Source organism: Oryza sativa, chromosome 4, assembly GCF_034140825.1.
Source record: "Oryza sativa Japonica Group chromosome 4, ASM3414082v1".
NCBI classification, from domain to species: Eukaryota; Viridiplantae; Streptophyta; class Magnoliopsida; order Poales; family Poaceae; genus Oryza; species Oryza sativa.
In genome coordinates, this window is record NC_089038.1 from 9,551,159 (window position 1) to 9,623,247 (window position 72,089).

At 41.8% G+C, this 72,089-nt stretch overlaps 4 protein-coding genes and 1 pseudogene across 4 annotated transcripts in view; 2 read left to right on the forward strand and 3 right to left on the reverse strand.

Annotated features, from left to right (window-relative positions):
• Positions 1-506, forward strand: part of LOC136356122 (uncharacterized) — an 8,207-nt gene extending 7,701 nt beyond the window's left edge. The window contains exons 5-6 of the mRNA XM_066309676.1: positions 1-34; positions 148-506. The exon at positions 1-34 is cut by the window's left edge and continues 134 nt beyond it. Of these exons, the coding sequence (XP_066165773.1) occupies positions 1-34; positions 148-308 (195 nt within the window). The 3' untranslated portion in view covers positions 309-506. The remainder of the gene's footprint in view (positions 35-147) is intronic.
• Positions 507-3,084: 2,578 nt separating this feature from the next.
• On the forward strand, positions 3,085-10,134 carry LOC107280558 (uncharacterized). The gene is made up of 10 exons (XM_066310195.1): positions 3,085-3,407; positions 3,475-3,675; positions 3,763-3,829; positions 5,704-5,762; positions 6,902-6,980; positions 7,465-7,583; positions 7,660-7,739; positions 8,769-8,838; positions 9,589-9,666; positions 9,747-10,134. Exons 1-10 carry the CDS (start codon positions 3,141-3,143, stop codon positions 9,801-9,803), a joined length of 1,077 nt encoding a protein of 358 aa, XP_066166292.1. The 5' UTR covers positions 3,085-3,140; the 3' UTR covers positions 9,804-10,134.
• Positions 10,135-18,789: 8,655 nt separating this feature from the next.
• LOC4335295 (heavy metal-associated isoprenylated plant protein 27) lies at positions 18,790-19,985 on the reverse strand. Its single transcript, XM_015781751.2, has 3 exons — positions 19,765-19,985; positions 19,533-19,608; positions 18,790-19,411 (listed from the first exon to the last, which is right to left on the reverse strand). Exons 1-3 carry the CDS (start codon positions 19,843-19,845, stop codon positions 19,101-19,103), a joined length of 468 nt encoding a protein of 155 aa, XP_015637237.1. The 5' UTR covers positions 19,846-19,985; the 3' UTR covers positions 18,790-19,100.
• A 7,392-nt stretch (positions 19,986-27,377) lies between these two features.
• LOC4335297 (formin-like protein 12) lies at positions 27,378-38,135 on the reverse strand (annotated as a pseudogene).
• Positions 38,136-40,396: 2,261 nt separating this feature from the next.
• Positions 40,397-43,775, reverse strand: LOC112938715 (formin-like protein 12). The gene is made up of 3 exons (XM_066309269.1): positions 43,487-43,775; positions 41,793-42,782; positions 40,397-41,709 (listed from the first exon to the last, which is right to left on the reverse strand). The coding sequence occupies exons 1-2, from the start codon at positions 43,557-43,559 to the stop codon at positions 41,953-41,955; spliced, it is 903 nt and encodes a 300-aa protein (XP_066165366.1). The 5' UTR covers positions 43,560-43,775; the 3' UTR covers positions 40,397-41,709; positions 41,793-41,952.
• Between the last annotated feature and the right edge of the window lie 28,314 nt (positions 43,776-72,089).

Consider the following 72,089-nt stretch of genomic DNA (forward strand, 5'->3'; position numbering starts at 1 on the left):
TGGATGGAAGCCCTTGATGGAAGGGATTTTCTAGGTATGATATTTTTCCATAAAGGAAGGGAAAAGGGAAAAAACAGCCTGGAAGGGTGAAAATCCACATGCATCAAGTTTGTTACTCCGCACTGATATTAACTTGCATTTATCCAGGTGGCTCCAAGCCTAACTTGGCAGATCTTGCAGTATTTGGTGTTTTGAGACCTATCCGATACTTGACAGCTGGAAAAGATATGGTTGAGCATACACAAATTGGTGACTGGTACCAACGTATGGAAGATGCAATTGGAGAACCATCAAGAATCCAGGAGTAGAACGAAATTAGTAGAATTTCTTTTTGCCTCTTCAAGTCTTTGACCATTTCAAACGGAAGGAAGTATATGCTTTAGACATTGAAATTATTGAAGTTTTGCAGAATGTGTGACAATGTAATAATGTGACATCATATATTTAGTACACAGAGAATTGAACATGAAAAAGAAGGAACTCGAACTTCCTGTTTTGGTTTTAAATCATTGTACGGCTGTTTGTATCTAACTTTTCCAAGTCGCGACGTCATTATTTCGTTCCTGGTTTAGGAGTATATGAGAAATTTTTGGGGGGGTCAGTCGTGAAGTATTAACTTGTGATCGTGTTGATGGATAAACTGCAAGATTTACATTCTCCATCGATATTTTGTGATGTTCTAATACAGCTTGATTGTGCTTTAATTTTTTTTTAGGATGGAGGGTGTGCAATACAGCTTGATTGTTTCATCGTGCTCATGTACAGTTTGTGGAAGCATCTTACGTGGTGGGATTATGACAGGTGAAATATTCTCATGTACTGTTTGTGAGGATGAGAGGTGAGGTGAAGCTTAATCAGTTTCTTTTTTTTTTCCGATTACACGGAAGTGGCACAATAAAACATACTATCGTACACAAACACGTGCAAATCTCTCCCTTTGTTAAATTCCTGTGTTGTTTGCTAGATTTCATGCGCTCGAAAAATTGTAGGTTTTCAGTCACGATATGAAAGAAGCTTATGGATGGTTGTTTTGGTTGACGTGGTATCCAAAAAAAAAATTGAAAACATGTGGGGGTTGACATGTCACGGGTTTTCTTCTTCCTCCAATCATTCTCTCCTCTATTCCCATCTCTTTCCACACCTCCCTTCTCTTCCCGATCTCTCTTCGCGGCAATGGCTGATGGCAGCGAGGGGAGAGGCGGTCATAGTGGCAGGAGAGAGGAGATAAGGCAATGGCGGCGGCCAGACTGGTCACCAAGCTCCGCCTCGCATGGGGAGGCCATGCCGCTTGCTCAGGCTCCCCTAGCCACTGTTGTGGCCTCAAGCTCACCCACGTCTCGAGCTCGCCCACATCGTCCCACCACCTTGTTCCCTCCGGCTCACTCGAGCTCCCTCCTCCACCCCTCACCCCCCTTCTCCCCGTGTCACTGCTGCAACCTCGAGCTCGCTATCATCCTTCACCTCCTCATCCCCACTGCCTGCTCAGGCTTTCTCTCCCCCCCCCCCTCCCATAGCCTTGAGGTCACCATCGTCATCCACCACCTCATCCCCTCTGTTGCCGTGAAATCTTTGGCGTTGGTCCGCCATGTCGTTGCGTCGTACCCAGCGGGCGGTGTGGCCTCCCCAACGAGGTGGAGCTCAGCAACCAAGGTGAGCCCGAGCTGTTTGCGCCACGAGAGCGACCTTTGGTTGGCTCGAACGCCACCATCGCCTTGTCTCTTTTCTTCAGCCGCCCCTCCTTCCCCAGCGGTTGCCGTTGTGGAGTGAGATTGGGAAGAGAGGGGAGAATTGGAGGAAGAAGAAAGCCTCCGACATATGAGCCCCACATATTATTTTTTATTTTCTTTTTCTAGCTAGGATGCCATGTCAGCCAAAACAATCATCCGTACCGTCTTAGGATCTTATTTAACCCGGTTTTGTAATATGGAGGTTTAAGATTTCCAGTATTGTGGTTTAAGGATGTGATTTAAACTCAATGCGCAAACATAAGGGATGCAGTGTGAACTTATTCCATATTATCGATTTGTACTGGTTTTAATAAAAAATGAGGGACAATTTATACTCGATAATGATTCACCCCGGGTGACCCGCGCAGGGTGAGCCGGATCGGGCGCTCCCCCACGTGATCACCTGGTGGGCCCACCCACTTCTCCCTCCCATTTTTTCACAAAAGATGTTTCACCTAATGTACTCACAATGTTTCACTATGTATAGATCTAATGTTGCAGTGAATTAAAATATTCTTTTGCAACAAAAAAAACCCACATATTTTAGAAACTCTCTATTAAGGGAATTTAGTTTATTTTTTGTTCCATCAAAAATGTTTCACCTAGTGTACTTACAATGTTTCACTATGTATAGATCTAATGTTGCAGTGAACGAAACATTCCATTGCAACAAAAAAATCCATATATTTTGGAAACCCCCTATTAAGGGAATTTGGTATATTTTTTTTCCACCGAAAAATGTTTCACCTAGTATACTCACAATGTTTCACTATGTATAGATCTAATGTTGCAGCGAACTGAAACATTCTTTCGCTATTTGTTGAAACATTGTTTTTACATAAGGTGAAACAACACCCGATTTAAACGAGTGAAACATTTTCGATCTACTTAGTGAAACAATTCCGATATACCTAGTGGAACATTGTGCAATATTTAAAAATAATTCAATAATAAGCTAATTTTTTTTCGTCGGAATATATCCATGTGTGGTCTTGTTTTGAAAATTTAATTGCAACGAATTTAATGGTGCAATCGGATTATGATTTGGATAAGTAATTTAAGAGAAAAATCAATTTAAAGTAGTTTCTGCACGTAAATCGGACGCTGACGTCAGCGCCCAATATTTCTCAAATTCGATCGGGCGACCAATCTGAATGAGCCTCTATTTCTACTTCTCCACCTTTTACGGTTGAGAGATACAATGAAACTCAAACGGTACTGAGGGACATAAAGTAGACTTATCGCTGGGCCGAAAACAGTCCGACTCCACGCAAACCCCTTCGCTGGCCGAAGGCCGGCACATGAGGGGCCCTTACGCACTACCCTACTTTCGTCGGCCTCTCGACTCCTGGAACCTGGAGGTGTTCTCGTGTTAGTCCCCCCTACGCCTCCGCCGCCGCCGCCGCCGCCGCAATGAACTCCGGAGACGCCGAGGCAGCAGCGGCCTCCAAGAAGGCCCGGTGCAAGAAGGAGAAGAAAAAGAAGCGAAAGGACGACTGCGGAGCCGCAGAGGCTTCAGCGGCTGACGAAGAAATCGTCCACGACAAGAAGAGGAAGAAGCAGCTGCAACAGAAGAAGAACGGAGATGACGTGGCGGTTCCGAATCGGAAGACCACGGTGAGCATCGCCGTCGCCGGATCCATCATCGACAACGCCCAGTCCCTCGAGCTCGCCACCCTCGTCAGTATCCATCCTTTCTCACCTTCCCTTGCTAGTTCTTGCGGCTCTAGCTCCTACCCTGTTTCAGCTGGCAGGACAAATCGCCCGCGCGGCGACCGTCTTCCGCATCGACGAGGTTGTGGTCTTCGACAGCAATTCCTCAGTGGAGAACAGCGGCGATGACGTAGAGAGTGGCGCGCGCTTCCTTGTTCGCATCCTACAGTATCTGGAGACTCCACAATACCTGCGCCGACGCCTTTTCCCGATGCACAACAACTTGAAGTTTGTGGTGAGACCGCTGAAGAACATGATTGCATCATCGGCATGTTGGGTTTCCTGGAGGTGCTGATTGATCCGTGTCGCTTCTTGTATGCAGGGGTTGCTGCCCCCACTCGATGCACCACACCATTTGCGCAAGCATGAGTGGTCTGAATTTCGTGAAGGTGATCTCTCTCTTCTTGCAGTGCTATTGGTATCCACGTTGAATTGCTTTTATCGTATATGGTTGGCGAAGTCGGCATTTGTTGTGTGGGGAACTAAAATCATGTCACGGCCATGGGTACTCTAGTTTTCTGGCTATTTGCTATAGAGAATTCGATCTGTAGCACAGAAACAAGGAACTAAAATTTCCGCTTTCGACTGGTAGCACAGGCCACTCGTTTTTCTTCCATCCATAGCACTTCCACCAAAACTGCAGTGCAAGACGAGTGTTTCCATGTGAATAGGGACAGAAAATGACAAATTTACCCTTAGTCCTCTCTGTATTCACACGTGATTGGTTGGGTTGGACCATTCCTGTTCTTCATCAGTTCATGCTCGTTTGGCTGGGAGAGCAGGCAAGCATGCGGCGGCTGGCAGTTTGCGCCGTGCGACGGCACATGGGATCAAGGTCGTTGATGACAGTGGCGGCTAACGACTCCTTCCCATCCCCGAACCCCATGATGAACTAGTTTGTTGTGTCCTGTTCAATCATTGATTTGCAAAAATTAAATTCCATAGGACACCATTGATTTGCATTGCCGAGCACTGAATTCTTCACATCTCTGTCTCATCTTCTTACTCAATTCCTGCTGTGCGTGATGACCACTGGCCCCTTCCTCTCTGATTTTTTTTCTAGAGAGAAACAGGGAACTGCTACGCGTCGACGACAAGCTGCACCTCTCTGTGTTCTCCATCTCCATAAGCCACACCTATGTGAAGACCTCATCAGCGATGCAAACACCTTCTCCATCGGCCGCACCCCCTCCTCCGCTGCTGGCCACCCCACCACAGCCACCACCGTGGACAAGTTCAATTAGCCGAGGAGCCCAAGTTCATGTTTGGCTAACCAATCACTTGGACGGAAAATGTGACGGAAGCGCTACAAATTGAAGAAAAACTAGTGGCGTGTGCCTCTGGTCGAATGGGGGAATGTTTTGTGCTATTTTTGGTACTGCCATTTTTTCTGTGCATAGAGCGAATTTTCTCTTTGCTATAATACACTCCTACCATTATTTTAGTATATCGGATTGAAATAGGAGAGAGAAATCAAAGTAAATATCACATGGCCAATGTAATTTAACTTTTTTACCTAACTAGAAAAATATGAAGTTTGTCTTCCTAGATTTATAGGAGCTATGCGACTTACCTCTCGGTCTCTTGTTAATTTAGGACAAGTTCTAGAGATCTGCTACTGTTTTTCGGTCAAAAAGAAAACTAGGAGAAGTTGTAAATTTCATATTTAACTAGTTAGGGACATCTTTGAATGAAACTATATGTATATGAGCACATCAATTGAACTATGCATAAGCACATGCAGTGTTTGGTATTTCGAATGATTCATCATGTTTAATAATTCTGTCATGCGTGGCCATGTCTGCACCTTTTATAAATATTATATAGTATGCCCATGAATTGTGCAGTTGTTTTATCTGTTCTTCGTAGCTTTCAGAAATTCATTACATGCACAATATGCAATTCATTTGCTTTGGACTTTATCAATTCTCGTAGTTCATGCTAAAAGGAAAAATAAACTTTATACGCTCTTTGATCCTGCTGTGTTACTGAATGGCTGAGCTGTTGGTTGTGTTAATGTAGAATTACTTCTTGGGGGAGGACTGCCTATCCCACATGCTCAACTTTGTTAAGGCTTCAATTTAGAATGGCACCCTTTTGTGCTTCTCAACTAAAAAAAGGAACATGAGTACTAATAGCATAATTGGATTTGTTTCGACTGTTTTTTCATTCCTATTTTAATGCTGGTATCGGAAAAGTTTTTGTTACCACATTTTTCATGTGTGATTCAACAGAATGCTTACAGTAGAATGAATTTAGACAGGCGTAACATTGGATGGGGATCGTTCAATGGGGACATTTGTTGATGTCGGATTGAGTAAGGTATCCAAATTTTTTTCACATACTATTTTTTAGCTCAAGTGGCTTGTGTAATTAAATATCCGTTCAGTTGTAACCTGACGGCTTAGACTATAAAATATCTGTTCAGTTATAAACAAAGGGGTTATAATATGGTTATTGTCCAAACAAACTAACCCAGTGCATGAATCGAATAATTAATTCACTAATAGAAATGCGTTTAAATGCATTTAAATTCTGGTTTAGGTATCAGAGTACCTAAACCTACCCTAAAGTGCCGTAGGGCTTCAAAAATTGCCCTTCTGGGCGTTTTCCTCCACGCGCATACCCCCATACATGGGCTCCCTAGCAACAATAGCGCTTAACTACTGCTAGGAACACGTATCACCTTGCTTTCCCTTACTCCGAGAAGTCCTACCTTACCCAAGGTAGTCCTTCTCTTACTTCCGGAAAGAGCAAACACTTTCCTTCCTTTCCAAAAAACCAAACCCTTTCCTTTTCATAAACCCAACTATCTTTATCTTTCCTTTACTCCGAGGAATTAACCCCTGTAAACTTAGCCTAATTGAATGAAAAAAAGTTAAGCTAGTGGGTGGTGTCATACCAAACACATAACAAACGAGTTCATAGTTTGTTATTCCAACAAAATACTTCTTTTTTTTTTTCTGTAATATAGGTTTGCTTGGTGAATTTTCTATACTCCCAGTAAGGCTGCTTTCAATATACCTGAAGCTGGGCCAAAACAAAGGGCATACTGCTTTTTTTTTTTTTTTTTTTTTTTTTTTTTTTTTTTTGGCAAGGATAGCATAGCATAACTGTAAGCTGTCAAAATGTCAGCTAGATATCTTTGCACCAAAGAGGCATGCCATGGCCATTACCCATAACTGCATATGGGGCAAGGGTAAGAGAATGGTGAAACATGAAAATCAGCATGGGATAGCTTCAATGCTGATAGCTGCCTGGCCAGAGTGCTTTGGCAAGTCTAGCAACTTTATATTGATAGTTGCATGTCTGCCTCTGAGCAAATCTTTTTGTACTCAACATGATAAACTTGATTCTCAGATTCTGTAATGTATATTGTATCATATACACCTTTGTGGATCATGTATTAGATAATGTACGTTCTCATCCAATAAACTTACTATAATTGTCTTTCATCACAGAATGTTCTGGTTGAGCAAATGCTAGAACCAGGGAAGAGAGTAACTATTGCCATGGGTACCAATCGTGACATTACAACAGGTAAATGATTTATTCACTTGACCCAGGCTTCAGATGTGGCTCTATTGATTTTTCTTCGTCTAGAACTTTTTAGTATCTGAATTACTCGGTATATGTTCTTTAATCCATATACCCTGAAGTATCCTTCCTAACCATTTGCAATGACTGGTTAAAATCTGCAACAACTATCAGGATTTTATTTCTCATATGAATAATATAGTGCCCATGCGTTACTACAGATTTCAAGTAAACCATTCTGCTTGTTCTGCAGAGCAAAATGGATGGATTTTTTAATTATGTAACATAAAAACAGAGTGACTATTTTCAGTTCACATGTGTGCTCTTTGGATTCACTTCGTAATGCGTCGCTTCATTTTATCATTCCTGTTCACTAGGCATACTTATATCCCCATTCAGTTATTTTAGCTCTTGCCTTCTACAACTTGAATTTTGTCTGTTATTTTGATATTGATTAATGACATATTGTCATTTACTTTTCATCTAGCTTGCAAAAGGAAAATTGTTTCCCCTTCCTCTCCCAGGGATGAAATGGAATTGTATTGGGGCTATAAGGTCCGGTATGCTTCAAATTTGGGTGGAGTTTTCAGTGATTCACCATACAAGGTACAATTTTCTTTAGCTCAATCACATGTAGTACAGGGTAAAGAGTACTTATTACTAATTATTTTCATATTTTTAGGAAGGATATGATTATATCATTGGTACTTCAGAGCATGGAAAGATCATTAGTTCATCTGAGCTGATCTTACCTTCCTTTAGGTATATTGTTTTCACTTCCCTTGGACTACCTTCAGAATTCAATTCAGTTTTTTCCATAGTTGTTTGGTCTGCTGAATGCAAAATTTTGTTTCTAGATGCTATGACATAATTTATGATGACTATTTATTTATTTTTTGCCAGTGTCTCAGGATTTTTTTCTATGAATAAAAAATGAACATATACAAACTGAATGTGATTTTTTTTTTTTTTGCATTAAACATGTCCATTTCTTTTTTGTTATAGGGAGTGTTTTGCAGACTCTTACTATAAAATAGGCCATACAACAATATATGTGATCCAGTCAGATAGTTCTTGAACCCAGACCAGCTATTGACTTGGTGATGTTACTGGTTAACTTATTTTGATGGTTCCAGTGATTTGATTGTTGAACAGCTGGTTCATCATTTTATATAGTTTACATAATTTGCCTCTGGCCTGAATTTACCAGTGTCGAGTTATTTGGGTAGCTGCTTTTTTTTTTTAACCCTCATTAGGGTAGCTGCTTTTGGAGCCTTGGTATGAAAAAGAAAATAGAGATATGGTTAATTAGGTCTTTACTCTATTTAAAAAAACAAAGCAAGTAATCAACAAGAGTTAACACAACACAAATTTAAGCTCCATAATTCAGACTTCAGTGTGCAATGCAATAGCAGCTGCTATTTTGCTTATGAGGTTGCTATCCAGCTGCTATTGCAGCTGCTTTGTTCCAATGCGCTATTTCGTAGCACTACCTAGTCTTGGTAATGGTAGTAACCCACTACCACCATTGTTGTAACTATCACTTCTATTTAGAACCTTGGTTATAACCACATTGTATTGCTCTTAAGGGGATATTTTAAACTGGTTTTGGTGGTTGAGGGGTGGAAGATGTCCGTTTTTATTATTCAGGGTTGATTTCTAGACTCAGATGATAGTGTATGAGAGGCAAAGTAGAATCCACTCTATTCTTCATCATAAACTGAAAAATACACAGGACCACCATTGTGGGTGTATGGCTATCTTGTCATTTATGAGCGCTTCATTGTACAGGCACCTTTTAATTGCATTTGGTGGATTGGCTGGTCTAGAAGAATGCATTGAAGAAGATAGAAATTTGAAGGTATCATTGCATATGATAGTTTCTAATACGTATTTTGTTAGTACTAACAAAAAACTGGTACCTATGTTGTTATTTCTGACACTAGACAAACCAGGCTGAAATTATCAAAATACAGCAGTCAACTCAGTTGGACCGGTATTGTCTTTGAATATTTGGTATTCTTTGTTAAGTACTAATGAAAAGCTGAATAAACGAATAAAACTGAATGGTCACAGACCAACAATACTGGCTGTTCAGATTCTGAAGCGAAGTTAAGAGATGTGGCAGAGTCCAAGTTCTCTAACTAAAACACGAACTTGAGAACTGATGAAACAAGGGGTGAAAGGAACTAATGGAAAATTTTGTAACTTCAGATTGGAGTACAACAAAAATATGAAAAGAAGCCAGGGAGATCAGCTCTGCATAGTAGTGGTTTAGTTGCTAGTATTTTCCTGTGTGCCTTTATGAGAATGAGAATATAGGCTGCTGGCTTCATACCAACTAGGAAAGCCACGCCAAATTGCACCTACTAGACCACCAATCCACCATAGACCAACTGCCCAACCTACATCATCTAGTCCATTCTCACTTGCAATGTCTTGTGTTTTTTAACTCTCGGTAATGGGTCAGCTGAGATTTGTTCTATAAACTTCCTAGTTTATGATATACATAACTTGATTACTGTGTTAGTGTGGCTAACTGCTCATACTTTAGTAAATGATGGTTGTTTTACTGTTAGTATTGTTATTGAAGACACATTTCCTTCTGCAGGGTAAAGGTGTAGATGATGTATTTAATACCTATTTGAATACATGTCCCAGTCAAGGGAGCAGAACAATAAGAACGGAGGTACTTGACACTTGAAAGCTTGGAAAGTTCATTATTTTTCAGGGATTTGTTCCTATTTTGACAGAAGCAAACGTTTTCAGGAAGCACTTCTCATCTCTCTCCAATACTTCCAAGACCCCATTAGGCGAGCTGGATAGCAAATGTGGGAACAGTTGCAAACTTAACAATTAGATGCAAAACGAAAGGTGTGCTAGTGTGGTTCAATTCCCTCGGTGGAATATGCTCATGGTCATTATGTTCCAGTGAAAAGGCACTTCATCTTCAGTGATCTCAACACTTATTTTCGAACACCTGTGTTTATTTCACTGAAAGAGAGCTTTAGGCGGTCGTTTACCCATTTCAACTATTGAAATCTTTTTGCTGGGCAAACCTTGGGCAGGTAGATTGTTTCGTGCCTAAGAGCAGCTATGGACAGTTGTTAAACGCTTATTGGGTAGCCATGTTTTAGTGAAGATTGTTTTCTGACCATCCAATTGCATCTATCCCAAATCATGATATACATATAAATTAAATCTTGAACAGTAGGTGGTGGCCGTTTTTATTTTTCCGCAGATCATTCCTTGATTGTACCACCGGTAATTTCGTTCTTCATTTCAAGCGCTGTCCACCTTTTGGCCTCGCTTAAGATCGGTGTACTACATATGCCGGTAATCGAGAACAGTAAAGTGGTGGCCGTTTTTATTTTTCCGCAGATCATTCCTTGATTGTACCACCGCCCACCGGTAATTTCGTTCTTCATTTCAAGCGCTGTCCATCTTTTGGCCTCACTTGAGATCGGTGTACACATATAAAAATTAAGAGGACTATAGTTACCATGAAGGCCGAATGTCTTTTTACGGACTGTGCCAATTAGGAGCTCAACTCTAGATTATTCATACCAACATACATATGTGACATTCTATGATTTATCAATGACGAATTGACGAGCGCTCGTTTCTATAATTTCCATTCTCAGGGAAAAATATTTGAGTCAAAAAACTTTGTCATGGGTGACTTATAAAGCGGGTAATTTTCATTTCTAGCATGGTTTGATGGAAGTCAGGAAGAATTCCTGAAATTTTGTTCAACTTAGGTTGGAGATGGCAAAAACAATCTGTTTTGGGAGGATAATTGGTATGGTGGCAGACCTCTGAATTTGCAGCTCCTTGCTTTATACAACATTACCCATACTAGACATATCACCCTTGCAAAACTGAAGGAGAAAGGATGGGAGATTATCAAATTCAGAAGGACTTTGCATGGAGATAAACTTAGAGACTGGATTAAACAGAGATGGATGCTTCTGAATTTGCAAGAAGGAATAAAAGATAAAATGTGGTGGAATCTAGAAAAGCATGGTTGCTTCACTGTCAAATCCTTTTATTAAAGCTCTTAAAAGGGAGCAAGTGGCATTCCCATATAAAAAAAATCTGGAAGTTTAAAATACCTCTGAAAATCAAGATTTTCCTATGGCTGGTGTTAAAAAACAGAATCCTTACTAAAGATAACCTTTTTAAGAGAGGTTGGAGAAAATGTGATAAATTGTGCCAATTCTGTGATAAGGAGGAGTCCATACAGCATTTATTTTTTGAATGCTCTGTTGCTAAATTGATCTGGAATGTGATGTTGTGTGCCTTGAATATAACACCTGCTAGAGATAAAAACCATATGTTTGGATAATGGTTATCTAATTTTGACAAACACTCTAAGCAACTTGTGATGGTGGGGGGTGGCAGCTGTATTATGGGCCATTTGGAAGTCCAGAAACAAAGTGTGTTTTGATAAAAAATGGCCCAATGATCCAATTGAGCTGATATATCTTACATGTCATTTTATTGAAAATTGGGCTAACTTGCAGAAATCGGAGGCAAGACAAAGAAGCTTAATGTTGGGAGCCAAGCTGGCAAGACAAGTGGCAAGTGAAGTCTTCAGTTCCCGATTTGGGTGGAGAATCTATGCAAGACGTTTGGAATAAAGAAGTTCAGGAGTTTAGTGTTGCTGAGTTCTTTGCTTTGCTATGGTACTACTCGGTTAGGTCTGCCCTTTACATCTTGTTGTCTGTGATCTGGTGATCTCTGTAAAGCTTGCCCTGCAGAAACTGTTAGTCTCTCTTGTCAGGGTGCTGCTCCAGTAAGGGGGTTGTGTTTAGCCTTTTCCTTTGTTTTTTTACTTCTGAACCCTGTTGTACTTGTCGTTTCATTTTTAGTAATGGAAATGGGGGCTTTCCAGCCCTAGTTAAAAAAAAATTGTAACGTGTTTTTCTTTCCTTTTTGCTATTACAGTTAGTTAACCTCTGTGTTAGTTTTTTTTCATTTGTGCTAATTTTTTGACAAATTTTGTTACAGGAGATCATGACTTTATGGTTTTAGCTGTAGGACACTGTCCGAAGTGACTTTTAGCGGAAGACACTCTTAAAAAATGGATCGTGGATATTTGCTGATGAACACATCATTAGTTAAAATAATAATTTTCGGTTGAAGAGGAGAGAGAAATCACATTAAATATCAAAAATGCTCTTGGACCCACATTTCAACTCTCCTATCTCTCTTCTCTCTCTATCCTCTCCTCCAGCGCCGCATCTTGGGGGATTTTATGGGCGGTGCACGGTTGAGTTCATGGACATGGTGGCAGCAATAGCGGCGATGGCGGAGGTGTCGACACCGCCGAGCCTGGTTAAGATGACGGAGAAGGCTCTCGATGAGATGCCGCAGTGGTCGTGGCAGAGCGTGGTGGACATAGTCAGGTAGTGCCAGCGGCTAGCTGCACCCGATGGTGGACGCTACAGGGATGTTCGACCAGGTCATCGGCGCGCTGGTGTCCCACGTGGCCATCACCCCAGGGGACGCCACCCTGACGAGCTTCCTCGCCGGAGAGCTCGGTGTTCCGGTTCTCGTGCGACACCAAGAGCAGCTGCCTCAGCGTGCGGTGCACCAGCCGCACCTAGTGGTTCGAGGACCTCGCCGTCGTCCTCAGCCCCGGCATGTTGGAGCGCGTCGCCAGGGCGCGCTAGGGGCAGCCATTGTAAACCCGATTTGCCCGACCGGTGACTTGACGCGTCAGGAGCTGGCTATTGTCACGCCCGGAAATTCTGTAGTAATTTCCGAACTAATTTGTGCATAAAATCCTCGTCCAGGAATCAGCCGAGGTACACAAACTGACAATTTAATATACAAATCCATCTTAATAATAACGTTACATACTTACAAAAGAAAAGAAAACAGCAGCGGAATAACGATCTAGCGATGACTTCAGCTCCACTCCCACAGGCAGCTCAACTGGGGTATAAGCCAAACGTCTTCTCCTTCTGGATCCTTTATCTTCAACTGAGGTTTGATGATTATTGCAAGAATGAGCATATGACATACTCAACAAACCACACAGCAAATATGCAAGTGCACAAGGATACCAAATGATGGCATAATATAGGCTCATTTGCAAAAGCAGCATTTAGCAAAACATTTAAGAGAAGTAAAACAGTGGAGTAATTAATCAGAAATTTTAATCAACACTGAGCAACACACCCATGCTGCACAGGCCCAACCATCCTGAACAACCATACCCGGCTGTACAGTTCTAACTCCAAACCAGGAGCTAAGCAAATTATTACCAGTTATAACATCCATAATTATTGTGAGGGGTGTGAGACTAATCACGAAAAACATTGCTCAACTCGCCCATAACCGCGGGCACGGCTATTCGAATAGTTTTACTCTGGCCAGAGGTGTACCACTGTACCCACAAGACACGATTCCACACATGTTGCCATGCCCCGAAATACCACCACGGCATTGCAAAGGGGGAAATCGTGACAGTACCCTTTGCACAACACAACTCAAAACAGTGCACCGTTCCTGGATCATAATCTCCCCCTCAAAACCAGAGGCAATGGACTCCCCAGCGACCCCCACGGACTTCTTGCCGCTTCACAGTCTGGCACACTATGATGAATCATGCTATACAAAAGATAAAGCCGTTGCCCACGCTGGCTTGTGGTTGGCACGATAAATGTTTCACAACAGTAGCTCGCGAACCAGTCCTTAATTGTCATGAGCACAACCATCAAAACCATATGCTCACAACCCACCTTAACCAGATTTTATTTATCAATTAATTAACATCACACGATTAACCATCGTGATCGACCATTAAATATAACCATAATTAAAATAATATAATATAGTTTATAATTATCCCCTTTAGTTAGCTAATGTTTCTAAGCATAGCTAAGCACACATACATATAGCATTTAGCTGAACCAATCCAATATATAAGGTTCATGCTACTCAAATTATAACCCATAGGAAAATAAAGTCATCTTAGGCCATTAATTAACGGGGAAAGGTTCACCACCCAATGACATTCGAAAATAATGCATAGTTGAAATAAAATAATAGCTTTAAACGGGTTCAACATGCTCAAAGGGTTATTTGGGATCTGTGTGACTTGCCTTGCAATAATCGGTCTTCAATTAATCTTCTTGAATACTTCCGGCGCACTCACGAACCTTCGCAACGATGGAAACGACAAGCTAACACGCAAAACGAAGAAAAAGACTAATAAAAACCAAATAAACAATACAAAAACAAGCATAAACAGTACATGTGGATATTTTTAACATGTAGATCTTGATTTTAGAAAAATTTAGCAACTTGAACCACCTGAAACGGATCTACGGTTATTTAGTTATGATTTTCCGAAGATTTAATCTATTAGAAAAAAACTGGAAAAGGGGAAGATGATGATGTCATGATGACGTCATCAATGGCGGCCGGCTCGGATGGCGACCTCGCCGGAGCTAGGGTGATTGGCCGGGATTTTGGAGGACATGTACACGTAGAGGACGACGAGACGAACCCAACGATACTCACCCTCGTGCCAAACGACGACCGACGACGGCCGGCGACGAGGAGGCGACGGCGGCGGCTCGGGTTGGCCGGTGGGGACGGGCTACGGCGGCCGGCGGCGAAGGAGAGGTGGCGGCCGAGCTTCTCCACCTCTTGGCGAAACCAACGGCGGCGACGGCAAGCGACGGCGACGACGGAGGCGGCGTGGCGGCGCAACCGGAGTTCGGCCAGCGGCGGCGGCGGATGGTTTCACGCGGCGACGGCTCTACGGGTCACGGGAGAGGACGGGAGAGGGGGCAAACGAAAAAGAAGGACTAGGGGGTCCTATTTATAGCCTTGGATTGAAGAGATCGGACTCCTCCCGCAAGAAAATCGACTCGGGAAATCAAAAACTCGGTTTTGGAGATAAACTCGGAAACGAGTTCGATTCGGGCAAGATACTCAACGATTTGCTCCGATTTTTGGGGGTAAAGATAGAGGAGGATGAGAGGATAAAAACTCCTCAAACAATCGGAAGAAAAAGGGCCGGATTGGGTGCGGATTTGGAGGGGAAAAGGGGCGGCTCGAGCTAGCAAGGCCGGCCGGCCGGAGGTAGGAGAAGGGCCCGACATGTGGGCCCCACATGTCGGTGTCCCATGAGAGGAGGGGCGGGCGGCTCGGCTTGAGCCGACTCGGGCGGCCTTGGGCCGGCTCCGGCGTGCGGAAGAGAGAGGAATGTTGGGCCGAATTCGGCCCAACGGCTTAGGGAGGGGTTTTTGAACTTTTTAATTAAAATAATTTGTGAAATGTTGTTTCAATTATTAAAAATACTTCCCTTGCTCAAATAATTCCCAGAAAAATCTAGAAAATAGAGGAACAAGCAAAGTATTTAATAAAATTTTATCTAGCTCATTTTTATGTTGAAAATTTTCCTAGATTATTAGAGTTTAACTTGTAGGCTTTTAAAATAAATTCTAATAATTCCAATTAAACAACAATTTATATATTTAGGATTTTTAGGGCGTGACAGCTATACTCATGAATGGTGAGGTCCCCGATCAGAGTTCGGGCCTCATTTTCGGCCTGGGTTAGGGTGAGAACTGCGCAAAAAGGCAAAAAAACAAGAGAGGCAAAAAAAAAAAGAAAGAACAAAAGGGTATGAGATAAATAAAGAGTTAGCAAATTAGAAAAACTTATAGAAAATTCCCTAAATACCCCTGAAAATTTACTCAATCCCTTCAATACCCCTGAATTTGACATCATCCCTTATATACCCCTGAGTTTTCATTTTGATCTCCTCTATACCCATCTCCATTAGTTGACCATTAGTTGACCGCTAAATATTTTAAAATGACTATATTATCCATCCTATACATATGTGGTACCTACCCAATAAATTTTCATATGAAAAAAATTAACTTATACAAAATAAAAGCAATATAATCATTTAATGCCCAACTTAAAAAATAAAAGTTATTATTTTTTATTTTTTAAAAATTATGATTAAATCCATACATTAGTTTCGCTAGAAAATTAAGAGCAAAAACTAAATGTTATTTAGGTTTAAATTTTTGGGAAGATATACGAAATTTGTCAAATTTGATCTGAAATTTATTTAAAAATTTTAAATTTGTTTTCTAATTTGTGATAAACTAATTACATCCCCTTTGTTTTTTCACAACGAATCTTTTTTCACTAAATATTTGTAGAAAAGTAATTTTCAAATTTTATGCAGAACCTTTTTTTACGATAAATCTTTTTTATTTTAATGAAATAATGTTTTATTTTTAAAAATTCATAACAAATATTTAGTAATTTATTCCTTATTGGTTTTCACAACTCAAATAATTTACACATAAAACATTTCTAGCTTTTAACAATATACCAAGGACAATAAAATAATTTCTACAATAACTAACGGTCAAACTAATGGTCAACTAACGGAGTGGGTATGTAAGGGATCCAAATAAAAAACTCAGGGGTATATAAGAGATCAAACAAATTTCAGGGGCGTAGAAGGGATTAGGTGAAATTACATGGGCATATAGGGAATTGGCCCAAAAACTTACGATTAACGCCTCCTGGCAAAACAAGGCGAGGCAAGTCGAGAACCCGTTCATCCTCATTTACGGTGATCTGCCAACATGCAAAACTCCTCCACGAAATCACAGCAGCTCAACCGATGGGCGGTTCTCCGCAAAAGGGTGAAACGGGACTCGATCGTCCCATCAATCGCCACCTTCAGCTTCCGGTTAGGGGAGATCACTAGCCGGCCCTATCGGATTGCCTTCGTCGCGTCTGTCTTAGCTCCATAGGGATTCGTGTGGTAGAACCACCTCTCCATCCAATGCCGCTCCCACTTTGGCATGGAGGCATTCACTGGCCACAAATCGGAGCATACAGCGCGAACATTGAAGTTCACACTCCCAAAGACGGTTTTCTTTGTCCCAACCGGAGTGACCACCATCTTTGAGTGAACGGTGGCGAAGAAGATAGCGCCGAACCGATCAGTTTATGGCACGAACCCCGCGGTTTGGCAAATCCAGTCGAAGATCGCGATCCGAACTAGGACTGAGGGACTCAGTTGAGGAAGCTCCACTTGGAAAAGTTGAAGGACCTTGGGGAGCAGGACGTCGCATGGGAAGCGAAGACCTGCATCAAAGAAGGCGGCGAAGACAACGGTCCAGCCATCAACGGGGCGATGAACCACTGCATCGCCAGCGAAGAAGGCTTGCTTTTCAACCACTGTACTTGACGCGACGAGCTTCGCCAGATCCGCCTTGTTGAACAGCGAAGTGCCGAGGAAGCCGGTGCAGTCTTCGCCAATCTTGCAGGGGTCCGGTCCGGTCGCTGCGGCTGGAGCAGGCTTGCGCGGAGCCATGATGGAATGGCGAAAAATGAAAGTCAGAGCTAGCGAAGACTACAAGGCCGAAAAAGAAAAGGTGAAAGCGAGAGCAAGAACGCAGCCGGGGGAAGTAAAAATAGATGGGGTAAAAGTGAAAGCGACCCACGGGGGGACTATATAGCCCTAGTCATGCGACGGTTCGCCTTCCGGCCAATAGCAGCCCACCACGTGGCACCCAGGGATGGACACAATGGTAACTCCTGTTAGGATGGGCCGAACAGTAAAAGGCCACATGAACAGGAAAAACGCGACCCAAAACCCGAGTTTAAAGAAAAGAAGAAGTGACCTAACTCACGTCCGAAAAGGATAGAAGGTCGAAAAACAACATGGAAACGTTTGAGAGAACTCATGAAATAACAAGGGTTAGCTTCTGCAGGTGTACATAGGTTTTGGCAGGAACATCGGCCGAAAGGGGGCACCTCATGCCATACCACATATTTGCACGGTCTCGCCCAAAGCTCCCTACTCGCTCTTGCCCATGAGGGGCTTGCTGGAGGCATATCACGAGGGCCTTCGACCAAATCTGCCGAAACCACCAGATTAGCAAAGCGCCGACTAAAATCACAAGGGGTCGCTTGGAGGTGAAGCCATAGGATGAAGCTGTAAGGCGAAGTCGAAGAATGGAAGCCATAAGGTTCGTCATCAAGTCTCTCTGTTGGGTGAAGCCATGGCGCGAAGCAGAAGGGGTTCGCCCAATGGGGCTCGTCTTCAACAAAAGGGCTAGGAGGTGTTGCGGCCCAAGAAGGCTCACACAAAACTTTAGGGCTATGTAATAGGGGATCCAAAAAAATTTCATCATTAATACATTGCTTTTACCATCCAATCATTTCATTGAGAGAACCACGTCCTTCGACGTGAAGTTATTGTCATTTCGACAACAATATAGATACTAATCCTGATTTTTAAAACTATAGATAAATAAAATTGTTGTGTCCTTATGAATTCAAAATAAAGTTTACATATAACTTTCGTTAAAACAAAGTTTACTTATATTAATTTAATAAAATTGAAAAACCTATGTATTTAATATATGTTTAAAATTTAAATATTTAAAATATTAATAGCAATATATAGCGCGTACTTGGCGTATAGTACACCTTGGCTGTGTTTAGTTCAGCGCAAAGTTTAGATTTTGGTTAAAATTAAAGATGATATAACTAATATGTGTATATGACATATTGATGTAATGAAAAATAACTAAACTAAACTTTGATTCAAAGTTTAGAATTATCGGCTGACCATCCAACCACCAAAATAATGCCACACCAGCATCGGGCTACAGTTCAGAACGTCGCAATCAGCGCCTCGGATAAAAAAAAAAACCTTTCGGCGCTGCCGACCTTGTGAGCCCACCCAAAACTCGAATATACAGTACGATATACACACGTCTCCCCCACCCACCCCAATCAATCATGCTAAGCTCAAACAACCGATCTGCAACTTTGCAGATTTGAAGATTCATCTCACCAAACAAGAACATGATGGAGTATTTTACATCAGAAACCAAAAGCACAAGCAAAAGAGAGTCCAATAGTAACACAACACCCTATCTAAAGCAAAGAACATTACTACAGCTGGAAAAATTACTACTTCCTCCCTTCTATAATACTATGAAAGATTTTTGAGGGATGGCGAATCTGGACACACAGAATATTATTACAGCTGCAAGGGGCAACAAAAACACCCTGCTAGGCTGCTTCGTCGTCGTCCCGGGGACACACAGCTAGCTACATGACGGAGCAGGCGTTGGGGTTCTCGTCGCTGAAGGCAGCGGTGTAGCGGACCTCGGTGGAGGAGGCGCGGGCGAGCGGTGCGGCGGAGGGGTCGGACACCACGTTGCGCACGTACCCCGCGGGGGCCTTCTTGTCGTAGGCGCCCGGTGCGTAGGGGTGCGCCACCGTGTCGTACGGCACGTATGGCCATGGCTCCACCCGCTTCCCGGTCTTGTACGCCACGCGCCGCATCACCTTCCCGGCGTCCACGTACCCCGTCACCGTCACCTTGTTCTGCTTCGCCGTCACCTCCACCGAGCTCACCCCTGCGCACATGCACAGATTCGTCAATCATTTCCACAACAAAGAACAAAAGCTAAAGGAGCCCTTGTTTTGCTTTTCAGAGCGTGTGAAAGAAGAAGCAGCAGCAAAAATATGATTAAGCACCTTTCATGTCCTCAAGGGCCTTCTTGATCTTCCTTTCACAGCCTTCGCAGTCTATCCGCACCTTCATCTCCACTGTCTGAAACAAGAAGAGGATATAGGCATAAGTTTTTTCCACTCCAACAACACAACTGTCAACTAGTACTATCATGGTACAAATTCGACTGGAAGACAGATATACAGAGATCGACAGAAGAGGGAGATGCGATTAATGGATTAACATGTTCAGTATTACCTGGAATTGTTTCCTCTTCTTGAGGTGTCGGCGAGTCCTCGGCACGGAGCAGAACTCGGAGACAACGTCGACGATGCCCATCTCCTCAACAATCTCCAACCAAACTCCTCAGTCCTCACTAAAGAGACCAAAGAACTGCAGGTCTTTATCTGTATTACTGTACAGGCCAAGCAAAGTAGCAGAGGCTTCCTGAGCTGAAATGCAAGTGGATTGGATCCTGCGGTGTGTAGGTATCGCTCGCCTTCTGATATAAGGCCTCGCCGCAAACGGTGGCATCCACCGGTGCTTTGACACGTGGGCAGAGAGACTTTTCTGCTGGTGTGAACGGAGCGGAGCACATGAGAGGAAGCCGGTAGGAAGATGATATGGTCCGAGAGGCTCCGTTGGGTGTTGGGTTGGGGCCCACACGTCGATACAAGTGCCACGTGGGAGGACTGCCTGCCGGCAGCATGGCCAGGTGGTGGTGATTGATGTGAGCGATATCTCTCCACCGCCACCGCTATTCAGGTCTTGGGACGATGCGATGCACCTAACCTGCCGGCCGACCTGACTGCCTGCCAAGGGATGGGGTTCATTGGGAGCGGGGATCGAACAAAAGAAATAGAAAAAAAATATTTTCCTAATGTTTAACCGTCCGTTTTATTTAAAAAATTTATAAATTTCTTCTAATATTTAGTCATACATAAAATAATATATTTATGTTCTATTATGTAATAACAATAAAAATACTAATCATATTATTTTTTAAAATAAGATGAACAGTGAAACATGATACGAAAACCCATAACAACACTTACTTAGGGACGGAGGTAGTTTGATGAAGCTCTCTCTCGTGGCCTGATCTTCTGGTCAGAGGATAATTCTTGCTTTGATCGAGTACAACATTTGCAATGTGGCTACCAACCAGAACAAGTCTAGAACGTCGTGCAATCGCTACACCACAAACGATGTCATACCAACCATGACACGTGGTTGATGATCTCAGCAATGCAAATGAGAGAACACTGCAGGAACAAGATAAGATGCAATCTAAATTACGAATAGGTGATGAAGCACGAAGAAATAGTTCTGATTGAAGTGGTAGATCTAATCGACCCGACAAATCAACACACCAACTATTGGGAGCTCTGAATCTATAGTCGCCGACTAATCGAGCGAGGATTAGAGAAAAGGTGAATGGCACTTGGCAAAATTCAACTAAACAAAACCCAAATGTTCTAGAGGGTGCACATAGACACTTATAGAGAAAATAGATCTAGGGTTTAGTGTTAATTCGTGGAGGTGGAGGGAGACACTTCCGAGATGGGCCTAGTCTATTAATAGTCCCGGTTGCAATAAAAACTGGAACTAAAAATGATCTTTAGTCCCGGTTAAAAACACCACAGCTATTTTATGATCACCAACCGGGATTAAAGATCATCTTTACTCCCGGTTCATCCCGTGTCAGTAGTCTGTCAGGGGGCCGAGGATCTTTAGTGGGACTAAAGATCATCTTTATAGTCCCGGTTGATAATACTAACCGGGACTAAAAATTATATTGATCTTTAGTCCCGGTTAGTTTTACCAACTGGGACTAAAATTTAATATGTAGTATATAATCCCTATCCCTTATCCTCTCCTACACTTCACAAATCCCTTCCCCTTCCTCTTCACAGATCTAACTCCTCCCCCTCCTCGCCTTCCTCCTCACCTCTCCTCCCCCTCACTTCCCATCCGGTGGCCGGCGGCGGCGGCCATGGCGGGCGGCGGCAGCTGGCGGGGCCGCGCCCGGCGGCGGCCATGGCGGGCGGCCAAAGGTGTCACGCGCGGCAGCGGTCGTGCCCTCTCGTCTGCCGGCCGGCCTCTTTTCTTTTTTTTTTCTGATAATTTGTGATTGATTGAGATGTATAATTTTGTGATTCATTGCATGGATATGAGATGTATAATCTGTCACACCCAGAAATTCTCGAACCAGAATTTCTAAGCTGAATGTGCATTAAACCCCTGTCCAGGACCAGCCAGGGTACACAAACGATAATTGTTGACATACAGACCCACGTCTTACAAAAATATAAAAGATTACAAATGCAGCGGGAAAGATAAAAGCGAGCTAAACCGGGAAGCTTGACTTCAGCAGCGGGCGACTCCACTCCACAGGCAAACCTTGACTGCAGCGACGAAACCAACCTCTCTGAGACGGCTCCAACTGAGAAGAACTTCAACTCTGGTGTGGGGGAAAAGAGAGCAAGACTGAGTACTACCCACTGTACTCATCAAGTCATACCGGAAGAGGAGGTATGATGCAGGATATAACCAAAGGAAGCTAGGGGTTCTTTTGCATAAAGCAGGCATTTCAAAACAGTAGTTGAAAGCAGTAAAACAGCTGTAGTAATTAATCAATATTAACCAATCACTGTCCAACGCTACACCACGTTGCAACAGGCCCAACCAACCACCTGAACTACACCAGTTCATTAAGCTAAACTAGGGGTGAGACTAATCACGGTGAATCTGGTTGATCGCCCATAACCGCGGGCACGGCTATTCGAATAGTTTTACTCTAGCCAGAGGTGTACAACTGTACCCACAAGACACGATTCCACACATGTCGCCATGCCCCGAAGTATCACCATGATACTGCAAAGGGGGAAATCGTGACAAGACCCTCCACGTAACCCTCCCCTAACCATCCACACCACGCTAAGGTTTCACCCCCACCCCTCAAAAGGCAGTGGGCGGTCCCCTCTTGCGCCGCGGTGAATCCGGCAGCTGGACAACCGAACACCTCGGCCGACCCAACTCCATCACGCCCACCCTCGCTACCGGTGCCTAGGAAAGGGTCGAGCTATACTTCAGATCAAGCAGTTACCCACTCCCGCTTGCGGTAAGCACGGTAAGTCTCCCAGGGTTTCCCGTGAACCGGTCCTTAACTGCCATGGGTGCGACCAGCAAAACCATGCACCCACAGCCCACCATTCAGTGTATTTTAATTAACTAACACCATTGCGGTGGCACCAATCCAAAACTATGCTAATAGACAAAGTCTATGTAATAATGTGATCCCTTTTTGTGTACTAGTTGAGCTAAGCATGGCTAAGCATTTCCTAAACCAACATCTAATCATTTTGATACACAGGTTATCAATGGCATATGGTAAACAATAAATGGCTAAGTAATAGGACCCATCCCACATGACATTGTAAAAGAATGCAACATTTAATAGAAATGCAGGGTGTTTGTAAATTGGGTACAATATGATCAAATGTAAAGCATGACTTGCCTTGCTCTCACATTGACGAGACGTCAGCAACGCCTTCGAGAAACCGCGGATCGACGAAACGGCCGAAACCTACGCGACAAACAAAGCACACAAGCAAAACATGGTATAAGACTACTGAAACAGGAAACAAAACCATTTTTAATGGATTATTTGCATTTTTCTTGATTTACTGAGACTTGAATGGACTTAAAACGGAGCTCGGATGAATTACTTATGAATTTTAGAAGATAAACTGTGTTTTTACTAATAAAGAAAAAGTCCTTAATTAATTATTGCGCAATAATACCCAGGGCTGACGTCATCCAAGGGGGGGGGGGCGGCTGCCGACAGGCGGGGCCCATGGGTCAGCTTCTCAAAGAGGAGAGGAAGGGGGCGCCGGCACGTGGGCCCCACAGGTCAGCGGCTCAAAAGGGAAGGAGGTGGCGCCTGGCAGGTGGGCCCCACCAGGCGGTGGCTCAAAGGGGAGGCGAGGGTGGCGTCGGCCGGGCTCGGCTCGGCCTCAAGGCCGACCGGCCGACCAAGGCGAGGCGACGGCGAGGCACGGCCACCGACGGCGGTGACCGGCGGTGCGGGAAGCGTCGGCGACGGCCGAAAGGCGGCGGCGCATGGCCGGAGCAGCGGCGTGGCCGGCGCTCGCGGGAAGGTGAGGAAAGGAGGGGGAGGGAGGACTCACCGACGACACGGTGGCCGGAGCGGAAGACGAAGGCGGCGACGACGACCCGACGAGAGGAGGGGCGGACGAGCGGCGGCGACACCTAGAGAAGGGGAGGAGAGGAGTTAGGGATGGAGAAGGCGACCGCGACGACCAAAGTGGCTGGCTGGAGACGGAGGGGAATGGATAGCTCACCGGCTCGCGAGGGAGATGGGGTCCCGGTGGGGTTCCGGCGACGCGAGGCGATGGCCGAGATGGCCCACACGGCGGCGGAGCTAGCGGCGGCGGCGGCTTGGCGCGGCGGCGGCCCTAGTGGCGACGGCACGCGGCCGGAGATGGGCGGCGGCGGCGGAGCTCGGCGAGCGCGGCGCGACGGCGGTAGAGGGCGTGGGAGAGGACGGTGAATGGGGGAAATGAGAGAGAGAGCTCGAGTGAGGGTTTTTATGGGCGAGGGAGGGGCGGAAACGGCCGGGGATGGCCCCTATTTGGCCGGCGACGTGGAGAGGTGGAGGAGAGAGAGAGGGTGTTGGGGGATTTCAAATCCCCCACCACTTGCGGGCGCGCGCGCGCGGGAGATGCGGGGAGAGGGCGGCGACGTGGGCGCGAGGTGCGGGCGCGGAGTGGAGGCGCGACGTGGAGCGGAGAAGGCGGCGGCGCGGGCGGTTGGAGCTCCGGCTCCAACGACCGGAGGTAGGGGACGACCGACAGGTGGGCCCCACCTGTCGGCGCCAGAAAGAGAAAGGGAGGGAGGGAGGACTTCGGGGAGGGGAAAGGAGGAGCGGGCCGGCCCAGGAAGTGGCGCCGAGCGCGGGGAGAGAGATGGGCCGACGGCCCATCTAGAGAAAAAGGAAGGAAAAGAAAAGAAAACGAGGAAAAGGATTTTCCTGGGATTAAAAAATTGCACTTTGGTGATTTTTAATTGGTTAAAATTATTTCCAGGGCTGTGAAAATTCCACTAAAAATCTTGTTAATGCATTGGAGCATGGGGAACTCAAGAAAAATTCCACCACGCTATTTCCGATTATTAATTGCATTTATTAACTAGGGATTTAGCTCTAGGTTAATTAAGATAATTTCTTCGGGCAATTTATTTAACCAATTTTTAAAACAAGAAAAGGGGGAAACTTCTGGGCGTGACATAATCTGTGATGTATTTGATTTGTGTGTATTTTTTAGGATTTGTGATGTATTTGATTTGAGTGCACTTTTTTAAGGATTTGTGATGTATTTGATTTATGTTTATAATAACTTAAGATTTGGGATGTTACTTTGAATTGGGGATTTGGGGATTGATTTAGGGATATACATGGCACTAGATTCGGGAGAAAATATAGAGATTAAATCTGGAAAAAAAGGGCACCATCTGAACTGACGCTACTCTCTCTTTAGTCCCGGTTGGTGTTATCATCCGGGACTAAAGATTCCTCTTTTTTTTCCCGGTTCGTAACACCAACCGATCTTTAGTCCCGGGTATTTGAACCGGGACTAAAGATAGCGATCTTTAGTCCCGGATTCGTACTCCCGGTTGGAAAACCGGGACTATAGGGGGGTTACCAACCGGGAGTAAAAAGGCTTTCTCCACCAGTGATTAGAAGGCCCAAGACCCAAGTTAGGTTTCAGTAACAGCACTGCCTTGTTTTGACGATTCATGTTAACTCGGAATGAATTTGGATACGAGACCGAATGCGTTTGAAAGGTAGAGAGATAAGCCTTCCATCAAGTCCAAGATCACCCAAATCGGAGATGGCATGAAGGTGCTAGGTCTGTTTGAATTCAGTGTTGTCTCTAGAGGCCGAACTAAATTTCAAAACTCATTAGACTTTAATATTTTATGGATCCCCCGTTCATCCGATGCATTGTTTGACAATGTTTTATATTTCTCATGCTTGGTTGTATGTATATACTTCATGATCACATGTTATCATCCGCATAAAGCGAAGACCTAAACCTGCAGTAGTTGCAATTGAGTTGGGACAGGAGGCCCACTGTTTCAGTTGCGGGTAATATCTTACGCAAGGCCTCCATTGCGAGGATTAAAACCATAGGTGAAAGTGGATCACCCTATAGCAGTCTTGAACCTCTTGCATGGAAGATTCCTGTCCTGTAGAACAATTCATCAGTAATTTTGGACGATCAGGTGAGCAAGAGAGATGAGATCCAGTTTCTCCATCTATGGGCCAAAGCCAAAAGTTGTGAGATCTGTCAATAAATAAGTCCAACTCACTGAGGCCCTCTTTATTGAAGGTTAGGTTTATTGGTCTAGACTTTTAAATCAGTTTATTGACTTATATGATTTATAAGCTAGTGGATTTAATGTCCTAAGTTTAGTGATGGTGTCATACATCTACCTCACATAAGCAAAAAAAAAAAAAGCTTCTCAAACCTAGCTTTTGGCTTAATAGTGTTAGAGTGGCTTATAGCTTCATAAAAGCCAAACAGAAAAGCTGCTTATTTGTTTAGACTTAGACTTTTCGACTTATAAGTTGGCTTATAATTAAGCCTAAATAAAGAGGGCCTGAGTCCAGGGGCGGATCCAGAAAGAAAAAATTGTGGGGGGGCTCAATTACACAGTTTCTTCACCTCTAGTCATCTAGAGACCTTTAATTTATCATTTATGGTGAAAAAATCGAAGGGGATGCTCCGGGGGTATCGATGGGTCTTGTGGGTGTAGGGGGGACTCGAGTCCCCCTTGCACCCATGTTGGATCTGCCCCTGCCTAAGTCGAATGCTTTTGGGATATCTAATTTGAAGAGTATGGTTGGCTTATTGGTTTTATGCAACGTTGAACCAGATTTTGTACATATATGAAATTATCATGAATAGCTCTTTTTCAAATAAAAGCACTGTTTGGTTTGGGGATGCCAAGTCTGTCAGTTTTGGGAGCAGCCTATTTGCCAAGAATTTTGTAACAATTCTTTCTAAGCTACTCCTCCGTCCCAAAAAACCTCAACCTAAGAGAAGATGGCAGATTCATTCTCCTAGGAGGGGATGTACTCTCCTAGGTTAAGTTTTTTTTGGGACGGAGGGAGTATGTACTAGACTGAATCTGACCGAAAGCAAACACTCCTCAATATGCAAGCATGGAAGTTTGTAGAATAAAATTTGGAAATACACTGTTCATTCATTTTATTTTTAGAAATATTCAGGATTCAAAATTTCTTAAAAAATATAACGTCAATTTCGCACAACCATTACGCGAAAGTGACGTGGCGTGACGTCACGGGTAGTATCGCACGAGAAAAGCGCGAGACCGTGCGGTCTTGCGAAATGAAAGAGCGAGAACGAACGGTCTCGCTGAACCAATCAGCGATACCGGATTTCAAAATGATTAATTAGTGATTAATTAATTATTAATTAATCACTAATTGTTATTATTAAATAGTTAATTACGTCATTAGTCACTAACCAAAGGAAGCATTGGTACGGTGTCGCTCTCTTTTCAGCGATACCGTTCGGTCTCGCTCGTTCTTTCCGCGAGAGCACGCGGTCTCGCTTTTTCACCGCACGATACCGCCCTCGACGTCACCTCATTTTCGCTCAATGATTGTGCGAGATCGACGATATATTTTTTTTAAAAAATTTACATCCCGAATATTCCTGAAATAAAATTGAATGAGCGATATATTTTCAAATTTAATTCGAAGTTTGTATTCGTTCCTTTTCTTTCTATACATTAACAGCTACAGTAACACCATAACCATATAAGTAAGCTAGCTTGGTTTTAATTAATTGACAACACATGCTTCTAGATAAAAGGTGTACACTTGGATGCGTCATTTGATAGCACGAGTCAGGAACATTGCTATACATTCACCAGTTGCTGTAACTGCCTCGAGGTAACACTAATCCTTAATTTCCTATGGTTTCTGACCTACTGATCCTCTCTTACGTTCTTTCCTTTTCCTAGTTTACAACTACTGACCTATTTCTTCTAGTATACATGTACAATAGAAGAAATGTCTAGTGAAATATGTACAAACGGACCTAAATATATAGTTGCGGAGTTAGCTCTGTACAGTATTGCAAGCTAGAAAGCATGCATGGGTTGAGTACCTATACAAAATAAAAAAATATATATTATAGGTTAGAATGATAATTAATGACGACTATAATTTCATCAATACAGTAAGAACAAAAGTGTGCAATGTACATAATGATGCGTTACCTTGTTTCTCAAGCACATGGAGCCATGCATTGCTTGAGCCACGATGGTCTGAATGGCTAATGGTAATGGAGGTGGCATTTGTCGAGAAGAAACTGACCCGGCTGGACAATAAAAAATTGGTAGTGATGCATGTCACTTGAAGGGTGATCTTGGTGATCTATCTACTAGTCCATCTTTAGACTTTACAGGAGTACGGTCCTGGTTTGCCTCCTTCTCAGCCTCCTTCTGTGCTTTCTTCTTGTCAGCCTCAATCTGCTTTATGTTCTCCTCATGTGCTTTCCGAAATAACCCCACAAAGTTCAGAAGAGTAGACGTGACTGTATTTTTGTCGAATTCAAAATTAATGTGAGCAAGAGGAAAGAAGGATGCTGTTACTACTTAAAGTCTCCATTAACATTTGTTTTAGAGGAAAAATACTGTAGGAGAACCTCCTACAGTGTACATATAAATATATAGTATAAGATTTACAGTTACATATGTACATGATCAGAAAATTAATCAGAACATACGAACATTGATAGCTTTTTAATTTAAAAAGGTAAAAGAAAATGAATTTAGCACACATAATCAATCAGTTAACAGGAACTCTTGTTAATTTATACTAGCGCCGTGTTTAGTTTCAAAATATTTCTTGAAACTTCCAACTTTTCCATCACATCAAAACTTTCCTACACACATAAACTTCCAACTTTTTCGTCACATCGTTTTAATTTCAACCTAACTTTTAATTTTGCCATGAACTAAACACAGCCTAGATCTTTTTGCCGATCAGGGATTAGGTACGGTAAATTCAGTGGTCCATTTTCTGTATGGGACCTAACGTGCTGCAGATGGCACCAGCCCATGAGCCCAGGTCCATTTACTAAGCCCTCGTTTAGTTTTTAACTTTTTCTTCAAACTTTCAACTTTTCCATCGTATCAAAATTTTTCTACACACATAAACTTTCAATTTTTCCATCACATCGTTTCAATTTCAACCAAACTTTCAATTTTAACGTGAACTAACACTGTAACACACCCTAAGCCTTAGCTTTGTTCAGTACTTTAGACCTTCCCTCTGTTCCAGCATATAAGCTTTTATTAATTTAGATGATCGTGAACACAACAGGAGATTTACCTGGTCTTGAAAATTCTAGAACGAAAGAGCACCAACTTCCTAAATCCGACAATTCGTAAAATTCAAGTATTTATTAGATCTAATAATTTCTGTCAGACGTTTAATTATTGATTCTGTCTTTGAGCTAGTGAATGTCACATGTTTGGAAAAAATGATGCTCTCAAGCAGTGTTCACAAAACTGTAAAAATTAACTTGTTCTACCACAACTTGATGGAGAATTGGGAATCATCCAGAATTTCCAGATCGAATATTACCTTGTTCAAAAGGACATTTTGCAGGATCCTCTCCAAAATAATAGGCTAGTGCATCCGCACTTTTACCCTGTCACCGCTCAGTATGTTAAAAGGGGTTCGAATCCAAATGGAACAGTTTTGAAAGCTAGCTTGTTGGATCACGATGGCTTACTACTTCAGCATATAGTGCTGACAAGGACCTTACATCAGCTCCAGAAGCATCAGTGAACTCCTTCAAAGTCTAGATTGCAAAACCATCAGTAAATATATCTGTTTATTAAGATTCCATACTTAAAGAAACAGAAAGGAACGTCAAGTAAATTTCTTTCTGTTTCTTTGTGTGTGTGTGTGACGCCGTTGACTTTTTAACGAACGTTTGACCATTCATCTTATTCAAAAATTTTGTGCGAATATAAAAAAAATTAAATCATGCTTAAAAAATATTTAATGATAAATTAAATCACATCAAAATAAATGATAATTATATAAATTTTTGAATAAAACGAATGGTCAAATGTATCTAAGAGTCAACTGCATCATATATTAAAAAACGGATGGAGCAGTAGCCATCTAAACTAAACACATAGCATCCAAAAAGGTAGGGAATTAAATTATACCTTGCGGAAAACCTCAGAAACGGGCCCATCACTTTCTGAAGCAGCTAGTTCTTGTTCAACCTTCTGCAGCCCTTTCACAACTGCTTGCTGCTCCTCAGCCAATGCTTTCAGTTGCAACTGTTCAAAGCAACTCCAGAATGGGTACATCAAGTTGATCCCTTATCACCCATATTATTTAATATTATAGCTGACGTATTGGCTATACTGATTAATAGAGCCAAAGTTGATCGGCAAATTGCAGAAGTAGTACGACATCATCTAATGAATGATGGTCTCTCTATCTTGCAATATACCAATGATATAGTTTTTTTTATGGATCATAAATTAGAAAAAGCTCGTAACCTGACGTTATTGCTTTATGTCATTGAGCAAAGGAAAATTTTGCTACAGGACACTGCTTATGTGTGGTTTTAGCCCTAGTACACTACCAAACTCACTTTTAGAGGAAAACACTCCTTAAACATGGTAATTTGCCAGTAGACACCGCGCCGATTAAAACAATAATTTCTGGTTGAAGAGGAGAGAGACATTGCGTGAAATGTCGCAAATGCCCTTGGGCACACTGTCAGCTCTATCTCCTATCTCTCTTCTCTTCCTGCCCACATGTCGCTCCTCGCTGGCTGCCGGCCATGCCCGCGTAGACACTGCTTGGGAGGCAGTGGCGAGCAGCAGAAGCACCCTGGCCCTCCGGCAGCCCATCAGCCGTAGCGCGCGGTGGAGCAGCTGCAGCCGCTCCTTCTCCCCGCCGCCTCGCCACCCCCACCCCCTACCCCCGCCCTTCCTCCCACCGCCGGCCGACGCAAGCCAGCCGTAGCTCCCGCACCCCATCCCCGTCGACGCTGAGCCACTCATGGCCACCGCCGCAGCCGCCGCTGCCGCCCTTCTCTCATCCCAATCGCCGAATCACGATGCCGCAATCCCCCCTCCCCCCACAAACACGCGTGTGATGGTCAGAGGCAAGGGCAGATTGGGGGAGGCGACTGCACACGACGCCGGCGAAATATACCCGGCGGTGGAACGACTGATTTTGCTAGCGGCAAGCTCGGTAGCAGAGAGTGGTGGATGGGCATGGAGGCCAAGTAGGTTGAGCTCGTCGAGGTAAGCGTAATGCAGCGACGCGACTGACTCGATGGCGCCGGGGGTGCCGGTGACGCAGAGAGCATTCAACTTCCCCTCGGTGAGCATGGAGACAACCACCGCGGCCGATCGGCGGGCGCCCTTCTCCAACGAGTTATTCCAGATGAACATCTCGATGAGCCGCTCGATGTCACGTCGATGGTGACGAGTTCAACGACTGCCTCCACCGCCATCTGCGCGGGCATGGCCGGCGGCCGGCGGGGAGCGACATGTGGGCTGGAAGAGGAGAAGAGAGATAGGAGATAGAGCTGACATGTGGGCCTAAGGGCATTTTTGACATTTCACGCGTTTTCTCTCTCCTCTTCAACCGGAAATTATTATTTTAATCGGCGTGGTATCCACTAGCAAATTACCATGTTTATGGAGTGTTTTCCCTCAAAAGTGAGTTTGGGCAGTGTCCTAGAGCTAAAACCACACATAAGCAGTGTCATGTAGCAAAATTTGCCTTGAGCAATTAACAGTCTTAAGATAAATTTCCATAAAAACTAATTATATTGCTTTGGTGAAGCGAACGAGTTTAACAATGAATACATGGAGCTCTTTGGTTGTTCCACTGGTAAATTTCTATTCCGGTATCTAGGTATCCCTATTCACTATAGGAGATTAAGAAATGCCGATTGTAAAGATGTGATAAAATGCTTTGAAAAACATCAAAGTAGTTGGAAAGGAAAACTCCTGTCCACCGGAGGATGGCTAACATTGATTAATTCAGTGCTAAGTAGCCTCCCGAGATATATGATGTCTTTCTTTGCCATACCAAAGGGGATACTTACAAAGCTTAAGTATTTTCGCTCCAGGTTTACTGGAAATGTGGTGGTCAGAGAAAAAAAGTGCCTCCCCAAGGAACAAGGGGGGGGGGGGTTGGGAATTCATGTTTTGGACATTAAGAATGTGGCTCTACTTAGTAAGTGCTTATTCAAGTTGCTCTCCACGGAAGGGGTTTGACAACAGTTGATATGTAATAAGTATGTAGGTGATAAACCTCTTTCTCAAGCTTAGTGGAAGGCCAGGGACTTATACTTTTGGTCCACCCCCATGAAGGAGAAATGGGATTTTCTCTGGTTTGGATCCTTTATATAGCTCCCAAATCAGGTTATGAGAGACAAATGGTTGGGCAATTCAACCTTAAAAGAACAGTATCCTTGCCTTCAAAATATAGTTAAGCATAAGCCGGCTACTGTTGCACAAGTCTTAGAAACCAATCATTCCCTTTCATGGAGAAGGGACCTTATAGGATCAAAATAGGTGGCTTGGAATAATTTATTATGAGTAAAATGCACGGGTGGTCCTTAAACTTGTATTTATTATCATGTATCACTGATTTTCAATTAACTCAGGAGCAAGACGAGTTTCGTTAGAACTTAACCTCAAATGGGGAGTTCTCGGTGCAGTCTCATTACCTAGCTCTAATTCACATCAATGTTCTTAATATTAATAAACATCTTTGGAAACTAAAGATACCCTTAAAAGTTATGATTTTTCTTTGGTATTTTCATTGTGGAGTGGTGTTAACGATGGATAATTTGACAAAAGGAAACTGGCAAAGCAATAAGAACGGTTGTTTTTGTCACAATGATGAGACAATTAGACATCTTTTTTTTTTTGATTTTGCCCATTCTGTTTGGTCCAAGTAGCATTTGGACTTCCTCCACTGCATAGTGTAGCCCATATGTTTGGGAGCTGCCTTGCTGGAATTCATAATAATTTAAAAGCACATGTCCTGTTAAGAGCATTTGCTACTTGTTGGTTGCTTTGGCTATGCAGGAATAATGTATATTTTGATTAAAAAAAATCATAACTTCACTATTACAGGTTATATATTGTCTTATCCATTGGCTTCGTACATGGGCTATCCTACAGAAGCCTGATCCGCGGGATATGGTGGTTGCGGCATGTCTACATTTGGAGAAGGTGGTCAAGGAGTTCTTTACCCAGGTATATGGGTGGAGATCTAGTATTAGGATTGGTGGCTCTTAATACTTTGTGCATTTAGAGGATATATTTAAGGAGTTGTTCATGGGTGACGATTTATTCTTTCGATTGATGGTCCTTACAAATCCATGATATTCTCCATTTTTTGTTTGTTGAGTGTGGTCGTGTGTATCTTAGTTATGCAGAGGCACCGTGATGTAATTGATTGGGTTCAATACAAACTTCCATTTTCTAAACAATGTATAATTTTTTTTATCAACACAAGTCCTTTGGATGCTCTCGTCAGATCGACATACACACCTTAGAAGCAGCTTCTAGGTTGACAAATTCCTCATAAAAATCCAGTAAATGTGGTGATTTGTCCGCAAGGCCCTGATAAACACTTAAACCAACCATCGAGTTAATAAGAATTAAAGCTTATTATAGAAGCAAACTTAGAATTTTATGAGAGGAGCAAAATAAGCAGTATGATGACAAGTTAAACATGACAAAGAAATTAGCTAGTTAGTTGGCCTTTCAAATTGAGTAAATATCACAAAACTAGCGATATTTTAACTAAGGCTGCCTTTAACTAAACTATCGCAAAACTACAGATTCAAAAATGTATATGACGAAATTACAGATTTAGTGCCAAATTTTTCATAGAACTACAGATTTATAGCATTGTATCACAAAACTACTGATTTAGTGATGAAGTTATCAAAGAACTACATGTTTTAGAGTTAATATACATAGCACTATTGAGTTAATGTACATAGCACTATTGAGGTATATTAATCATGAAGAGTGCCTTGTATGTAATTACAAGACACTCTTTTGGTGAAATGTGGTGAAAAGCAAAATATCACAATTACATTCTTTTCTAGTCCTACGAGCATAATATATCTTTACTCCTTTGAATATTCCTTGTGGTGATGGTGGTGGCCACCACCACTGATATTTGGGCCCCACATAATTAGTATAGACAAATTTATTATTTTGGGATCAACATTATCTTTCATACTCATGCTTGATTTTATATGAACAACTAGTGTACGACAGCTATATATCTCCATACCTTACAAAGAAAGTGCATTAGTGTCATTCTACTGTTGTTTGCACGAGTGTCTGTAAGTTTTAATAGGCTGTCCAAGCGAAAACCAAGAGCCTGGCCTGCAACAAGATAAGGAAAAATTAAATATTTTTTCTTCCTCAATGAATACGAGGTATAGGGAAGCTAAAATTAGTGACCCACAGATCTTGAACATACAGTACTTAAATTGACATTCAAACAACTTCAATCTATAGCCTGAATTGTTTTACATTGTTGCACCTAGAGAAACAACTTATTTTTGTTGATAATAGTGGAAAGGATAAATGTAATTATATATACAGTGAAGTTGTCACAGGGCATTTCTCCCTCCTAGTCCTAATGAAGAGGGAGCTTAGAAATTATCCAGGAAATTTCAACTGCAAAATGATTTTAAGCTAAACATATTTGCATGAAAGTTTATTTGAAAGATTTTATAGCTCGTCAATAGACGCAGTAAATTACCTCTTGGTGTTCCCTGATTTAATTTATTTCCTAGAAACAGAATTTTCTCCATGATCACCTTTAACTTCTCAGAGCCTCTGAGCTGATTGACATATTGAAATGAGCTCTCACGTGATAAACATTAATACTTATTAATCCAAAGGAGGTGTATTAAAACATATTTACCTCCTCACAAGCGGATGACACAGTCAGCAAATTCTTTCTAACATCCCTAATCTAAGAGGGAAATGAAAAGGGGGATAGTGAAAATCTATGGACATTTCAAATACGGAGATAATAACTCAAAATTTCAACAGTGTATGACCTGTGATTGAAATTGAATCTTGAAAGCAAATATCCTAAACTTAGATTCAACCCTCGGCACCTTCATAAGCTCTAGAAAAAACTGCAGACGGAGGAGATGAATAGGAATGTACAAAATATAATTTGTCAGTTATAACCTCAATAGTTCTGATCAAATATAAGTGAAAACAAATCAATATATAACAAAAGAAGAGTCCAAACATGCATGAAGGTTTACCTGCTCACACTTTCCAAGAGTTTCCTTGTCTCCAGTGTAGTTCTGATAGGAAAAAGTGCAAATACTTTACTTTTGCAAGATATTCAGAGAAGAGAAAAATTAAAGATTACAGAAGGAGTGCAAGGAAATATAAGCTTTAATTTTAAAACAACCTTTAGAAGTTCCATCTCCTCTTTTGTTGGGCAAAATTTTATGAGATTTTCCAGTTGATCAGCGTCTAGAACTGAATCATCCAAAGCTAGAGCAGCACTCTGTTACAAGTAGAGAAAGTAGATATAGAATGGATGAAGCACCTTAAGCCTTACCGGTAGCCATTTAAAAAATGGGAGTAACTTTTGAGTAAATGTCCACTAAAAATCTGAATAATTCTTAAGAATGAAGTAGCTACTAAATGTCATGAACTGAGTTTCATCAAACGGAGGTGATCCTTGGTCTAAAATGCAAATGGTTTCAGGGTATACAATTCAGCTCCAGGAAAATGGACTAAATATGGTGTATTAATTAATATCAAGATGGAATGTGATTGAAACATTCCTATAAGCATTAGCTGAACCAGATGGAAAACATGTTAAATATGTGATCCAAATCTTAGGCCGACAAAATATTCAGACTAGTTTCCTAGTAGGTCATCACGTCTTTCCCTATTGTGTGTCTTTCCGTTTATCCCTTATATATACTCTTGTAAGCCGTATAGGAAGTGGCGACGATCCCATTGTTATTCCTTTATGTTTGAATCAACTTCTCAATTATGATCATTGTCGGTCGGCACCCGTGGTATTTTCCTGTAAGGGTTTTCCACGTAAAAATTCGTGTCTCCATTGTAGATCTATTTTCATAAAAATTTCGAAACCAAATCCAAATCCTTGAAGTGCATGCAGATTGACTTGAAAATATTCAACATAAATCATTGCGACTATACTTGTGGATTTGGAGTTGCTACCCTGTTTTTAAAGAAACTATCTCAAACTAGTTCGAGTGTTTGGCCTTCACTGATTGGTAGTGTTGCAGAAGTTAATCGATATAGTGAAACGATGACTAACCTTCCTGATTGCTGCAACCATTGATCAACTTTGACATTCCAGAGATAACACAGGAACACATGATATTTAGTAATGTAGTTTAGCTGAAGCCTACATATCCGATGCAATTGTTGGGTTTAGTCCTACATTGATAATTGATGATGGGGGATCATGGCTTAACATGTGGAGGTTATACTCACCCATCAAACCACCTTTTGGTTTGTTTAGACCTAGGATCTGAAGTTGTGGCTTTAGTTGGACCTGTGGTGAAGTAGGCCCAATGTAACTTATGAGACCCACGGTTGGTGAGCTGGACCGAGCACTCTCGCAAGTGGTAAAGTATGTGAAGCTAGATCTAAAGTATGTGAAGCTAGCTTCACATGAAATTTTGATTGTGTCGATAAAATGTCTTCTACATCCTACTTGGCAAAAGGAAACCCAAAAAATTCTCAATATTTGTTAGTAGGGAATCCCACTTAATTTATCACTTAAATGCAGGCTGACACCCTACTTTCCAGTGGAAGAACCCAATCACCAAAAACAAAACTTTCATAAACTCTGTTGATGATTTATTTTGGTCAGCTACCTAATCTTCAGATTGTAAGCAAATCTGGTTAAAAACAAGCTATGTTGGATGTTGTCACAATGCAAAGGTCTATGTGTGCAATTCCCAAACAACAAAATAATAGCCCACATATGCAAAACTGGTTAAAAGCGAGCTATATTGGATGTTGTATCAGTTCTACGCCAAGGAAATAATATAGCGCACGATAGATATTCAATCACTATAGTAGTCATATTAGTCCCTTCGTTCCAATATAGTAAGTTATGTAGTTTTGTCCAAAGTCAAACTTCTTGAACTTCGATATAGTTTATATAAAAGTACATCAACATCTACAACATCAAATTAGTTCCATTAATTCCACCATGAAATAGCTCTTAATAGTGCATTTATTTGTTATTTTAGATGCTGGTGCATTTTCCTATAAACTCGGTCGTCGTTAGAGAAGTTTGATTCAGGTTAGAGCTAAAACTAATATGGTACTGAAGGAGTATTAGCAAGGAACAAAGACATTTAATGACCTTGCCCTTTTGTCCAACTATTGTGCATCAATAAAGGCAAAAAAGAAATAGCAGGGTGCTTACCATCATATCAGGTAGTGGCATTTTGATCTTAGTTAACATGATCTCTGTGTTATTGGCTCGTCTTAAATCAATCTGTAGATTTCAAAGACACCAAGGTAACTCTTAGAAAACACAAGTGATACCAGTAATTAATGAAGGGCAGATTTTATTGTCAGAGAGAAGCTAATGAATACCGTGAAATATAAATATATGAACTAAAGATACAATCTCGGTACAAAAAGCCATCAACACATTTTCAAAAGTGAATATGATAATGAGGTTTTTCCGCAACTATATAGAAAACTTGTCTTCTAAAATGAAAGTAATTATTAATTTTGTGCGCATTACACTTGCATGGAATCAAGTAATTCATTATCATAGCAGTAGATTAAACAAAAGTACTGGGAATATTTTCTGTTTAGCATAGTAATGTGTTAGAGTAAGTTACCAGATGAACTTTGTCAGGTTTTGATCCAAGAGATTTGCTAGCTCCATCTGATTTTGAACCACCTTTTGTCTTTGGAGCAATAGCAAAAAGAGACTCCAATTCTTTCACATCAAATTCAGAATGGCTACATACATGATACTACCAGTTAGTAAAATTTTATTAAAAAAATGATACGAGAAATAAATTGAAATAGCAGCGGGTTTACACTACAGTATTTTTTGTTGTAACTATGGTGAAAGAGGTAGAGAAGTTATATTTTCTAGTAATCAAAAAGCTAAAAAACAAGAGGGTACCTATTAGCATCTGCTTGCTTTTGTATTTCTGCCCATAAACTCCCTTGCATTGCTCTTGTTACTTTAACCCAATGTAGTGGTTTTAGAGTTGACCTTCTTGCTGTGGCAGCTGAGTTCAGCCCCAAGGAACGAGTAAGTCCATGTCCTACTACACCTCTGCCACCAGGTGGAGCAGGCAAACCCCTTCCACCAGGGGGTGGAGGAGGACCACCAGGCACACCAGGAGGCATTGGAGGAGCAGGTGCACCCGGAGGGGTAGGGGGGCCACCTACCCCACCATGTCCTCTAGGGGGTGGAGGTGGTGGTGCAACCCCTCCATGTGCATTGGGAGGTGGAGTTCCACCTCGAAATCCAGCTGGAGGTGGTGGAGCTGGAGGCCCTCCTAGCCCTCCAACAGGAGGTGGAGGAGGAACTCCTCCGATTCCTTCAGGTAAAGGAGGTGCTGGTGGAGCTTGATGCCCACCTAGCCCTCCAATAGGAGGTGGAGGAGGAACTCCTGTGATTCCTCCAGGTGGAGGAGGAGGTGGTGGAGCCCCTGCACCAATGCTAGGAGGAGGTGGAGCCACTCCATAATCTCCCAGAGTTGGTGGCAGAGGTGGTGGCAGAGGTGGAATGCCACCTTGAATTCCTACTGATGTATTTTCTCTCTGAGGAGGAGGTGGTGATGGTGGCGATGGAGCTCCTCCAACTTCTCCTGGAAGATAATGTGGCCTTTCTGGAGGATGATGTGGACACCGTTTCCATTCAAGATGAGATAATGGTGGCAATTGAGGACCAGCATCAATCAATTCAGTAGAAGTTGTAGCTAAAATTCCGTGGCTACCTTCTGGGGGTGGTGGTGGTAGAGGAATTCTAGTATATTTTTTTGCATGATCTTCATAAAAGGAACAAGGTGATGTCGTTAAATCTTTACTAAAAGTAGAATGATGTTCTCCAAAGGGAGGTGGTGGTGGTGGTGCAGGTACTACAACATGCCTGGTATGAGAAGGAATAACACATTCATGTACTTTATGTAGAAGTGGTGGTGGTGGTGATGGAAGAGGAGATGTAGTTGCATATTTTGTAGGAAAAGATGGACAATCAGGGGATTGAGGTGGAGATGGAGTTGGCAAACATTCTTTTGGGAGAGGTGGAGGAGGGGGAGGTAATATTTTTGAATGTTCTCTTAGGGAGGATGTGATTGGAGATAAACATGAAGTTTCTAGAAGTCCTCTAGGTGGTGGTGGTGGAGGAGGAGGTGCGGTTTTTATATGGGATAGTTGATGTAAAGCTGTAAATGATGTTGAGGTTGAAGGTAAAGCTGATGGAAAAGACAATGGTATTGAGGGTGGGGGTGAGGGTGGTGATTGAGGTATCAATGATGGAATCAAAAACATTTCACACCCCACAAGGAATTTTTCTGTTGAAATTTGTACACACTTACCACAAAGAGGAGGTGGAGGTGGTGGAATTGGAATGCCTCCATTTTCTTTACAATGCAATAGCTCATCCTTGCATGCTTCCAAAGGAATGGATAATGTTGGTTGATTCAAAATTGTTTCCATTGGTACTTCCTCGACATAATTTGAACTTGAAGGACCATTTGTTATAGCAATACATGAGGAATCTGCATGCAACGATGTAGATACCGAGGGAGAGAGAATTGGAGTCTTATATTCAATATTCATGGATATATGTTGATATGTATATTCAGAATATCTCAATGAAGATAACTCAATGACTGTTTGGGTTGATGACACCTCACATTCTTCATGTCTTCGAAGAGAGGGATATTGTTGTTCTACTGACATTGCTAGTTCATTGTGTGGATAATCTGAAGACTTTGAATGTATTAGTGGTATTGAATCACTATCCTTGTCTAGAATTGACAACTTTATTTTACACTGTGATGCACGTGGTGGTGGTGGTGGTGGTGGTGGTGGTGTGCCATGTTGAGGTATTTTCGAAGATAAAGAATTTGATACCATCACAGAAAGTTTTGTATCTTCACTGTTAGTTCGAATATCCTTACTATATTGTATATTTGGTATGCATGCTTCTCTGGTATTTGTAAAATTAAAGGCTACTTTGGAGAACTCTAATGTGTTTATACCTTTTTGTGGTAAACTTAGAGAAACATCATGTGAGTTGAGAATACTTTGTCCATAAGAACTAGAGGGGCAAGGACCTTCAACTCTTCCTTGTTCATATTCGGAGATTTGGGTGCGTGAATTATTTTGAGTGCAAAGAACATGTGGTGGTGGTGGCGGTGGTGGGAATGGAGGGTGATGGGCATACTTGTTGGAAGGAGACAAAGGGAGAAAAGATAGAGTACATGGATATATCTCATTTTCCTTTGTCTTTGCTAGCCGAAGCTGCCAAGGTGGTATTAATGAGGGAGGATCAAGGTTAAAATGTTGTTGATGTTTTTCATGAAAAGTTGGAGAAGGAGGGGAGATATCTAGATATTCTTCAAATGAAGATTGAGATAGAGATGAAACAGTTCTAAGTGGTCGTAGAGAGGGGTGTACTAGCGATGATACTTTTGATGTTCGAAGTGATGTACATGGTATGTTTGGTGGTGGTCCGTAAGATGAAGCAAAATCATCTCTTCCACTTGAACAAGGAATTGAGTGTTGATTCGATTTTGTTTGTAGTGGAGATAGAAATGACAAATCTGTAGATGTTGAACGAAGCAGATTACGCCTAGGGGATAATGGAGAAAAAATACTAGATGTTGACAAAGAAAGAAAAGATTTTCTCTTGAGTTCCAGTTGAGTTGATTCATTTGCATCTGTACTTGTGTTGGCACAAGTTGGATCCCCATTAGCTTGAAAACTAGATCCTTGAGGTTGCAAGTTTAGTGAAGACAGATTAGAGGGCTGACCATATGAATTTGATATCGAAGCCTCCATTCCCTTCGTTTGCTCTTCAACACAATTAGTATTTGAAACATTAAGTAGATCAATCTTTTGCAGGGGAGAATTTAAATCATGATAAGTGCCCGTGCTATCCAAATGAGGTTTCACTGATAATAGAAGTCCCACCCTAGCATTCTCCTCTGTGGAATCAGGTACTACACCAATTGTGGAACCGATAATAGATTTTTCTTTCTTCCTATTCTTTTCTGGTTTGATCATTATGCTATTGCCATAATAAATGCATTCTTCGACTAGATTATCCCCTTCATTCTGTTTTAGAGTAACCAGAACTTCTTCCTCATTGTTAGCCTCTGCATGTGTAATGGTTTCAGAATTGTGGACCACATCACTTAACTCGGTTCCTATTGTATCTACCTCTATTACTGGTTTTGAAGTTGTGACCTCAGATATTATGACCTCTTTGATCATTTGTATATCCTTTAGACTATTAGTTTCTGATATAATGACCTCCTTTACCAACACATTTTCTATCCCCGAGTCTTCATTGGAATCCGTCAATATTTCCTTGTTGGAATTGTTCTTTTCTACTATGCAGCCATCCACTTTACCTCCATAACAACTTGAATTCATAGTATCTCTATCTCCATCAGTTGTATTTGCTGAACTTGACCTCACTACTCTAGTTATGTTGTTCTGTATAATATCTCCTTCAGCAGATGTACATTTTTCATCTGACTTTTCTAGTGACAAAACCATGCCATCAATTTTATTTTTTTGAGATCCACCAAGACCAATCTCCATGTCAAAATGGGAAAAGGGTGCAGTTTTCATTAGTTCAGCACGTGGAGAACACTCTGTGGAAGTTATAGAAAGGATTTCAGCATCCCTCTGCCCCTCTTGTGAGTCAAGATTGCTGAAAATTTCTACTGCTTCAAAGAACACGTCGATAGAGCCAACTTCCACCTCGTCATCATAGTCAGATGCAACTTCTATGGATGCATCAGACTCACCATCAAACTCTGAAAAGAGTACCTGGTTCAGGCATGCACTTTCATTTACATTTTATTATGTTGAAAATAGTATTTCACATGTATGCAAGAAAAATTATAGCCTACCTCTGCCTTGAATTTTTTTGTGAACCGTTGTTCAGCATCCCATGACACATCAATGTTTTCAAAGTTCAACGGTAGAATGTGAGATTGGATAAAATAGGTATTGAACATCACCCGAAACATCAACCTTTCATCTTCTAGGCTATCATCAATATGCAAGCATTCAAGGACAACATCTCCTTGCACGCAGGATCCAACATTTAACTTCACTGATATATTGTCTGCCTGCTACAACAGTTAAAGAATAACTAAAACAAATAGAACAACAATTGAGATAAACTGCGATTAGTGGTACCTGTTTGTAACGCCTAGCGTGTTTCCTAGGCTTTGATGGTGGCAACATAACATTGCATCTTTTATCAACAGTTAGAAAATCCTGCCCATATACACGAACTATTGGCCTACAACCACCTACACCATCAAAATTGGGTACTTCCCTAAGAATTACACAATCCAAAGTAAAAGGAATTGGTTGTATAGGCCATTCAAGCTCATCATCCATTTTGCATATGTACTGTAGATACCGAAGATGGGAAGGTTGTGGATTTAGTGTTGTTAACATCTGAAGAAGTTCCTTTGGCGCTTGCTTATAAACCATGACTAGAGTTCTTTCTTCCCCATTATACTGCTTCATATATAGAAGGAGACCTGCAAGCATAAATGCCAAAACCGGCCAACCGCCTTTCTCACAATGCATGAGTAGAAAGTTTTGCTGCCCTTCCAGCATAAGCCACCTCTCGCTCAACCTTAGGAAGTGGAGGACCATCTCCAAAGGAAGCAATGGGCATCCTAGGTACTGGCAGGGATAGTCTTTAACTGTGATACCGTAAAGGGAGAACAAGCCTGAAACCAGACTTTTTCCTTCATCTCTGAAGTTAAATACCATCAATGAAGAATCTACAAACTGCTCACGAAGTTGCAAAACAATGTTGTCCAGATAATTCTTGTATTCAAATTGTTCCATGGTTTCTGTAGAGAAGCAACAGTCGAATACTGCAAGCATAAATATTTCAATCAATTTCTCTTCAAGTCAAATTGGATTCTAGAAGGCATCTTAGCTAACATTTTAGTAACACTGCAGAATGTTAGCAAGCTACTTTTCCCCTGTGAAAGAAACATTAGCAAGCTACTCCCTCCTTACCAAAATATAATAGCTTCTAGCATTAAAAAATATCTCAAAATATAGCAACTTGTACACCTGCTTCCTCTTCTCAACCAATCAGAGACATTTCTCAATTAATTTCAGCACCTACTTTCCCTTGTGAACCAATCATAATTTTTTTGCTATTTATTTCTACATACTTTCTTAATACTTGTGCCGAACTCCAGACGTTCTTGTATTTAAGAATGGATGTAATATCTGTGAAGCTATCACATAAGGAAGTAGTTGTTTTATTTACATAATTAATTCAGAGAAAAAACCGATATGCATTTCGTAGACTTTTCAACAACATATTAAAAACCTATATAATCCATGAAATTGTATTATCTAGGTTGATAAGTAATATTACCGTATCTATTAATTGAGTGAATGTACAAAGCAGCCCCATTTCCAAAGCTAGAATCAATGACACATTACACAATTCCACCAATTCCACGCAACCTAACCCTTCCATGTTGCTGCAGCGTTTCCCCAGATCCTCCTCAGCATTTGAAAAGCAACAACATTGCAGGAGGAAGAAGAAGCATGGGTTTACCATAGACGCGGTCGGCGATCTCGAGGAGTCGATCCGGTGGCTTCCTATAGAATAGCCTCCGCAACAGCGCCATGCCCTCCCTGCCGTTGCCACCGCCGTCTCTGGCGGCCAAGCCTATGACCGGCACCCTTCCTTCCTTCTTCTAGGAACAACCTCCATGCGCAGCACAATGCCACCAACCAACACACTTTCGTAGCAAATCTGTCTTGCAAGAGATCAAACTCCACCCCAATGCGCCGATGAAATTTGGCCGGAAAGAATTTCGCTTCCGCTTCTGACTCGAATTTTTTGCTGGATTATTATTTTTTTACGATAATGCTTCCATCTGGACGTTGGATGCAAGCAAAAAAATCGGACCCCGCGTCTACCATGCAAAACCAACACCACCCATCTGCAAGTTTGCATGCAAGCTCATTTGGTCGCCCGCGCCTCCCATGCAAAACCAACGTTTTCGTCCACTGCAAGTCTGCATGCAAGCATGCACGCATTTAACAAGGAGAAGGCTCCAGACCAAACACACGAGCCTCAAATGATGTTTTCCCTAAACTATGTATCTTTATTTAAGATCTGATTTCACCATTGTATTTATTGAAGATAAATCATTAAAAAATGATCTCCTATGATTATCTTTTGAGGAATATAAATGTTTCAACCGTTAAAATTCGATGTTTCATGCGTGAGAGCGATGTGTTTCACGTGTTTTATTTTTTATGTCTATTCCAGTTCTTAGGATATTTCACTGGTGCTCAACAGAAATATTTGGACCAACTGATTTTTTTTAAGAAAATTAGGGACATGATTCATTTGTTTTTTTTTTGCGCATTGGTAATCCTCACGGTGTTTGAGGTCGCAGCCATGGAACACAAGGCCATAAGTGAGGAGGAGTAACTACTACGGAACCGGTCATCCGTTACGGGGCAAAACCCTCATCTGTGTCAGAAAAGTTCATGGTCAGTGATGTGAAACTATCATCTGTATCGGGCCATGCTCCGACACCAATGATGCATGTCTCTGTCGGGCCCCAAATAAAACCCTTCATGGATAGGTTCTCCAGCCCGACACGGATGACTCATCCGTGACAGCCTCAAATTGAGCTCCAATAAAGACGTTGCCCTCACATTGATGGTAGGTGTTTAGAGCCCGTCAAGGATGAATCATCCATGATGGGCTCCAAATGGAACCCGACAGAGGTGTTGCCCCCACCTTTGTCGGCATGTCTTAGGGCCTATCACGGATGATAATCCATGACGGGCTAGTAGTGCAACCCGACAATGTAGTACATTCTGGTGACGGTTTTGCTTTTGCGGCCCGATAGGGATGAGGTTTTTCACAAAAAAATTAAATTTGTTTTATTGGCTTGCCTCAGGCAAATGATAGCCAAGCCCACTACATATCCCAATAACCCAGCAATATAATCCAGCATATCCTTGCTCACATTCACGGTCACATTCACACAAGTTTCGCATTCACAATCAAATTCACAAGTCTCACACATTCACAAGTTTCACATTCACATTCACATACAAATATATACATTTCACATTCACATATTGAACCCACATTATTATCACATTCAAATTCAACAATTTATTACCTTTCTTTCCTTGCCAAAATGTGAAGCATCTTCAAGGGACAACCATGCATATTTATTGCAACATGTGAAATAAGTATGCAATTTGAAAGAAGTGATAAATATATTACTTCTAACATAAATGTTTACAAGTGTACATAGATAAATTAAACATAATCAAATAGTAATTGTTTTCCAACATAAAAAGTCATGACTTAATCATATTTTTCACTCAAATCTGATTAACTGATCACGATAAATCATCTAGTATGGTAGGTGCCCTTCGAAGATATAACTTCATGTATGATGAAGACAGCCAATTCTTCTCTGATACGGCGAAATTGTGCTCTGGAATGTTGGAAATAACATTCTGAAAGAGGCATCAAGTTAGTACATATCATACGCAAACCTAATTTTATGTAATATACTAATGGCCGATTTTATAAACCCATGAACCTCAGGATCCAAGGAGGTCACCTTTCTAGCGAGAATCTTCATCTGATGACATACATGAAATACACAGGTTTCGCCGGTTTGTTTCTTGCATTTGTAGTTATCATGGTGATAGAGGTCGGGTATATCTTCTCGGTGCCGACCCCCTTTGTTGACATATTTCTCCCAAGCCGCATTAAAGTCCTCCTTCATAGATGTAAAGTTGTATTTTTTTTTCTTATTTTGGAGTTAAGGAAGTATACCCTACTCCATTTTTCACTTATCCAATGGAATCTGCAACGTTAATATACTGGAAGTTGAAGACCACACATGTGTAGTAAAATTTAAAATTCCTAACGTAGTGTACTATTCACTGTTGATTGTGTGCTAATAAGATGAAGTCTTCATCCTAGTGGGCCCTTAAGCTTTCATAGAAGTAATTAATCACATCATCCAAGTGAGATTGAAGTTCTGCCTCATTATCTCATTATCTGTTCACCTGGTTTTTGTTCCTCCGTGCCTCTTTCGAACGTATCCTTCAAGGTTCACATGTGTGGTCAATTAGAAGCATTCTACAAGTATTAATAGTATGTAAGTTTGGTGTTATTTGTACTTACAATGTGTAGCACTTTAACAAGCCGGTGTCCACTGCTCGTAGCTTATAGAGGTAAAAAAGATCCGAGAAGGCCACTGCAAAATAATTTTGTTGCCCCAAGGATGGTTCTTGGTCGTGGTAACCTACTATGGACGTGTCCCTCATCTTGCTCTTGGAGTTTGTTTTCTCCATGTAGTATCTATGCAGCACTTGGCAAGCAGAACCCATTTTGGCTAACTCATGGTCTGCAACCAATGGCACCTGTTGCTGAAATGTACCTGGAGCTTGTTTTTTGGAGTAACGTTGACCTCCTTATCCAGATCTAGTTGTTTGGGAGGTAACTACGGCTCTTGTGCCTTTCTTTTTCCTTTTGATCTATCTCTTGCATGATGCGCCCTTCTTTGCACCATCGGTGGAGATGAAATGGCCTTGGTGTTTTGCGGAGGAGGGTGAAGTTTGGCCATTTCACCGAAGTCCGTACCATGGCTCTCAAATGGAGCTTCGATGGCCAGAGGAGGTGAAGGGACTTTTGTGGAAGAATCTGGGCGAGGTGGAGCTGGAGCTAAAGTTGTCCTCAAAGTGACCTTGATGATGATGAGGTCTTTTAGCCATTGGATGAAGATACCACGGGATTGGAAGTTGCCAGTTCATCCAATCAGCATTCACCATGTCAACTTGTACTTTGACATGTCTAGCCACCAAATCTGCACCGCGAACTCTTGTTTATGGAGTAGGTTTGTATGGTTAGCCCTCGGCAGCATGACAACAGAATGTTTGTGTAACCCTAACTTGTAGGATGCATTGGGCTACGCCCTGCATACAATCCAGAAAAAAATATTAGTTTAAGTTGTACGAATCACATCAGCTACAACGAGAACTACTATTCGACTGAGACAGGTGGATGTCATTCTGGAATCCCAGTTGACAAACAACTACTTCGCCGCTGCAGGGGCTCACTTGCACTTCTTCTGGATGTCCGTTGTCCTCGTTCCTTTTTGGCTAGCATCTCTTCCCTTATCCTAGCCTCAATTCCGTGTAATTTTTCATTGAATTCATGGCTAAGTTCACTATTGACGGTCCTTAAATCATAATATCAGACCGTCAATACCTGCATATAATGAAATAAACACATGGTATCCAACTTAGTGGTAGGTGTTATTACTAATCATTTCCACTAGTGTTGGTGAAATATATGTATGCAGGTAATTTGAGGAGAAAACACATCCGTCATGTGACAAAATGCACCTCCGCGCATTCAGGACGCGTTTAGACGGATTAGAGGCCCAATAAGTCAATAAAAACCATTTAGAATTGGGCCAAAACATAGCCCAGGTTGTTTGGGGCCCATTAACCAACCTCCCGACCGAAGGAGAGGCCGGGAGGAGAGTTTTTGGGTTCGGCCGAACCTACCAGTTCGGGCGGACCAATCCTGGTGCTTCCTGTCATCTGCTTTCACCTGGACGGCTCGAATTTCTCTCCTAAGGCGGTTGCAGCGTGTTTTGGTCATTTCCCATACCCCTAACCGTCATTTGGAGCCTATATAAGGAGCTCTTCATCTCACTTCAAGCACACACAACTTTGAGCTGAATTACAAGAGGCTCTATTGTATCTTTTGTACATTAGAAATAGGTAGAAAGCGAGGGGAAGCTCTGAAGGAGTGCCCGGAAGTTTGGCGCTCATCCGACTTCTGCCTCGACGAGTGTAGCTTCCTAGGAGGAATTCTGAAGGAGTACTGGAGTATCGGTGAGTACTGGAGTACTGGCCGAGTAGCTTCCTAGATGGCTACGAAATCAGTCTTGGCTTTATAGCCATGGTTCGAGAGAAAACCTTCTCTGGTAGTATCGGTGAAAATCCATACCTCCATCTTCAGGACTTTGAGCTAGTGTGTTCGTGCCTATCTATCGTCGGCATGACACATGATACTCTTAAGTGGAAATTGTTTCCTTTTTCTCGTAGAGATGAAGCTAAGCAATGGTACACTCTATCTGTCAAGAAATTCCACTGTGAATGGGAGGAGCTTAAGTGCAATTTCTGCCTTACTTTCTTTCCATTAACCCGTGTAATCAATCTTTGAGTAGACATCCTTTCTTTTCGACAGAATGAGAAGGAATATCTCGGTGCAGCCTAGGCCAGTTTCTCACTGTTAACTCAATCTGGCCCAGACTTGTCGTTACCCGACCACGTGTTGTTGCAACATTTTCGGTACGGGTTAGACAAGGAGTTTGCCGAAAATCTCAATATTTCTGCCGGAGGATCGTTCGCACACAAGACAACCGCCGAAGGAAGAGAACTCTTAGATTTGATCTTAGAGAACGATTCTTTCGGCCGAAGCGAAGCCGTCCCGAAGGTCGAGATTATTCATGAGGAACCTCTGCACGTGGAGTTGGAACCCGACTCAACTGTCGAATCCTCATCCCGGTCGCAGGAGCCGGAGGAAGAAGAAATTCATCCTCCGGAAATTTCATTCCAATTCGAGGAGGATCTTTTCGAAGATTATTAGAACACCTTGAATTATTCCTGAGAGAAGAGACCACCGACCAAGGTCAATTCTAATGAACCTCTTGATAAATCTATGCTTAAAGAGACGGTGAAGAGGTTGACCATCATCATGAGTAACAAATGGTTAAGAGAAGGAGAGCTCTTATCTGAATCGATTCAGATCCGATGCCCCTCCTCAACCATTATGTGTCACATTGGAGGTAATTCGGTCCGTGCTCTGTATAATCCCTCTGTTGGTGCCAATATTATGTCCGCAACCTTTGCATTCGATTGCTTAGGGGACAGATCGTTGGAACCAACCGTCAGAACCTTCCGAATTTCCACAAACTCTACTACCGAAGGTTTAGGGATTATCTCTGGAGTGCCCACACGGCACAACAGTGTTGAGGTCATATTAGATTTTCATGTGTTTGAAATATATGATTTCGACATACTCATAGGGCATCCCATAGAAAAACTCTTAGATGTGCCCGAAACCGGTGTCCTTAACCTGAAAATAGGAAGAATTGCCACCTCCGTCCCTATGTTGCAATCAACCAATTCTTTGATGGAGTCTCTTCCTGTTCCTGAGCCAATTGAGGGAGTGATGGCTATTTCTCCATTCGAGACCCTAGAGTCTATTTTCGATGAATCCATCGAAGAATTCAATGAAGGGGAGGATGAAACTGGAGAAACGATGGATCTGCCAAAAACGGATCTGCCGTCACGAGCCCCAATTGAGCTAAAGCCCTTACCGTCAAGCCTAAGTTATGCCTTTCTGAACAGCGATGCGGAGTCTCTAGTCATTATAAGTGACAAACTCTCTGAGAGGGAGATGGCCCGACTTATCGCCATTTTAGAAAAGCATAGTGCTGCTTTTGGCTATTCCCTCCAAGACTTAAAAGGCATCAGTCCGACCCTTTGCACTCATCGCATTCTCTTAGAACCGTCTAGCACACCATCTAGGGAACCTCAGAGGAGGCTAAATAATGCGATGAGAGAGGTCATAAAAAAGGAAGTCTTGAAACTCCTACATACCGGGATTATCTATCCCGTACCATATAGCGAGTGGGTCAGCCCTGTCCAAGTAGTGCCTAAGAAGGGAGGCATGACGGTCGTTGAAAACTCGAACAACGAGTTGATCCCGCAACGAACCGTCACGGGATGGAGAATGTGCATTGACTATAGGAAACTCAACAAGGCTACGAAGAAGGATCACTTTTCGCTGCCTTTCATTGATGAAATGCTTGAGCGGTTGGCTAACCATTCCTTCTTTTGTTTCCTTGATGGGTATTCTAGTTATCACCAAATCCCCATCTATCCCGATGATCAAAGTAAAACCACATTCACGTGCCCATACGGAACGTATGCATATCGAAGAATGTCGTTCGGGTAGTGCAATGCACCCGCGTCATTTCAAAGATGCATGATGTCTATTTTCTCTGACATGATCGAGGATATCATGGAAGTCTTCATGGACGATTTTTCAGTCTATGGTAAAACATTCAATCATTGTTTGGAGAATTTAGATAAGGTCTTACAAAGATGTCAAGAAAAGGACTTGGTACTTAATTGGGAAAAGTACCACTTCATGGTTCGTGAAGGAATAGTCCTGGGACATCAAATCTCCGAAAGGGGAGTTGAGGTGGACAGAGCAAAAATTGAAGTAATTCGACAACTTCCACCTCCTGTCAATGACATGGGTGTCCGTAGCTTCTTGGGTCATGCGGGGTTCTACAGGCGCTTCATAAAGGATTTCTCCAAAATCGCTAGACCCCTAACTGCCTTGCTAGCTAATGATGTTCCGGTTGACTTTGATGATGAGTGTATGAAATCCTTTAAAATCCTTAAGGAATCACTCATCTCAGCACCAATCATCCAACCCTCTGATTGGTCGCTGCTGTTTGAAATCATGTGTGATGCTAGTGATTTTGCTGTGGGAGCTGTTCTTGGGCAAACTAAGGATAGAAAACACCATGCTATCACATATGCTAGTAAAACGTTGACGGGAGCTCAGCTTAATTATGCCACAACTGAGAAAGAGCTCCTAGCCGTAGTGTTTGCCATTGAGAAATTTAGGTCTTATTTAGTGGGGGCTAAGGTAGTTGTTTACACTGATCATGCTGCACTAAAATACCTGCTTACTAAAAAAGATGCAAAACCTCGGGTAATTAGGTGGATTCTTCTACTCCAAGAATTTGACATTGAAATTATGGATAAAAAGGGAGTAGAGAATTATGTTGCAGATCATTTGTCGCGTATGCAAATCACTAACATGCAGAAGCTACTGATAAATGACTATCTACGGGACGACATGCGGTTGAAAGTCATAGACTCTGACCCGTGGTATGCAACCATCGTCAACTTCATGGCCACGGGTCATGTACCACCGGTAGAAAATAAGAAGAGGTTGATCTACGAGAGCCGCAGGCACTTGTGGGATGCACCTTACCTTTTCAGAGTCTGCTCAGATGGTCTACTGCGAATATGCGTTTCGACAGACGAAGGCATCATGATCATTGAGAAGTGTCATGCTGCCCCATATGGAGGTCACTATGGAGCATTCAGGACACATGCAAAGATCTGGCAGAGTGGATTCTTTTGGCCATCAATGTATGATGACACAAAGTAATTCGTTCGAAGATGCACTAGATGCCAGAAGCATGGAGGGATCACTGCTCGAGATGCGATGCCACTGACACACAACCTTCAAGTCAAGCTATTTGATGTATGGGGCATCGACTTCATGGGAACTTTCCCAAAGTCCTATGACTGCGTGTACATCCTGGTGGCCGTTGACTAGGTGTCGAAGTGGGTAGAGGCAGGGCCGCAGACGCCAAGCACGCCCGCCGGATGTTTCATGAGATTATCTTCCATCGTTTTGGAACTCCGCGGATGGTGATAAGTGACGGAGGGTCTCATTTTATCGATAAGACCTTCCAAAACTGTTTGCAAGAACTTGGGGCTCAGCAAAAAATTGCCACTCCGTATCATCCCCAAACAAGTGGACAAGCAGAAATGAGCAACAAACAAATCAAGAATATTCTGCAAAAGACTGTAAATGAGATGGGGTAGGCATGGAAGAACAAGCTACCTGATGCACTTTTGGCATATAGGACTGCTTATAAGATGCCCATCGGCATGTCACCATACTAACTTGTCTATGGGAAGACTTGTCACCTTCCGGTAGAGTTGGAACACAGGGCGCACTGGGCTATCCGGACTTGGAACATCGACTTGAAGGGAGCCGGATAGCACAGGAAGATGCAGTTCTCTGAGCTAGAGGAATGGAGGGACAAGGCCTACCACAATGCCAAGATCTACAAGGAAAGAACCAAAAGATGGCATGATTAGTGGATCAAGCACAAGGAATTCAAGGTAGGGGACAACGTGCTGCTGCTCAACTCACGGGTGAAGCTTTTCGGACATAGAAAACTTCGAAGTAAATGGATGGGTCCATATAACATCGTCGATGCTTCATCACATGGAGCCGTCACGCTGCGTGACAACGAAGGTAACATCTTTAAGGTAAATGGCCATTGTTTAAAAGTTTTCCTTGATCCGTTAGAAGTTGATCATGACTTGGATGTTGTGAATCTTGTCTCTTTTAGCTTCTACCCGGAGTCTTTAGGTCCCCCCTTGATCCGTTAGTTTTCAATGCCATGAGTCCTTAGGCCTCCCTCTAGTTATCTTAGGTCTAGCTTTCATGATAAAAATAAAAAAATAAAAAAAAATAAAGTTGGCTCCTTGGTCTTCCAACCATGTGAGCCCTTTTTGCTTCACTCTTGTCTTTCTTTTTCTTTTTTGTGTCCAATAAAGCCTCTCATATACGAAGACAAGTGTGGGGGTGATCTTGCACATCAACGCCGTAACAAAAGCAAGATCACCCCAGACGAGCTATGACAAACCACACACGGGAAATTGATGCAGTTAGACCTAGTGAGGGGTCAGCCAAATCTCCAGTTCGGCTAAACTATCTCTACCAAGGATCATTTTCTATTTTATACAGAGCGCATGTTTGCACAATTTTTCCTTTGGACATCCATTCTATCTTGAGTTTAATTTGACTATCAATTCTAAAATATCGAAGATAATTAAACTCAAACTAGGGATGGTACAATTAGAGTTCATGGTCTCCCTGAAAATAGCATGCATGCCTATTATTCTTTGCTCATTACTTGTTGCTTGTGGTGACTTATCCAATAGGGACCCCATGCTATCTAAGTAATTGATGAATGAGATATAGTCTGATGATAGAAATTCTGCTCTTCATGTTGCACACTTGGGAATTTTATAAAATGAAAAAAAACTTGTATAATGATGCTAAACTGCTCATTGATATTTTTATTCCCACTTGAGCCATAGGTTGATCATTAATAATTAGCTTGCTACATACGCTGCTTGTCATTACATTGAGCGTTGTCAAGTTTTGTGACCCTAGTGAAATGCTTTTCATACTTTCATGGTCAAGATCACACACATTCCACATACACCCACCTATTCTTGACTTCTACACTGCAAGTTAGCATTCCTCATTTGTCATTCATTTCATCCATCAAATAAATACTCATACAAGTTCTTTCAAAAAAAAGTTGAGAGAGAGGCATGGCTATGCAAAAAGAAAGAAAAAAAATGCTCATACAAGTATTGAGCATGATGATGAGAAAAAAAAGAAAAAGAAAAAAAAGAGATAGCCATGCACTCTTGAAATTTTCAAAGAGAAATAAATGGAAGAGGATGTATACAAAAGGAGTTATTGATTCATTTTTTTTCCACCCACAAATTTACCATACACATACACATACACATGCACATTCTTGACCAGAAAGTATGTTTTGTATTTCCGTGGATCCATTATTTGACTTTGCAATATATGTGATGCAAGTAATGCTCTACTCTTTTCCATACCCTGAGCTCCACAAAAGCCTTATTAGATGGTAGGAAAAGAAAAGGCACAATCATATGCCTTGTGAGGAATCATACACTTTGAGCGATCGAAAGAATCAATGGAGGAGCAAAGCATAGTTATAATTTTGTGTTACCTCAAAAACCACAAGTTGTTCTTCATGAAAAATTAGGGTGACTTAATGTCAAGATTGTTCCATTTCTCAATTGCTCAAGATCGCATGGTAGACACTATAAAGATCGACAAGTACAGGTATGGCTTTGAATAATTTGTTTGCATGATGATTAGTTAGGAAGTCATAACTCTGTTGTAGAGTCCATAGCCTTCACTCGGGATGAGCAAAGGTTAAGTGTGGGGGTGTTGTTGACGGTCCTTAAATCATAATATCTGACCATCAATACCTGCAAATAATGAAATAAAACACGGTATCCAACTTAGTGGTAGGTGTTATTACTAATCATTTCCACTAGTGTTGGTGAAATATGTGTATGCAGGTAATTTGAGGAGAAAACACATCCGTCATGTGACAAAATGCACCTCCGCACATTCAGGATGCGTTTACACGGATTAGAGGCCCAATAAGTCAATAAAAACTATTTAGAATTGGACCAAAACATCGCCCAGGTTGTTGGGGGCCCATTAACCAACCTCCCGACCAAAGGAGAGGCCAGGAGGAGAGTTTTTGGGTTCGGCCGAACCAATCCTGGTGCTTCCCGCCAACTACTTTCACCTGGACGTCTCGGATTTCTCCCCTTAGGCAGTTGCAGGGTGTTTTGGTCATTTCCCATACCCCTAACTGTCATTTGGAGCCTATATAAGGAGGTCTTCATCTCACTTCAAGCACACACAACTTTGAGCTGAATTACAAGAGGCTCTATTGTATCTTTTGTACATTAGAAATAGGTAGAAAGTGAGGGGAAGCTCTAGAGGAGTGCCCGGAAGTTTGGCGCTCATCCGACTTCTGCCTCGACGAGTGTAGCTTCGTAGTAGGAATTCTGGAGGAGTACTGGAGCTGTTGGTACACTTTGCTCTAGGTTCAGAGAACTTCTTCTATTAAGTAAGCATTCGTGTTCCTTTCTTATGTTATTTAATTACTTAGTCTGAGTAAGATATATTTCCATCTTTGCAGGTTCATTATTTAGTATTTATACTAAGTGCTCTAGTACTAGGACTCCGGATAGAGAAGGAATTTCCTGCGCAAGTATTAGAGAAGTAATTAATAACTTAGGCCTGGTGTCTAGGTTAGAGATTACCTTTGTTTGTTGTGTATCCCACGGATTTGTCAGAGGTAGACGGCAGGTGGTGACAGCCCTGAATTCCGTCCTAGTAATCCTCCATGTTCGGGTACATCATAGAGCTATAGCCGGAACCACACTGACAGACCAGCAGGGGTCGGTGCCCGTAGCAACAGATAGGAAATTACCTTTGCTTAGCTTAGATAATTAAAACACAGAGAAAGTCCTCTCTAGCCTGCCTACCTATAGTTGTTGTCCTTGGATCGTCTTAGCCCTAGGTAGATTACACACATTCCCTGAGTTTGATATCCTTTTGGGGTCACCCGAAGGTGAAGTGCTACAGCGGTATTCCGTGCGCTTGTGGATTTATCTTTGGTCGTAAGAAATACCAACATTCACCCATGACCTCCCTTACAATATGTTCTCTAAGATGATCTTCTGTCTGTTCCTTAGTTTGTTTAACCTCCCTTACAATCTATTCTCTAAGACGACCCTCTCTTTGTTCCTTAGTTTGTTTGCGCTTCCTGTGTTGTGCGTTGTACTTGGCCATCCCAATGTTCCAAGGAATGTTGCATCCTGTCCCTCTAGTCCGGCCAGCCTGTTGTTGGTATTTCTTAACGATATTACTAGAAATATGAATTCCCAGCAATGGCGCTAGAAATGGTCCTGGTATATATATGGTTTACAGAAAGAATCCGCAAGCGCACGGATTTACCATTGTAGCATTTCACCCGGGAGTATTCTAAGGTATCGTATTTATTTAATCGCAAGGGAAGATTGTAAGAGAGAACTATGCTAATAATATATATACATGCCACTTACATAATCAAAGTCTAAGCATGGGTTAAAATATTTATATGGGTAGAGTGACACGAAGCAAAGCACTCATATTTCTTCTTTAATCATTTCTGAACTAAGTGGAAGAAGAAATAGAAAAAACAATCAATTCCTATAATTCTAATATACACTCAACTTTAGTCTACATCTACTAGTATACAACCATATAGCCAATACCCCCTAACAGTGCCCTCCTGGTGCTTCGAGAGACTACCCCGGGTTGCCGAGTTTCTTACGACAACCTACCATGGCCGTCCAACCTAGGCTAAATACGGAGGAGTACCCTCCCTAGGAAAGTTTCTTAGGATTAGATACTATCGTGGAGGAATACCCGTACTGAGCTGTCACAATTAGCAGCCCACCTTTACTGACTCGTAGCATATAAACCCAGATAATGATACTTAGTAATCTAGACACCCTGTCTACATTATTAAATACTACTCTACATCCCTCGAGATGACATAGAGCAACCGAGTAATCGGACATTAAACCCACACCATTGCACCTCTCTGGTAGGCTAACTATATGACTGTACCAATACAAACATAAAGTAAAGACAATACTTAGATGAACTAAAGTATCGAGAGCATATGAAGAAGAATTGATCCAGATCTACCTATCAATAGTACATTGTTCTTTACTTACAGATCAGAACAAAAGGTGAGCTCATTTCTCTCTAAGTCTATGTGTGAAATATATGAGAATTTGATGCTACATAATATTTCGCACTTGAGAGATTGGAACCCTTGGCTGGCATAAACAACATGTGGGTCCAGTCGGAGGTGACCGTTGTAGCGGCGTACATGAGGAAGATCAATTGCTATTCTGTTCATGAAGTTCATGGAGAATTCTGCATTGATGAGAAGGCTTTCAACATGAATGGCTTATATACTAGGAAAGGTTATCAAGTCCACTTTCCATCGGATCAAACGGCATGTCATTCCGAGCTTTCTACCAACGGCAATCTCAAGTTGAAGACATCATGTGCGGGTAGAACGGGCAACGCGCAAGTAACAACAATGGTGATGAACGTCGGCTTTGAACGGCATGTTTGGATGGAGTTATACTATCCTATGGCCCATCTTGGGTTGGGAAGGAGTCCATCTATAATTTCTCCATGGATTGAAGCCTTCCAAAGCAAGGAGTTTCTAGACAAGGAAGAAAAGATTCAGTTCGGACTCGGTTTGGGCCAGCCTGGATATACCAGGACTAAAACGCCCGTTTCTGTCTCGTCCGGAGTCCGTTTTGGACGTGTGAGCACTTGTTGAAAAGCTAACTTCATGACACACTTGGTGGATAGGGCCTAGGACACAAATTCCTTCTGGTTTCACCTCAAGAGCCAAATCAAATTGACGGTGCTGCAGAGAGGTTTCTATATTGTGTTGTATTTGATTCGTAGTTAGTTTCTAACACATGTAATGGCTATATATGCCTTTGTACACGACCCCTGAGGGCAGACCAAGTTTAATCAAAAGAAAATTTGCAGCAAATTTAGTCTTGTTCTTCTTCTAGAGTATTTATTCCGTGGATGACAAATGTGGTATATGGTGGAATGGAGTGTATGTGTCACGCCTAGAGATTAGACAACCCGAATCACCGGCTATCTGTGCATTTAACCTCTATCCAGGCATCAAGCAGAGTACACAGATGATAATTTGATACAGTTCCACGTCTTACAAAAATATAAAAAAACTCAGAAAAGCAGCAAAAAAACTAAAGACCATCTAAACTTATTCTTCTCAGCAAAGGGAAGCTTCCACCATAATCCACAGGCAAAACCTCGACGTCTGGCACAAGCCTAATCTTCATAGAACTCACCATCCGACAAATTCTCTGCCTCTGGGATTGGGAAAAATAAAGCAAGGCTGAGTACCACCACCGTACTCAACAACTCATACCAAGGGGAAGGTATCATGCAAGGATATTCAAAGGAATGGCTGATAGGATATTTGAAGTAAGAAGCAGCATTTATAAATCATAAGTTGAAAGCAGTAAAATAGTAGATAATTAAGTAGTATTAACATCATCACTATCCAACGCTAAAACCATGTTATGATAGGTCCAACCCAAACCACCTGAACTACACCAGTTCATTAGGTCAAATTATTAAGGTGAGACTAGTCACGGTGAGCTGGTTGACCGCCCAATAACCGCAGGCACGGCTATTCAAATAGTTTTACTCTGATTAGAGTGTACAACTTTACTCACAAGACACGATTCCACACATGTTACCATGCCCCGAAGTACCACCGAGATACTACAAAGGGGGAAATCATGACAAACCCTCCATATAGCCTCCCCTAACCAACACACCCACCTCCGGTTTCACCCCCATCCCTATACAGGCAATGTGCAGTCCCTGCTCGTGCCAAGGTAAATCCGGAAGGAGCATAGACCAAAATCCAGGTCCATCTGTACTCCATCACTGTCGTAGGCTCTCCGGACCTTCCATTATAATTGAGAGATGAAATGAATAACTAAAATCATCAAACAAGTACAATGAAATATCCGACGCCTCAAGAGAGGAATATTGGAGACATTGCTGGGCCTTTAGCCTGCCAGTCAACTTTTGCCTGAGATGTGCTCGTCAAACCACTCGAAGGCAGCGACCAGATGTGTTACACATTCAGGAGACTTGACAAAAATGGCTAAAGATCTACAACATCTCAAATATTCTTAACTCATACTCATGTGAATCTAGCTCCCAGGATGTGCACTAGACTCACACTTTCATCTCAATCATAGATATACATAGCAAACACAATTAAGATGAAAGTGATTATAAACTACATCTACTTTAGTTACATTGGCCGACCGGCCAAATAAATAATAGAACAACGGAAGCTTGTCTACCCAATCCACAAGTGCACCGACTAGCGGTTTACCCTAGAAGAAGCAGTCGATTACCTGCATCACTCAAAGACTAAGTCTAAACCTGCAAACAAAAGGTTAATTCAACAGCAAGAGTCAGTACATTATTTCTAGGACTTGCCTAACACTCTACTTGCAAGGCATATAATCAAAGAAGGCATGATATGGTTCTTTTTAGCATAAAGCAAGTTTTATTTGTATAAAACATTTCCAAATCAGTTTTGCTTTCAAATAAATTTCAGCAAGCAAGTACTTGACATATTGGGCATCAAAGTAGTCATTAATCATGTATAAATATACACCTCATTGCCATCCATGGTAGCAAGGAGATCATTCACAAATCTCATCACATTTTGAAGTTAAATTTCAGAATTTAGAAGAATAAACACAAGTCTATACTCAATACATATCCACACGCCGCTCATGACCGCGAGCACGGCTAATCGATTAGTTTTAACTCTGCAGAGTTTCTACACTTTACCCACATGATGCGAAATAATAATCATGCAAGAGCATGGCACGCGATAAATAAATACCCGATTTATTACCCGCATCAAAGCTTTTCCAAAATTCATGATTTAGCCTTACACCAGCACGATACGTGTTCCTCCATCCTAGTCATACTGGAAATATGACCTAGAACCGTTAAGTGGCGGGCCCACGCCTTAAACTTAATGCCATGGTGGCGGACACAACGGGAACCCTCCACGTGGCACAATACCGTTGTATTGGACACGCTTAGTCACCTAAACTACCACTTCGGGGTAAATATGAAGCTCCTCTAAATTATTCAAACTCATACACACCGGCCTACCAGAATGTAAGGCTAAACCATAAATAATTTACTAAGCTTGGGCTATCCCATACTAGCACATGTGGTTGTACTGTATACGAAATGAACTGACATTGAGTGAAGTCCTTAGGTCGGTTTGGGCGCACACTCTCCCCCTATCGGTACACATCTAATCACCATATATGCACCGCTTGAGGCCCAAACCTAAAATCCATGTTTTCCACCATTTTATTTATCGAAATAATAAGTATTAAAGTTCTGTCCAGATTATTTAAAAATCAATTTTCATGTTTGTAATGAGCCCATAATGACAAGGAAGACCATTCTAAGCATGGCTAAGCATTATAGTAACCTAGTGTCACCAAAACTCATATATAAAGTGGTATAGTCATATTGCTCCTAAGGTTATGAATGAGGGATATAGATATATGTGGGGTTAAGGTGATAATGCAAATAATAGGAGTTTGTCTAACGAGTTTAACAAAATTTTAATTTATTAGTGTACAATCGACATGAAAGATTTGCAAACATTTTCAATAACCTCTAAAACATAGGTTCAAAGTGATCAAAGAGAGGGAGCTGGGACTTGCCTTGCAACTGAAAAATGTCAGCACCTAATTCACTTCTTCACCGTTTAAGCAATCATCTATACAAAGTACACATTATGCAATTAAACACCGAAATATGCGAAAATTCCAAAATGCTCTAAAATGCTTGATTTGTGCACAATGGATAGGTACTGGTATAATATGAATTTAGGTGAAAGAATTTCTATTTTATCTCTTTTTATTTGAGAGTTATGAATTTTAGAAGTTTGCTCGGTATAGGGTAGTATTTATTTAGGTACTATTGTGAAATGCTGTTGTAAGGTGATTCTTATTAAGTTTATGTTTGCTGAGGTGAAGATATGTGTTTTCTAAGACTAACACATTTGGTTTCATAATTTAGAGTTAATATGAATTCTTTATGTATTTTACAAGTTTTAGTGTGTTCTAGGCATATAGTCTTTATGTGCACATGGCTTTGGAGATTTAGATCCAGAACTTGCTCTAACTTGCTAGTGTTGTATAAAATGAGTATTTTAGTTAACTAATCTAATCTTAGTTCATAATTTTAGAGTTTATATTATTTTACTACACATTTTATAAATACGGATGTTTTATGTTAGTTACTTAACTTATCAACCAAAAGATTGTTGCATGAGCTAAGTTCATCTAAGTTTTGGTAGATGGGGATGGAACTATGGCTCCACTGGTCCTAACAAGTTTTATTTTGATTTATTTGGAGCTACCATGCATATATATACTTATTCATATGTATTGTTTAACCACTATTATGCGTTTAGTACCTATTCTTCCAAATTAAGGTTTAGAGTTATGGTCTGTACAACCAAATTAAGGTTTAGAGTTATGGTCTGTACAGAGGGTGCCATAATTCACTCTACTAGGTTGAAGTATATTACTTGCTGGTTCTACAGAAATTTGGTTCACTTCATTTAGACTAAAGATGAATTTTCTACAAATTTTACAATTTAAGGTATGCTCCATGTTGCTTATTCCTTACATAAATGCTTAGGGGTTCTTATTATACTGTAAGTATGTCTTTTTATTTTATAACATTGAAGTGCACAACTCTGTAATTCTATAGAACTTGAGTTTACTCAAAAAGGATCTAAGATGAATTTTATATAAACTTCTAAATTTCAGCTTATGCAAAACTAGTTATTTTAAAGATAATAGTTTTAGAGGCATTTGATGTAAAGTATGTATATGTTTTATTTTACTTTGTTTTTAGGGAACATGTTGGTGGATATGTAGAAACTAAGTTTTCTCTAAAATGAGTTGAAATGAATTTTGTTTGCATTTTATAAGTTTGTATATGCTTTATGTATGATTTATCTTAGACCAAATTTAGAGGCTACATTTGTACTGTGAGTGCAAGTTTTTATGAAATAACACTAATTTCATGATTCGATGAGTTAACAGTAATTTGTATTACTCTAAAACGAGTTGTTTTCAATTTGTTAACGATTTTACAAGTTTACATGTTTTTCTGATGAAAATATAAAGCTTTAGGCATTTCATTTAGATTTTTCCAGAATTTAAATAGATTGGGTCCACAGGTCAGTCTCAAGCCAATATGCAGAAAGGCCCTTAGTGTTTCAGGAAATCAACCCGCAGTCCTGTGACTGTTCTGTGTGTGAGGTAGGTTTTACAAAGTAGTACCTAGAGTTTTGATTCTTCTCAATCGAGGTCCTTAGATTGAGCTGACACAGAGCTAGCCATGGCCGAGCTCATTCTCGAGCTCGCTGGCGGCAAACGGCGGCAGATCTCGGTGTGCAACCTAAGGAGAAAATGTAAAGGGGTTCAAGGTGAGGCTATAGGTGGTATTCTTGCAAGCATTGGTCATCGAAATTAATGGCGACGGCGGTGCGAGCGGCGGTGGTTCTCGGGTGACGGTGCATGTGGAGCTAGGGCATTGATCTAAATGTTTATCTACATGCATGTGCCTCTATGGGATCCTAGGATGCTTACCGAGCGTCCAAAGAAACTTGGCGAGGTCCAGATAGCGATGACCACGAGCAGAACGACTCGGCGGCGGCAAGAACCTCCAGGTTGAACGGCGACGGCTCAATCGGCTCCAAGAACAATCATGCATGTATGTCCATGAGGTTATTGAGGCCAGAGAGATGGTGTGTGCACGAGTAATCGAATAATGGCTCACTGGAGGAGGCGGAATCGACAATGGCGACGGCGACCGGAGGTGAAGAAGACGGTGGGCCGATCTCCGCACTTGTTGCGCCATTGCCTGGGATTTTTTGAGGGGTTTTGAGGAGGACTTCAAGGAGAAGATGTTGGCGCGACGGCTCGGCTTGGCTTGGTCTACAGCGGTTGGAATGACGACGAGAACCCGACGGCTGGCACTCGGTGTTCGCTCCGGAGCAACGATGGCGAGGTCCACGTTCCCGACGATCCGCGGCACCAAATGGGATGAAACTTAGAGGAATGAAATCAGCTTGGAGAGGTGATAATGGAACGCAAGTGGAAAGGCGACGACCGCGGCACAATGTCGACGGCGACGGCCGTCGTCTTCATGGCCGATGGCAAGGATGAGGGCAGCGGAGGCGAGGCGATCCCTCTCTCTCGATTTGGTCTACACAGAAGTGGTAATGGAGAGGAGGCGATGCAGCTAGGAAGAGTTGAAAGCGAGCTCGGCGTTTTGAGGATGGCGACACGTCGTGTACACGTGTCAGCCACGCCCAGAACGCCTCTCCTCCCTCTCTCACGCCTGCTGGTCGGTTAAAGGAGTTGGACGGGGAGAGGGCAAGCCCAAGTGGCTGCCAAGCGGGCCCAGGTCGTGGTAAACTAGGTGGAAGAGAGAGGTGTGGGTAGAAACATGGGTGAGTTTGGTTTTTGGACGAATTTCCGGAATTATTTTCCTCCTCTAACTTTGTAGCTTCGTAACTTAATGTGTGATAACTTAATGTGTGGACCACATTAACTAGTGTTGATTTTACTGGAGGTAGATGATTATACCTAGATTCCATTTTATTTGGTTGCACTTAAAAATTATGGATAGATTACTCACAGAAATTAGGAGAAGAGGGGCTCTTTGGAAACTAGTTTGGATTTTTAGGAGACCTAAAAATAGAAGATAAATTCTGGAAAAAAAATATATTTATTTATTATAATTAACCTAGTATTTGAATAAATTATTTTCCCTATACGCTTCCATGCAGCTAAATGCTCTTTTAGACAAAGTATGGTTTTAGCTGATTAGGAATTATAATTAGTCTATTATTTGAGTGGTTTGACTGATTTATTCGAGGTATAAAATTTAGTTATGAAATTATACCAAAATTACAGTGAGTTGTATATGTTAAGTAGAGCCTACATGAATTTTCCCACGATTTTATCTTGCACGAATTATTTTAGATAATTCGCAAGACTTATGTCTTATATGTGTTTCCCTTTCCTAAATGCATGTAAATGTTTACAAAAGTTATATTTGGACTCTCAAAAATGGAAAAGTTAGCTTCCAACTATTTTGACTGGAAACTTTTAAGGTCTAAAATTTGGATATGTTATAATCACGCCCACCCTTGCCAACGGTGTGTTAGCTAGAAAAGATATACTTAAGATTTAGCCTGGAGCGCATCTGGCATGTGGTTAGTACGAGTATATCTTCCAGTGATTCCTGAGAACCGGTCGTTAATTGTCATGGGCACAACCACCAATCAAATCATGCATGTGCCCACGACCCACCATTATAGCATATTTTAATTAATTAATTATATACCAAGGTGGTATAACATCATCATAAAAATTAAGGACTAAAATATAGTGAATCCCATTGTGAGCTAGTTGATCTTAGCATGGCTAAGCATTCCTAAACCAATCATCTAGTCAAATTAATATCCCAGGCTACCGATGAATCAGGGTATTCAAAAGGGCTGAGTATGGTAAATTCCATCCCACATGACATTATAAAACAATGCAATTTTAAGAGAAAAGCAGGGATTTTGCAAGTACGCTCAATATGATCAATGATATCCATATGACTTGCCTTGCTCTTGAGCTGACGGAACCTCAGCGACCACTTTAAAATAAACTGGAGCGACGGAACTGCTGGAGTCTAAACGACAAACAAGGCACACAATGAATACAAGTTAAAAGCTACTGAAACAGCAAAAGAAACCAATTTTAATGGATTCTTGACGTTTAACGAATTTACTGCAATTTGAATGGGTTAAAATGGAGCTCGGATGAATTAGATATGAATTTTACAAGGTGAACTCTTTTATTACTAATAACCGAAAAACCTTAATCATTTGACATAGATTATTGCCCAAAAGGAAATATGATCAAAGGATAGATTAACATTGGTGAGCGAACCTTACGAGATACCGACTCAACGAGTCAAATCTACGTGACACGGGACCATCCAAATGATCAACCGAAACCGGCGAACGAAACCGGCGGCTCTGAATGGCTCTAAACTAAGGAACGACTCAACATGGATGAACGAACGAAACACGGGGCGACACCTTGTTCAAACTAATGAGCGAGTGACTCAACAATGGCTGCGGCTAAATCGGTAGGCTAGACACGATTTAGGGTAAAGCCTCGGTACGGCAAACGATAGGCCGGTAGGAATTTGTGGTTGCACTTAGGTGTTGGTATTTCTGACGATCATAAATAAACCCGCAAGCGCACGGAATATACCAATATAGCACTTCACCCGGGAGTATTCTTAGGTATCGATTTCCACAGGGAACGTGTGTGCTAACTCCGGTTCAGGTTCATCCAAAGACACGAAGCTATGGATAGGCAAAGGATAGAGAGGTTTCACCGGTGAAGAACAATGTCTACGGAAAGCTTAACTTCAATCCTAATGAGGTACTTCGGGCACTGGCCAGCTCACTGCTCCCAGATATCGCTGTACTGCACACCCGGACAGGGAGGACTTAGTGATATTGAGGGCTATCACCACCTCTACACCCACCTCACACCTACTGTGGGATGGGGAGCAAACATCGGAAATCAACTACCTAGACACCGCATCTACGCAGTTAATAACTACTCTAGTGTTTATAACTCACTAAAGCAATCACTATAGTTTAGTTGATTATAGTGAACGATGATCCCACACTCTGAATAGGAACTAACCAATAAATAATTCTTAAAGAGCAAAACTAAATTATTCAAAAGATATTTCAATTATAATCAGAGTAATAAACAGAGCAGAAAGAATAAGAGGAGGATTACCGACAACTCCGGAGCTCCTCCGAAATCTTCTACTCAACTCTCTCCCTAATCTTGTATAAAATAAAGTACAATAGATCCTCTTATAATTCAGCTCATGCTTCAAGTGTGTGTTTACAAGTGAGGATGAGAGGGGTATTTATAGGTAGAGAAGTGCCTTGGGAGTGTGGAGATGCTCCAAGCATTCAAAGAGCATCTTCTCTCATGTGTTGCCAAGTGTCCCATTCTGATGACGGTTTCTACCGGTATTAACGCCATAACCGTCAAATGGAAGTGGAGCACTACCGAACTGAACTTGGGCCTAGGCCAGCAGCCTCTGTCAGGGTTCGGCCGAACCCTAGCCGACTCCATTAACGCCGATTTTCGGCGTGGACATTCATTTTGGGCCCCTCATTCTATTGGTATGGATGGAAGGCCCATTTGGAGGTGTTTAATTGGGTTTCTGGGTCCAAAACTCCATATGTTCATATACGCTTTTGATTCTCCTCCTCCTTCAGGTATATTTCTTCTCAACTTAGGTAGTTTGTCACTTGCATACGAATATACACGAACACTCGTGGAAATTGTTAGAAATAAACCCTACAACTATGTTGGATGTTTATATTTATGGTTTTATGCAGATATTGATGGCTTAAATTTTGTATTTAACAGCCGTCAACAAACCCACACACTTAGCTCTTTACTCGTCCCGAGTAAAGGTTAAGGATTAATATGGAATAAAATTTCCCAAAATATAATACAAGTACACAAATTATTCTTAGCCATATCTGCACCTGTGAACTTTGAGTATCTAACTTACCATCTTGGGTAATTGATAAATGGAACGGTCATGACTCAAGTCCTTCATGTTCCTCCTGTCAATCTCTTGGGGTTTTCATATATTTTCACAAAGTAGCTATACTCCTCAATGGACTTTCTCTCAAATCACTCATGTGGTTTGATTTGTGGATCTTCACCAAGGCATGTTTGTCAAAATGTCTCTATTCTAAAAGGCTAGATAGGTGGAGCTTGGTAGGGATCAATTGGGGCATACCTGCATCACATATTGCAAAGCCAAAAGACCGGACCCAAGGAGATAGCAAGTCATACTCTCTGATCAAGAATGTGCATGTGTGTGATATGTGTACGTGTATGGCAAATTCTGTGGATGGAAAAAGGAAAATAAAAGACAACAACTCCTTTCGTATACATCCTCCTCCAATTTTCTCTCTTTGGAAATTTGAGAGAGTGCATGGCTATCTTTTTTCTTCTTTTTTTTTTCATCATGCCACATACTTTGTATGAGCAAGTTTTTTTTCTCTTTCTTTTTGTTTTCACTGCTCCATACTTGTATGAGCAAGGCTTTATTTCTTTTTCTTTTGCATAGCCATGCCTCTCTCTATCTTTTTTTCTTTTGAAAGAATTTTGGAGGAAAAGGCATAAATGACATGGAGTTTTTATTTTGTGGATAATAGATAAAATAAATAATGGAAGAGAGATGCTAGCTTGCAGTGTAGAAGTTTAGCATAAGTGTGTGTATGTGGAGTGTACGTGATCTTGATCATGAAAGTATGAAAAGCATCTCACACGGGTCACAAGAATTTGACAAAGCTCAATGTAATGCCATGTAGCCTAAACATATATCAGGATTTTGTAATGAGAATCATATATGGCCTTGGTAGGTAATAATATAGTCACTGAGGAGTATTGCTCGAAAAGAATTTTTGATTTTCACAAAATAAATCCCAAGTATCATGACAGTTGGACATGAATTTCTATTGTCATAACCATATCACATATATCAATTACTTATATTAGCAAGGTTCCCTATGATAGATGGTTGTTCACAACTAACAAGTGTTAGCAAAGAATAAAAAGTATACATGATAAATCATTGGAAAATTCTATCTGTTGAGTGTTAATGCTTCAATTTTCATTTGGAGCCAAACTAAATTGTGTTCAATTTTCTACCAAAGTTTAACTCACAATCATGGGAGGTGTGGAGATTATGGGTACCCCATACCCACACGATATGGTTATCCGACTAATTATAGGGGATAACTTGTATCTATGGAATATGTAACGGATCATGACATGGGTATTACGGTATTACGTTTCCTTGTATATTATGGAATGGCCTAAAGTCCTGGTTTGCTAATTTTGTAAAGTAGATTTAGCAAACCGATACTGCATTGGTTAAGGTTTCTATCTTGTAATCTTGCCCCCCATGCTATATAAGGTGGACAGGAGGTCCTCTAGGGGGGCATATTCACATATGATCATCAGATCAATACTACACCTGGCGGATTCAAATTCCCAAATAGGAGTAGGGTATTACCTCTCATCGAGAGGGCCTGAACCTGTTTAAATCTTTGTCTCCACATCCATCCACTTTTAGGTCTCGTGCGCTACCCCATTTTATTGTTGCCGAATTCTTGTTTCGACAGGAGGATAAGGAAGGACACCTACAAACCTGACTACACGGTGAAGGATGACAGCACCGGGCTAGGCAAGGGGCGAGAGAACACTTGGTTCGGCCAACCCAGCTAGGACATGGTTCTGGCTGCTGAGTTTTGTGCGTGTCCGTGGGACAATGTTCATCATGTTGTCCACCGGGGTGAAATACCGGTGAGCCAAATTTTATTCAAGTAACTCAAGGCACATGAAGTGCCTAAATTTTTTTTTTATTTATTTTCATATTTTTTCATGGCAACAATGGAGGTTATGGGTAACTTAGCAGGGTGGAGATATGAGGCGCGGATGCACAAGGTGTTTCAGATACTTACCAGACGGATCTTACCAAACTTAGAACTGAATTGAATGCAACGAAGTTTTGCATTTGTTCTACTTGGTTCCCTGTGCAACAAGCTTCACAGCTTTCTATGATACCAAGGAGCGTGGGATTGGTGTTGGAGTTATTGTACACCGCTCCTTGGTTGTCACTTTATTCCCTGCAAAAGGTTAGTGGACAACAAATACTAGAGGGACTACAAAGAATTGGAAAGATTTTTTCATAGCCTCAAGATTAATTGTTAACATCTACGCTAAAAAGGAATTGGATTCAAAACTTAGGAAGCATGGATCCCACAAATTTGCCATAATTTTATTTTGTCTTCATTTTTTTTCTTCGAGAGACATTTCTTTTATTCTTTAAAACATTTTTTTTAATGTTTTATTGTTCACCAAATTTTCATTAAGCAAAAACTCATACAGGACTTACAGATAAAATTGCACGATCATAACAAAGGAGCAATTGACAGTATACTTACTTTGCACCTTGAAAGGTGATGTGTTACTCTCTTTGCATGTTTGCAATTTATTGATTTGTTTCCCGAACCCTGACTTACCTCTAGTGTGAATTGAACTTGAGGACTCACCCATGAATTTGAAAACTTTCCTGCAGGGGGTTAGTCCACAAAAGATATGCATCTGAAAGTTCATTAAGCAAATTTGACTCCATGTCTAATTTGATTAAAGCAGACTATCTAAACCTATAGATGTCTTGCGCAAACACCCAAACCAGAGCATATGCAAATAGACACAAGAAACATAACCCATGTATGCTCAAGCCTCATTCAAATAAAGATAAGTATGAGTAAAAGATGTGGTGAATCTTTCGCTACCTTTTGTATACCTAAGTGTACTTACCGCCAGCACGATGTGTATGTTGAATTCTCTGGAGCGGTGCTATGGTCGCATGTAATTGTCGATCTCCCATCAGTCTTGATGCGGATTGTGGCAAGGGAAGGCTGATGAGGACACAACTAGCTCGCATATAACCATGACTACCTTATGTATTAGTCAACCAAAGGTGCATATGTTCTACATTAGATTTACTTGTTATATATTTGAACAAACGTTGCTACACAATGAGTTTTGTGTGTTTTCGTTTGCAGAGGTAGTTGCTTGGGCGAAAGAAAAGAGACCGAGCATAAGGAATGCATGGATGATTGAAGAAGTTGATTGGGGACCAAACCAAGACCTTCTCCTAGTCTTCTTTCATCTCACCACGTCACTTTTGGTCCATAGAAGACAAGAAATAAAGTTCCACACGTTTTGGGTTCGGATTCAGGCCTCCTGATAGCACCAACTTCAAATGGACCTAGCCACTGATCAAGAAGGAATTTTGGGGCCCATGAGTACTTGTTGGAAAGCTTATGGAGTCTAATTTCAGATGGTTTTGGTCCCACGTCAAAATTCCTACCGGGCTGCCGGGAATCTGCAAAACAAGCCATGTACCTCATCCAATCTGTATCTGATTTCGGTTTTGGGCCTTGTAATTGTGTCGTGGGCTCCCAAGGGGGTGTGCGCCCTAGGGCAACCCTAGGACGTCCCTAATCATAATTAATCAGTAGCCGTCGTCGTTTAGAGTTGGGTTTTGCTTAGATTATTTTGTTAAGAACAGTTTCGCTGCTAGATCGGTTTGTGGAACCCCAAATTCGAGTGCTTAATAATTCATATGCAATTGTGTTGCAATCTATCTTGTTCTTGCTTTTGTTCTTCTATTCGCATGCAGGGATTAGCCTTCTCGGCGAGGTCAACCAGGTTTAGGCACGGTTGATAACCAGAGGAGACGTGGTGCTGCGATTGCGGGGCTTAGTAGCGTATTCGTTCAGAAGCCAGATCGAGTTGTGTCGCGACTCCGCCCAAATCGATTGTTTATCAATACCTATCGGAAGATTAGGACCTAACTCCCTCATCAGTTGGCACTTTGACCACACCAACTCAGGCGAGTGGTTCGGTTATGCACACAACTCGGGTGCATGAACCTTATGCCTTGAAGGCGTGTTCCATTGGTAGAATGCTGTAGAGACGTAGGGTGCATCTCTTTTTGGGCAAATATGCAAGTTCCAACTGGAGTGGAGTAGCAAACACCTAGAAAAGAAGAGGGCGTCTCCTCTTGCTTGTGTGCGAGTAGGTGCTGCGGGAGCGAGAACTTGTGCACAACTAGGAGTGGATGAAGGCTAACCAAGGCGGCACATGAGCTCAAGAGAGGGGCTGGGTGCAGCCAAGAAGAATAATAGCTACTGGCGAGGTGTATAGCCAGAAAAGACTCGCACATAATGCGGTCTTTGATCTAGATCGTCAGCCCTCTTGCTCTCTTCCTCTTCTCCCATTCTTTTTTTTCTTCTTTTCTTTTGTCTCTCTTTTCTTTCTTTTTTTTTTCTTCCACACTTTTTTCAGCAAGGTAAGACTAACACCAGCTTTAAACCAAGATGGCCTAGGTTGACGAAACCCGCCAGGAAGAGCTTGTCGACCTCCCTGCCTCACACTTGGACTTTTGTGTCATGAGACGTCAAAAACCAAGTATGTGAGACTGGGATCTTCATAAAGTGTGTTCCAACACATGAACAGTTGATGTAGCTCCCATGTTCTTAGGCATCGTACGTCTCTCGTTCTTAATCTTCACCTGAAATGGTTCTTGCTTTTATTGGAAAGAAAACTTACTAAGATAATCCGGGGTGTCTCCCGGTAGTGTTTTGTTTGTGGTCACAAGCTCAACCATTGAGACATCATGCTGCAAGATTAGTGTGAATACAAATACGAGATTTGCAGTATTTATGATAGTTAAAAGCATCCACAACCACACTTCAAAACATGTTAGAAATGAGGGTCGTAAGGTGGTTGTGGTCCTTGTACAATGAAGTGGTACTAATTGGACAGTACTCTGGGGATTCCTTATGAGAGCATGTATCTTGGGGAACTTTGAAAGAGAGGCTTTCATGCTCATTTGTGGAGTTCGCATCCTCTAGAGTTGATGTCTCAAACTTGTCCTTGGCCTGAAAGTTCTCCATTGAAAGAACGGGGTTGTTTCTTGACAACTGTCGAGAACAACATCTTGAGGGCCAAAGGGACAAGGCTTTCGCTCGATTGGAGGTTGTGATGGTGGTTCTATGGAGTGTAATTCAAAAGTCTCGCCAGAATCTTCTTTTTCAATGAAACAAAGATCATCCTGTTCTAGAATAGATTCAGGGGACACATGAATCTATCAGGGGGATGCCTATCAAGGTTTTGTCATAATCGCTATGAGGATCATCCCTGAATTTAGGAGTGCAACCTGGAGCTTGATTTCTTTGGAATCCGGAGATGGCTCCAAGGAGGACTCTTTAGTCAGACTTTATGATATTGCGGGCTTAGATTCAGGTTCGGCAAAAGAAGGTTCCTTCCTTCCTGACACAAATGCCTCTGGACGGGGCTCAACACACTACCCGGCAAAGGAGGTATTTTCCGATATGCGATCGAGAATTTCCTTGCCTTCGCGGGAGTTTTGTGCATGAATGACCCTCCAACAGTTATGTCAAGGTAGAATGCAGACTCCCTATCTAAACCCATATGGAAATGTTGCAATAGCACGTAATCAGGTATAGAAAGGGTTGGGCCAGACTATACTAAATTAGTGAATCTGGACTAGGCTGCACAAATCGATTCTCTATTTATCTGCTGAAAACTCAGAATTTCTACACGAAGAGTAGTAATACGGGTTACAGGGAAAAATGGGAGGCATAACCTGTCTCGCAATTTCTCCCAGTCACTGTTTGCACACCCGACGGTAAATATGTACCATTGTTTCGCTCTCCCATGAAGTGAGAATGGAAATAATTTCCACCGAACAGTCTCTTGCTTCATGCCTCGAATTCCTGCAGATGATGTAGCGGTTTTCCTGGCCTAAACCATAGAAAGATTTCTCCCTAACCATACGGATGAATTCGAGACGAATTTCATTGCCAGGTGTTAAAATAGGCTCCGATGAAGGAGGTGGCTCGTAAAATTCGCCCTGAGGAGCAGATAATTGGAAAATAGATTGCGGCTCCATCGGTTGAGAAGGTTTACTGGAATACTTCTCGGGGATAGCAGGGGTAAAGGTAGAAGTAAGAAAAATAAAAAGGATACGAGGATGAACAAGGTTCGGAGATAGACAACAATCGTTCCCCAGCAACGGCGCCAGAAATGCTTGCTGGTATTTCTTACGATCACAGATAAATCCGCAAGCGCACGGAATATACCGATGTAGCACTTCACCGAGGAGTATTCTCAGGTATCAATTTCCATAGGGAACGTGTGTGCTTACTCCGGTTCAGGTTCATCCAAGGACACGAAGCTATGGATAGGCAAAGGATAGAGAGGTTTCACTGGTGAAGAAC

Excerpts from the sequence above, each read along its gene's own strand:
- LOC4335295 (XM_015781751.2), bottom strand. The coding sequence starts at position 19,845 with ATGGGCATCGTCGACGTTGTCTCCGAGTTCTGCTCCGTGCCGAGGACT. Across the intron at positions 19,609-19,764 it reads AGAAGAGGAAACAATTCCAG|ACAGTGGAGATGAAGGTGCG; the intron begins GTAATACTGAAC and ends TTCTTGTTTCAG. Across the intron at positions 19,412-19,532 it reads GGCCCTTGAGGACATGAAAG|GGGTGAGCTCGGTGGAGGTG; the intron begins GTGCTTAATCAT and ends GCATGTGCGCAG.
- LOC112938715 (XM_066309269.1), bottom strand. The coding sequence starts at position 43,559 with ATGGCGCTGTTGCGGAGGCTATTCTATAGGAAGCCACCGGATCGACTC. Across the intron at positions 42,783-43,486 it reads GATCGCCGACCGCGTCTATG|TATTCGACTGTTGCTTCTCT; the intron begins GTAAACCCATGC and ends TTATGCTTGCAG.
- LOC107280558 (XM_066310195.1), top strand. The coding sequence starts at position 3,141 with ATGAACTCCGGAGACGCCGAGGCAGCAGCGGCCTCCAAGAAGGCCCGG. Across the intron at positions 3,830-5,703 it reads GTGGTCTGAATTTCGTGAAG|GCGTAACATTGGATGGGGAT; the intron begins GTGATCTCTCTC and ends GAATTTAGACAG. Across the intron at positions 6,981-7,464 it reads CAATCGTGACATTACAACAG|CTTGCAAAAGGAAAATTGTT; the intron begins GTAAATGATTTA and ends CTTTTCATCTAG.